The sequence below is a fragment of the Erythranthe guttata genome, chromosome 10 (genome assembly GCF_056151865.1).
Source record: "Erythranthe guttata isolate IM_541 chromosome 10, IM_541, whole genome shotgun sequence".
In the NCBI taxonomy this organism is placed as follows: domain Eukaryota; kingdom Viridiplantae; phylum Streptophyta; class Magnoliopsida; order Lamiales; family Phrymaceae; genus Erythranthe; species Erythranthe guttata.
Genome location: NC_142542.1, coordinates 12,509,922 through 12,582,010, shown reverse-complemented (window position 1 = coordinate 12,582,010; position 72,089 = coordinate 12,509,922). Strand labels below are relative to the sequence as shown.

The 72,089-nt window shown below is 29.8% G+C and overlaps 1 protein-coding gene, 3 non-coding genes and 1 pseudogene across 4 annotated transcripts; 2 read left to right on the top strand and 3 right to left on the bottom strand.

Annotated features, from left to right (window-relative positions):
• Positions 1-12,333: 12,333 nt before the first annotated feature.
• Positions 12,334-12,413, bottom strand: TRNAL-UAG (transfer RNA leucine (anticodon UAG)). Its single transcript has one exon. It is a non-coding gene; the product is annotated as a tRNA-Leu (tRNA).
• A 19,128-nt stretch (positions 12,414-31,541) lies between these two features.
• On the bottom strand, positions 31,542-31,621 carry TRNAL-UAG (transfer RNA leucine (anticodon UAG)). The gene has a single exon. It is a non-coding gene; the product is annotated as a tRNA-Leu (tRNA).
• A 23,223-nt stretch (positions 31,622-54,844) lies between these two features.
• Positions 54,845-54,916, bottom strand: TRNAC-GCA (transfer RNA cysteine (anticodon GCA)). The gene has a single exon. It is a non-coding gene; the product is annotated as a tRNA-Cys (tRNA).
• Positions 54,917-61,851: 6,935 nt separating this feature from the next.
• On the top strand, positions 61,852-63,949 carry LOC105949719 (cytochrome P450 736A117 pseudogene; annotated as a pseudogene).
• A 98-nt stretch (positions 63,950-64,047) lies between these two features.
• Positions 64,048-68,667, top strand: LOC148767543 (cytochrome P450 71A8-like). The gene is made up of 4 exons (XM_088824662.1): positions 64,048-64,908; positions 67,507-67,620; positions 68,350-68,534; positions 68,581-68,667. Exons 1-4 carry the CDS (start codon positions 64,329-64,331, stop codon positions 68,665-68,667), a joined length of 966 nt encoding a protein of 321 aa, XP_088680788.1. The 5' UTR covers positions 64,048-64,328.
• The last annotated feature ends 3,422 nt before the right edge of the window (positions 68,668-72,089 follow it).

Here is a 72,089-nt window from a genome sequence, read left to right as displayed (position 1 = left end):
AAGTTACGTTGTTTTCTTCCAGGTAGTTTAAGATATATCCAACATCCATTTCATTACGATACTTCAACTCATTGATTAAATTTTGCAACTCTTGGGTAATTTCACCATCTAAGTCCATATTATTTTTTTAATATTTATTGAAAATAAAAGTAATAAAAATAAAAATAATAATTTCATAAGTTACTAATTAATGAAAAAATTAATAATTATTCATTTATAAATAATTTAATATATCGCTAAATTAATATAATTATATTGTGCCGCACTGTATTAATTGACAATGATATAACTGTACTTAATATTGTAAAGCTTCTCTTCCAAACAAGATATTTAACGCATTAACTATCAAACACCAGACTATTATGTTTAGTATTGTACATTATGGTTTTAGATTTGCTATTTGCCTCTGCATACATCTAATTTATTTTTTCCTATGTGACATAACCCTTAAATTATGATAATCCAAGTCTATATTCCATCCTCCTAAGAGCCCATAAATGAAGAAAATGTATTTCTTCTGTTGGGAACTACAGACTAAACTGTGGAGATTGTAAATGATGATGCTTCCAAGATGATCTCGGATTAATAGTTTGATATTTGGATCGTCAGAGCGCCGGAGCCTCAGTTACTGGCTGATGTCGGCTTTGAAATTCGTTGTATTAATAGATAGTACTTATTACCCTAATTTCCGCCTACATCGGAGTTGTTGCCGATGACAGGGAAGTAAAAGTCACCGTTCGGATGGTCCTGACTCATCCATCCTGGAGAAATTCAGTTTGATGATTTGTTTCTTGGTAAGTGGGTTCTAATATTTGTGTCCATGATTGAAAAATCATGTTAATAATTACTTAGTAGTTTAGTATTTTATTTTTATTTTATTTGAGTTATTGTTGATGAAATTAAACTCCGAATTATGTGACAAGAGGAGATCTTGTGAAATATGAAACACCAATTGATATAGAGAAAATGACCGTTGAATATTTGAATAGTGAATATGAAAGTTTTGTTTGAAAAGATGAATCTTAAACCAAATATATGTCCTTCATTTCTATAAGGGTCCATTTGGATGGAGAGATTTGGAAGGAGATTTGATTTGGAGAAGGGATTTTAAACGACTCCAATTTGGAGTCATTTGAAATCAACCACAATCTCTCAAAAAACAACTAAAAATGAGGGGCGTGGATTTGAAATTCCTTGTCCAATCCTTCAATCCAAACAAGTCCGAGGGATTTCTTATCATGGATTTCAAATCAACCATTCAAATCCCTCCATCCAAATGGACCATAAAGGAAATGGTCGGCGAACATTTGTAATCTTTCTATCTTTTTTGATTCAATCGTATGTTCATGTTTTTTTTTTTTTTGTGTGTGTGTGCGTTTAGGATATGTGGGTTGTGTCAGTTGGTACGAATTTAGACAATTCATGTTCAGATATATTTTATAACACTTAAGAAGATGTTAATTTTTTTCCACGATTTTTTGTAGTGGATTACGCTAATTCATAGTGGATTACATGATTTTTATAGTGGATTTTTGTCGATAAGTTTTGTAGCAGAAATCGATGTTTTTGTAGTGGATTTTGATAAGATTTTAGTGAATTTTGATTGAAAATATTGTTTTTTTGAGTGAATTGAACTGATACGTCTTCGCCTCCTTTTTCTTCGTTTGTCAAACAACCCGAGTGATGGCGGCGTGGGTGGCTAGATGGGTGATATTGGATTAATTATGCTAAGCGTAATTGGCGGCGCGATGTTTGTTTGACGCCCTCTATGATACTGTTTTTCAAAGACATACAAACAGTAGGGGGTTTCACTAATTGGGGATTTAAAATTGGTCATACTCCTATTTAAAAATCATATGAGGGACTTTTTTTGTAAAATAGTCCCTAAAAAAAGATAAAATTTTGATATATTAATGTGATTTTTTATTTTTATTCTACCACTACTTTTTTGTTATTTTAAAAAAATAAGAATAGGCCTATTGTAAAAATGAACATAATATAAAAATAAGTTATTGTATAATCTAGAATAGAGATACACGCGAATACACATTGTTGATTTATATGCCTATAGAAAATTTATTTATTTAGTTGAACTAGATTAATTTTTAACACAATTATTATATTGCAATTATAGGTCATGTATAATTATTAATTGTAACGAAAAAAACAGAATAAAGGATACACGATATTAATGTATTTCGAACACAGACATATGGCCTATATCCACATGTACCTACAAACAAGATTTTCACTAGTTCATTTGTATGCGTACTATTAAGACTTAGTAAAAACAGTGTTCTAAAAAACGGCCGAGGCGGCCGATTAGTCGGTCTACGAGGCGGAGGCGCTCCAAAACCTTTACGATTTTAGTGTAAAGGTTTGAAAAATTGGTTTTTTGCCTGTGAGGCGGTTTTAGGCGGTCTGAAGCGGTCAAACCTTTAAGTCGGGTCAAACTCGGTGGGAAAAATCGGTCAAAAATCGGTTAAAATCGGTGTTTTTTTTTTCTTTTTTCTTTTTATAATTTAAAATAAAAGTTGGATTTTAATAAAAGAAAATATGAGTTTATGCCTTATTTTGTTTATGTTAATTGTTATTGTTAAAGAACTAATGATGTATGCCAAGAATGTTCAAGAATAAATGTAAATTCAAAAAAAAAATATTTTTTTATTTATATTTTATAAGGATATTTATGTATTATGATCTTATAATTACTAAACTTTTATTATGTTATTAGGATATATACATGATGGAAATATAACTATGTTTAAATATCTTTTTATATATGTTTGGAGTATTTATAAATAATATTTAAATAATATTAAATTTTAAAAAATGATTTATTTCCGATTTATCACCGATTTATCACCGATTAATCACCGCCGCGCCGATTAATCGTGAGTCGGTGCCTGACCGACTCGGACCCGATTACTGCTTTTTACAACCTTGAGTAAAAACACTAAAGACTTCATTTTTATGTAATACGCCGCATGCTACTCAAACTTGTATTTTCCACCGGAGTTCCTTTAATCCGCACTTCTTGGACTCCCTCCAAGGCTCAACTCGCTTCAGACGGCGGACGACCTCTTCGGTGGTGTTTGCAAAAACTTTAAAAAATAGATTAGGAGTTTTTTTCTCACATAATGTGCTTTAAGGTGTTTGTTAAACCAACTTTTGTTTTTGCTTCTCTTAAAATAAGTTGTTTTAAGCTATAAGTTTAAAAGCACCCATGTACCTGTTTTTTCTATTTTACTTAATTTTCCAGATTTTTTGCGAACACCCCAAACTTTTATAATTAAACACCAATTTCAACTTAACTCACAATCACTAACTTATGCTTTTAAATAAGCTTTTGCAAACACCACCTTCCTAGACCTAATTAGCACTTCTTTAGAAACGCCGATTTTTTTTAAGTTCTGGTAGAAGAAACCTGAATTTGTGACAACAACTCCACAGATGACACAACACCGATCCACAGACTGCTCTCAGGAAACCTTTCTTGTTGTGACCACCAAAATAGTTGTGAAATATATTTTATTTATTTATGTTCAAGCCATATCGAAGAGCATAAATCATGACCACCTCAAAATGGAAATGAAAAAAAATCACAAAAATAACCGGTGAAATAGAATAATCATAATCAAAATTGAGCATATCCTCATCGACCACTAACATGATTTACCGGAAAGATAATTTACATTATTTAACTAATGAAAAAAATGTATTCAAAAAAATCAGTAAATTGGGTGAAACCCGGATCATCAAACAGACAAACACTAACGCCATGGAAACCCCTTTTTTTTTTCCCCTTAATCACAGAACAAGAAACAAAAAATAATATGTAAATAATTCCCATTAATAGTGATTGGATAATTGCATAAACAAGCAAAAACAAAGAAATGCAAATACAAAACCCCCCTCACATTCTATTTTTTAGAAAATATGACAGAATTATCCCTACTCAAGTATATATATATATATATATATATATATATATATATATATATATATATATATATATATATATATATATATATATATATATATATATATATATATATTCATTTTCTACTATATATTTTACCATTTTCAGTTAATTTTATGGGAAATTTTGATATTCATATTTTTTTTTTCTCTAAAACATCTAATTGCTTAGATTTTTTTAATTTTCTGAATAAACCTTTTACTTTTGTCATTTTTAGATTCTTCATTTTTTTTTTCTTAAATATCTTCCGGTAGTTCAAACATCCTAAGATTACAAACATCTTTACAATTCTATGATCGTTGAGAATTTGAACTACCGGAAGACATTTACGAAAAAAATGAAGAAATTCAAAATGACAAAAGTAAAAGGTTTTATTCAGCAAATTTAAAAAAAAATCTAAGTATTTAAATATTTTGGAGAAAAAAAAAATTATAAAATTTCCCAAGTTAAATTGACCGAAAATGTTAAAAAAATATAGTGGAAAATGGCCCAAACAAACCCTTATATTTATAGGCTTAGCAAGGGTATTTTCGTCAGATTTTGGAAAATATATAACAATAGGGGGTTTTTGTATTTATGTGTAGTACAGGGGGTATATAATACAAAGTCCATAGTACATGAGTGTTTTTGTATTTATGAGGTATGGTTTCTTTAACGGGAACAAAATATTAAAATGAAAATTTCAGTATAAGTTTATACAAATTTTTCCACCAACCAAAAAAATAGGCCAGTCGTTTCATCTAGGAATGGCAAAAAAACCTGAACCGTTAGCTATCCGCAGGTATTCGCTCCGTTTAAAACCCGTTACCGAAGCCATTAGGGTTTGGTAATGGTTTTGGTAAAAAAAAAAAAATCGTCATGGTTTTGATATGGTTGTGGTTTTACCTTTACGGCCATGGGTACCCGACTATATATATATATATATATATATATATATATATATATATATATATATATATATATATATATATATATATATATATATATATATATATATTAAATAATTTAGGGAGGATATATTTGTATAATTTGCTCTCTTTTTTTCTTCCTTTTTTCTGAGAATTACTTAAACTTTATCGGACCCAAACTTATTTTTATTAGCACAATTTAAACCCAACTCTTTATACACAATTCTTAATTGTAACACTAATTTAATCAATTTTGACCAAAAAAATCCAATTTTGACATTTTTTTTCAAAAAAAATTTCTCCGACGGATTCCGGCGTTGACTTTTCGATTTTTTTTTCTGGTCTGTTTTTTCCTCCGTCGGATTCCATCGTTGATTTTTTTTTTCTGGTTTTTTTTTCTGGATTTGTTTTAGTGTTTTTCTTTTTTCTTTTTGGATTTTATTTTACGTCCGCCGCTAAACGTTGACCGTAACATGCTGTCACTGACAGTAAAAAGAGATCGGCAGCCCAAAGATAACAAGGACTAACATTTTATGCATAAAAGTAAGGTAAATTCTACTTTCACCCCTTATACTTTGGATCGGTATCACTTTACCTCATTCTATTCTCGATTGCATCAATATGCCCTATGTACATGAAAATTTGTCTCAATGTGGCCCTCGTTGTTAGTTTTCAGACATTTGATCTTAACACCTGTTTGATCTAAGCTACGAAATTACAAAAACGCCACCTCTTCCAGTTTAAATAATTATTAAAAAAACAAAAAACAAATTAAAAAAAAAAAAGGAAAAATAAAATAATTAAAAATTTCAAGACAACGAGAAAACATAGTCCACGACGTCAACCACAATTTATTTTTAAGTTTTTTTAATTTTTTTAATAATATTTAAACTGGGAGGGGTGGTTTTTTTTTTTGTAATTTTGAGAGTTAGATTAAACGATGTTAAGGTTAATTGTCTGAAACTAAGTCGTGGGCCACAATGAGACAATTTTTCAAGTACATGGGGGATAAATCGATTCAATTGAGGGTAGAAGGGGGTAAAGTGATACCGAGTCAAAGTACAAGAGAGGAAAATGAAATTTCGCCTTAAAAGTAACAAACGTTAGATGGCATTATTGTAAATTAATACGTAAATATTTTTAAATTTTAATAATATTTTTCTTTAACTCCAATTTTTCTCCTCCTTATTTCCAGCCTATTTTTTGATAGCAAATATACCAGATTGTTATTCAATCATAATCCAGTAAATACTACAACAAGGACCCTTTTGGTTGGAGGGATGGGATAGGATGGGATTGGGGCTTCATATTAAAATTATATTGTACGGATTAGTAAATATGGATGGTATCTCGGGTTTGGTTGGTTGGATACGGATATGTGGGATTGAATCCAAATGAGCCAAACTCAGGAATGATTGGGAGGATTGGGTGGGATAATTTGGTTAATTACATTACCACCCCTGCAAGGCCTTTTATTATTATATTATGCATCAATTTTTTAAATATTGCTTGATGCACCCATTATTTCATCCTATTTTCCTATAATTATAAAATTAGCCCTAACATTTTTGGATAATTACATTTCCACCCTAGATAAGCCCTTTTTATTATAATATTATACACCTGTCAATTTTTAAAATATTGTTTGTTACACCCATTCATTCCTCCCATTTTCCTTTAATTATAAAACCATCCCTAAAATTTTCAGATAATTATATTTCCACCCCTCGCAGGCCCTTTTTATTATTATATCATACACCTGTCAATTTTTAAAATATTGCTTGCTGCACCCATTCTTTCCTCCCATCTTCCTTTAATTATAAAATCAGTCCTAACATTTATGGATAATTATATTTCCACCCCTTGTAAGCCCTTTTTATTATTATATTATACACCTGTCAATTTTTAAAACATTGCTTGTTACACCCATTCTTTCCTCCAAATTTTCTTTAATTATAAAATCAGCCCTAACATTTTCGAATAATTACACTACCACCCATTGCAAACCCTTTTTATTATTATATTATAAACCTGTCAATTTTTAAAATATTGCTTGCACCACCCATTTTCCTACCATTTTCCTTTAATTATAAAATCAACCCTAACATTTTCGGATAATTATGTTACCACCCCTTGCACCTACCTGTCAATTTGTAAAATATTGGTTGCATCACCCGTTCTTTCCTCCCATTTTCCTGTAATTATAAAATCAGCCCTAACATTTTAGGATAATTACATTTTCACCCCTTGCAAGCCCTTTTTATTATTATATGATACACCCGAGCTATGATTAATTTGCTTTACTTCCAAAATAAACGTTTATGTTATGGGGTGACTTCATTCTTGCTTTTTTCTATTGAATTGTAATTTATAATTTGTGTTTATTATCGGAAAAATGAACATTAATATAACAATTAGATGTCATTATCTATATTTTCTATTTTCTACAAAATATAAAGCTAATAAAATTGAGCAATAGCTCAAAAATAACAGAATTTTTTGGAAGCCATATTAGACATTTTAGCTCCAAACTAACAAAAACTTCACGAAATACTTATAGAAAAATTTACGTAATATAATCTGCCATATTACAGAAAATTTATATTTGTGACACAGTATATTTGTGACACACAAGTGGACTACTATAATGTTCACCACAATATAAATTAAAGAAGAAATAAAATATCTTAAATGTAAATAACGCCGCAAGATGGGGTCCGATTACGGAAAATTTCTTCATCGCCTTGTGAGTGGATGGTAGTCTACCTATCTGAAGTAGCGACCTTCGAGGATCATTCAAAGCATAACCCCTTTTTCTGTCTTTTCCATGTACAAAGAAAAACAAAAGCTTGGAAGCTGCGGATATCAGTCACCTACAATGATAAGACAATTAAACAAGTAACCATGCGAAGACGAGAAGCTGACACTTAATTTCCCTTACCTTCACAAGAACATCAGTTTTGTCACCTTAGTCATGCTCGGTGAACCTCAGTACATATGAACAAATGCAACACGCGTGTCAGCATCCCTAAAGTGAGATATAAAGAGCTAAAGAATTCCCTACAGAGAATGAAATAAATTAGGCATTATTTAAATCAAAAGTTATATATACTTCCTTTATCTACAGATGAACTATGCACTTAGCATTGCAACCGTTTCTCTCCAATCTCCCACCGTCCACCCAAGAAAGCCTTAGTTTTCTCGCAAGCATGTTAACATCACTCAGGCCCATCTACCTCAACCAGCCTATTCAACTCACTCTCCCTTAACCAGACCACCATGATGCTACTAATTCCACTTAAATATTGATTACAAAAGTATATTAACAATAACAGAAGTGGATGCCATCTTAGATAACGAGAAAGTAAGTATGATTCGGTAGGTAAGTGATTAAATACATATGAGCAATAATCTTCCATAAAAGTAACAACAATCAATTCGGCAAATCCTAAACTAGTGACTCCATAATATGCACAAATGTTGTAACTCGATCCATTTTTCCTTGAAAAAAGGATCAAAAAAATATCAAAAGAGCCAAAGATGGCTCTGCTCTGTTATAAGTTAATTACCTTATAAATGATTGCACGTGTTTCCAAGTTTTGTGCCCACAGATATTCTTAATCTTCACACAAGCATGACATGTGAGAGTTCAGTCCAACACATAAATGTGGAAAAGATTTTTGCAGCTAAATTTCTGAAATTATTCACTAATTGGTGGTATACTAGGCTAACCACGTGTGACAAGTTCGACCTAGCTAGCGATTGTTGGAAAGAGCATTCGAACTTGGGTCAATTAACACAAACTCACTTGCTCCAACCGCTAGACCATCCCTTGTCTTGTTGACCACGTGTATTGTATTATATATCCATGTTTATTGTGTAATAATTACAATATTTTGAATTCAATATATTGATTACATTGCTTACGATCTTCAAGAAATACCATACAAATAAATTGTAAAGAGATAATCGATGCCATTAATTAAAAAATCTACATACTTGGTAAAATATTAATTTTCCTTTTTATAATTAACGAAAAAATAATTATAAATAGATACAAACGTTGTCACTTGATATATACAAGAGTTATACAATTCAACAAATATATATACCCTCTCTTTATCCTTCCAATTTCAAGTATATATCCTTTATTTTATTTTTCTTCAAATTCATACACTTAAAAACAAAATGGCAAATCTTGAATTGGTTCCTGTTTTGGCCGACGAGCAAGAACATGTAATGAAAGTCGACATGGAACAAATCTTTTGTGCTGTGAAGCAAATCGATCTGGTGATCAAATCAAAAAAAATATATATATATATATATATATATATATATATATATATATATATATATATATATATATATATATATATATATATATATATATATATATATATATATATATATATATATATATATATATATATATATATATATATATATATAAAATAAAGTACTTGATTATTATTCTTAACTCACTTTTATTCAATTTTCAACAGGGATATACACCCTTGCATAAATTCATTCAACAACCGACTCCGACGCTCAGATCTTTCGTTACTATGGATTCTAACAATTCAACAAAAATGCTTGTAAGTAATACATATTTTAAATTAATTTGTTGTTGAGCTTGATGGTATTACAAAATGGATAGATAAGCATGCTTTGCTACACGAAGAGTGAAAATTATTAGCAATAAACAAAATTGTACAAAATTAGTATGCATGACATCGCAGTTAAATGATATATATAATAATCAAGTAAATGATATATATAAGTATTATTAAAGATAGCATTGACAATACATATACAGAGAGAAAATCTTAGAAAATATGTATTGATAAGATTATTTTTCTAGATTCCAAGAATCTCAGACCAACAAGATGGTAATGAGGGAACATCCATACCAACAGTGCCCTTAAAGAAAATTGGATTATTCATCATTTGCCTCGCTCAACACCCAAGCGATGGAATTTGGTAAGAAATTTACAATTTTATTAATTTTAACTATGACTATAAATTTAATTAGATTACATAACTCCAATTTCTTGATTTTTTTACACTCTCCCCCTATTTTGTTAATAGTTAAAAGATGTTTGTGCTAGTAAATGAAGTAACATATGATTATTTTCTTTTGATAATTATAATATATATAAATAATTAATGAAAAAAGTTAATGATTTTAGTATTACGTCCATCCGAAGACGGACGTACAATTCAGATCCCTTACAGATGTACTTACGTTCATTATTTATGGGATTTTACCTGAACGTCGTAAAGGCAAATTAGTAAAGAAAGACCACGCGCATACCAACACTATGGTAATTAACTAATTAGTTAACCTTATAAATACATGATACATAGTCTTTCAAATATTTTATATTTGTCTTATATAATTTGTGTTCATTATTAATTAGTTACATATTATTGTTATTATTACAACAGATTAGTACTCCTCAACCTCGTAAAGTCAGACGAGATAAACTGCTAAACGGAGTACCAACGGTGTACTTCAATTTAACGAGACAAGAGATTTTTTCGTAATGAAATACCTCATAGCAATATTGGTAAGAAAAAAGTGAAATGTATTTAATTTTTCGCTTCTCTTTGGTAATTACACAAATGCTTATTTTTGATTTATTTAGATTTTTTTCTCCCTACTGTTTATAGGGATAAGAGACAGATATGACGAAGCATCAAGTCAAGTCAACCACGAAGATCTTATTTATACTCTCTATGATTTTGATCCAATAGTTAATTAACAAAATACGTATTTTGATTTTTAATGTATTTTTTTTCTTCTTCATTTTCTGTATTTTGGAAATTCGAAAACTTTCGAAATATATTTTTTTATTATTAAAAACTCTCTTTCATCCGATTCAAATTGCTAAAAAGAGAAGTTAAAATAATGATATATTGTCATAACTATATACCTTTAATTAAATTTTTATTAACTCTCTCTATACGAAAATGAGAAACCCTAATAATATTGTTCGGATGAATGAAATATACAGTAACAATTTAGGAAATTACCCTCGAAAACTTAAGTATAATATCGGCATTGATAAATAATATCGACTGATATCTGCAGCTTCCGAGAGAAATGTTGTCTAGGGTTTTTCTTTGAATGGAGTGTCGTCTAAGGTTAGGTAATTAAATCAAGCTATAAAATACAACCTAAAAATGTATTTTTGGTAATAATAGGTTTTTTACTGCGGATCGGAGATGTCCTCTAGGGTTAGCGCACATATAGTTGTAAAATATAATACTACCCAAAATGAATATATTTTCTAGTAATTTAATTTGTAGCTATAATTGTTTACAAGAAGTAGCTATTGGTGGCAGATCGGAGATGTTGTCTAGGGTTGGCAAAAATATAATTATCAAGTTCTATCCAAAAAATACATTTCGTAATTATATGATATAGTTATTTACATAGTAGTGACCAGCGGCGGAGATGTCGTCTAGGGTTAGCAAATAAAGTTATAATATACTACTATTTTTTTTTTGAAATAATTCAATATAATATACTTTAGAAGTGTTTTGGAGTCTATTTATATTTAATTTGTTTAATAAAAAGATAAAAAAAAAATCCGGGAGAAAAAGTTGGGAATGAAGTTAATGTTTGTTTATATTTTTTTTTTATAAGATGTAAAATATAAAGCCGTTAAACCATATATAAAAGTATTGGAAATAAAAAGCATGTTTCAAAAATCAATTTTAATTTTTTTTATTTAATAGTAAATACCATTCTATACGATATAATTAGTTAATTTAATATATATTTAAGATATAATTAGTTAATTTAATATATATTTAAAAATTTAGCTAAAAAGCATGTTCAAAAATCAATTTTAATTTAATTTGTTTTTTTTATTTAATAGTAAATACGAGGGAAAAGATAAAATTAATAATATCCAAAAAATACATTTCGTAATTATATGATATAGTTATTTACATAGTAGTGACCAGCGGCGGAGATGTCGTCTAGGGTTAGCAAATAAAGTTATAAAATACTACTATTTTTTTTTGAAATAATTCAATATAATATACTTTAGAAGTGTTTTGGAGTCTATTTAGATTTAATTTGTTTAATAAAAAGATAAAAAAAAAAAATCCGGGAGAAAAAGTTGGGAATGAAGTTAATGTTTGTTTATATTTTTTTTTATAAGATGTAAAATATAAAACCGTTAAACCATATATAAAAGTATTGGAAATAAAAAGCATGTTTCAAAAATCAATTTTAATTTTTTTTATTTAATAGTAAATACCATTCTATATGATATAATTAGTTAATTTAATATATATTTAAGATATAATTAGTTAATTTAATATATATTTAAAAATTTAGCTAAAAAGCATGTTCAAAAATCAATTTTAATTTGTTTTTTTTATTTAATAGTAAATAGGAGGGAAAAGATAAAATTAATAATAATGGTCTGACAGCTGTGGGATTTGAACCCACGCACTTTCGGACCAGAGCCTAAATCTGGCGCCTTAGACCACTCGGCCAAACTGTCATACATATGCAATTCTCTTTATTAATTTTCTACTTATTATATTTATTATATTTGGGAGTAAAATTTTCAAATTCCATTTATGCATTTACCTTTTCAAGTGAGACTCTGTGTGTAAATAGCAAGTGAAAATAACATTTTCAAAATTATTTATTGTAGTTAAATTACTTTGATTAATACATTAATGCATCCAACATGGATTTTATGTTGTTTTTGCAAAAATCTATAGTCTGCAATCACAAAATAATGTAATAAATAAATTAATTTTCTTAACTTAATCAATTTAATCAATATATAGATCCAACCTTATATATCCATTGGAAATGAAATGAAGTTATCTATATTTCTTTTTTAGAGGATTATATCCGGAACTATAGATCTCTTTTTATTCTGTCCCGTACCAACTTTCATAAAGTAATATATTGAAAAGTAAGGATACTCAGTTCTTATTTAAACACGTTTGTTTTTTCGTATGACAGAGGGAGAGAAGCGACTCAAATAATTCTCACAAGTGTCACAAAAACGTCAAAAAAAATGTTATTAGTGTAAGCTAGAAGAAATGTTTACATCGGGGGCTAACGTAAAACAAAAAATTGTATTACGTACTAATTTGGAGTTCGAATGAGAGAGATGTAATCGAAATAGTGGACACTACCAAAGCTTTTGTGTGATTATTTCTTCTAATTTGATTTGTATTCTTAACTGCAACTTTCTCCTTTGTTTTTTGGGGCTATTAGTGAGAACCCCCTCTAATATTTTTAATAAGGATGGGTTCGGCTCTTTTTCCTTTATTAGTGAGAGACCCATCCTTTTTTTATTCTCAAATTTACCCTCCCGTTATTCTCTACCATTATTCACTAGTTTGATGTATTTTTTTTATTTTAATTTTCGGTTTTTTTATTTATTTCTTCTTTAGAAAAATAACAAAAAACTTTTTTTTTTATAATTTTTTTAATATTTTCCTTTAAATATTTCAGTTAAAACAACTATATTTCAATAAAACAACTATTATTAAAAACAACTGTTATTAAAACAATTAGTATTAAAACACCTATACATCAGTTTTACTATTTATTAAATTTATATATATTATATTATTTCCATTGTAAGAGTAACTAATTGTTTTATCGAAGCATCTCCAACAACTATTTGTTAAATTAACTATTTATTCAAACCAACTAAAAATTAATGAAAACAACAATATTGTTGTGCAAAAACAACTATATAGCTATACGAAAACAACTAAATTGAATCAACTACAAATTATTGAAATCAACTAAAACAAAAGCCAAAAAAAAACACCACAACTCCAACAAAAACGACTATTATTGAAACCAACTACATCCGTAACGAAAACAACTATATCTTTTTGAGTAACATGAACACAATTTCAACAAACGAACATACGTTCTACGATTGATTGAACGATAATCAGCCTCCTAAACAATAGCAAACACAACGGACGAAGCATATCCGCCTATGTTAACGGCATCCGAAGTTACGGTTGAGCGTCGGCGGTCGCGTTTCTCACATGAAACTACAGCCCAGGTGTTCTCATCCTACTCGAGGTCGATCGGGTCCATTACAACGGTGGTGGAGTGGTTTTCCGGCGAGGATTGCAGGAATGTTTCCGAAAATTGAAGGAAAAAAAAGTACCAGCAAATTTGTTCATCCCTCGGAAATGAATGGTGAGGGGCCGGAAAAGACATTTGTCCGTCCTCGTTTTGGTGGCGTCGCCTTGTCGTTGTCGAGATATGGTGCCGCCTTCGTCCTCTCCTTCGCCCTCACCTCCGCCGCCATCGGATTCCCAATTCAAGAAAGAAGAGAAGGGGCAGGGATCTCTCTCGTCGTTGTTGAGATGTGACGTCGCCTTCGCCACCTTCACCATCGCCGCCGATGCTACTGATCGATTCCAGAAAATAAGAGAAAAGGTGAGGGGATTAGAGAACGGCGGTTTGTTTCAGACGATGTGGCTAGGGTTTGTAAATATAAGATTTGGTAATTAGGGATAATATAGGTATAACATTTAATAATTGTAATAATATTCATTTAATTAAATAATTAAGGGGGTTCTCACTAATATTGTAAAAGGGTGTGGATCTACCTTAATATATCCTAATGTGTTGGGGGTTCTCACTAATAATCCCTTGTTTTTGATCATTTGCCCTTCAAGACACCTAACATTTTGACAAGAACGTTTCTGTTTTAAGAACTAAACAATTAATCTCAAGCTATAAAACTGTAGTGAAATCTTATATATATTTTTTAGAGCAAATGGCAACTAGACCCATGACAAGGGTACTTAATTACAAAAGGGACATTCAATTTTTTTGTCTTTCAAATAAATCTAGCTAATTCAAACTTATTTGCAAATAAGGAAAACTCTTTTATATATATCAAAATTATCCCCAATTCTTTGAAACCCTAATTCAACTCCAATTTCGTAATTTTCACCCTAGTTTAGCCCAATTTCACCAATTAACCAATTTTGACCCCAATTTTTACCTCCACGGTTTGAGACCGTCGTCAGCCCGGGTCTCCGACGTTGAACTCTTTTTATCGAACTTTTTTTTTTCTGAATTTTTTTTCCAACAGGTCAACCTCTGTTAACCTTTTTTTTTGAAAACTTGTTTTTTCGTAAAAACAATATTTTAATTAATATTATTGTCTTGGCCTGCTATATTACTGTCTCAGACTGTAATTTAACCGCCGGAGACCGTAATTTAACTATCCGAGACACTAATATTACTGTCTGAGACAATAATTTTACTGTATTAATTAATTTTATCATTTTGGCCTGCAATTTTGCTTTCTTCGACCGTATTATTAATTTCTCATGCAATAATATTACTCTTTGGGACAGTAGTGTTAGTAATATTGTTGTCAGGGAAAGTGATATTCATAATATTACTATTCGTTATAATAATATTAGTGTTTGAGACAGTAATATTATTGTTTGGGACAGTAATATTAGTAATATTACTGTTTCCAATATTACTTATCTCACACAATAATTTTGTTGTTAACACAATAATTTAGAGAGAGAAAAAAAATTTACAAAAAGAAAAAACAAATTAACGCCGAAATCTTGCCGGAAAAAATAAAATTAAGAAAAAAATTATTTTCTTTCAAAAAACAAATAAAAATGGGGGTTAATGTGATATATTTGTTCAAATCCAGAGTCAATGTGCAATATTGATGAAGTTAGAGTATAATTATTGAAATTGATAATAAATATATTATAGAGGTTATTTTAGACAAAATACATAATTGATTAGTTTATTTGCAATACTATTTTTTTGTCTGGACCTATGTGCATTTAAGTCGATTGACATGGGTCTATTTGCAATTAGCTCTTTTTTTAAATAATTAATTTGAAATACTAATTTTCAATATTGAGAAATAAAATAATTAACATTGGGGGAATTAGTGAGAATGTTTTTTTATCGTAAAATTCATCCATATCTATAAATATTATTAAGATGTCATTACAAATAAGCTCATCAATGAGTACTTATTCAAAATGACATCCACACAAAAATCTGCTTTACAAATAAGTCCACACATGGTCCAATTTTTTTGTAAAAGACTAAAATAGCCCCTCATACTTTAATATGCTCCAATTTCATCCTTAATTTAATTTCACATCAATTTGACCCCAAATTTCACTAATTATTAAATTTTGACACAAATTTTTTTTTTCAAAAACTTTTTTGTTGCCGCCGGATTCCGGCATTGACCAGCGGTCAAGGTCGGTCTCCGGCGTTTACTTTTCGATTTTTTTTTCTCCTGATTATTCAATCATCGATCTCCGGCGCTCAACGCCGGTCTCCGTCGTTGACTTTTTCGATTTTTTTTGTTTTTTTTTCATTTAAACAACAATATTGTTGTGATTGACAGTAATATTAACTATATTACTGTTAAACATAGTAAAATTAACTAAACTACAGTTTAACACAATAATATTGTTATATTAATCTCTAGCACATTAATATTAACACAATAAAACTCATTATTATTGTGTAATAGAGTAATATTACTATGTTGACCGTTCAACAAATGTAAACATAATAAAAAGCCAAAATAATTAATATTACTGTGAGTGACAGCAATATTACTATAACAATAGTAATATTAACGTCAACCACATTAGTATTACAATAATAGACAGTAATATTATTACGTTACTCCGTGAATAACTTAAACAAACAAACAAAATCCAAACAAAATAATAATATTGATGTGGTTGGCAGCAATATTACTATAACAACAGTAATATTACTGTCAACCAGAGTAATATTATTGTGTTTACAGTAATATTACAATAATAGACAGTAATATTATTACGTTTACTCCGTGAATAACTCAAACAGAAAAAAAACCAAAAAAAATAATAATATTGATGTTGTTGATAGTAATATTATTGCGTTTACAGTTATTTTACTGTCAACGACAGTAATATAATTACGTTGACTTGTCAACAAATCAAACAAAATAAAAAAAAATAACAAAAAATAAAAAATAATAATATTACGTTAATTTACTGTCAATGACAAAACAATTACATAAATGTATTGTCAACGGCAGTACAATTATGTTAATTAACTGTCATTGATAGTATAATTATGTTAATTTACTGTCAGTGACAACACAACTACGGTTAGCGTTTTGTGGCGGACGTAAAAAAAAAACAAAAACAAAAACAAAAAAATTAAAAAAAAAACAAATTGAAAAAAACACCAAAAAATGTTAAACGCCGGAATCCGGCGACGAAAAAAAACAGAACAGAAAAAAAAATCGAAAAGTCAACACTGGAATCCGGCGGCAAAAATTTGTTTTTTGAAAAAGACAAGTTTTTGAAAAAAAAAAAGTCAAAATAGGATTTTTGTGGTCAAAATTGGATTTTTGTGGACAAAATTGATTAAATTATGGTTACAATTAAGAATTGGGTATAAAGGGTTGGGGGTAATATTGTCATATACATGAATGTTTACTTTATTTATAATAAATATTAAAGGGATGGGCTTATTGGTGAAAGAGATATAACTAGGGGTGCAAGTTGGAACGGAATTTCCAATTTCCGCCGATTCCGATCCGAAAAGTTCCGATTTTGGAACAACTTTTTTCATTCCGACTTCCGAAATTCCGATTTCTGAATTTTTCCGATTTATTTTGGATTGGAATTGGAATTATATAAAATTTATTTGGAATTTCCGATTTTCGATCCGATTTAGTTCCGTAATTAATTCCGAAAGATTCCGATGTTTTTCCAAAAAATACACCTATAAATAATATATATTATATAATATTTATTTTCAGAAAAATACACTTATAAGTTTTGTTTTAGGATTTTGACATAATGAATTTTTGTTAGAAGTTTTATTGGATGTTATGCTGTGTTTATTTTTATTTAATTTTTCGAACTGAAATTTAGTAGTTATTAGTTTTACTTTTATGGACGTGGATGTTCTTATTTTTGACAAATTATGAACATTTTCGAAAATAGTTTTGAAATTTTAAATCTTATGTGATTTCCGATTTTTTTCCGAAATTCCGAAATTTCCGGGCCTTTTGGAATTGGAATGAATTTTTAGATTCCGAAAGTTTCTGAATTGGAATTGGAATTGATTTTGTGCTTCCGAAATTTTTTGGAAATTTTCCGAAAAGGCTAATTCCGATCCGATCCATCCAACTTTCACCCCTAGATATAACCCATAAACCTAGAATAATAAAGATGCTTGGTTGGGACTATGCACAACAACCCCTATTTTTAATAGTGAATGTAATTTCATAATATTAATGCAAGATTGTTGTAATACATATTTTTGAAATTTTAATAATATTTTGCATATTATTGTATTGTTATGTTGGTATTAAGAACGCATTTTACATAAATTCTATATTTTCGCATCTTACTTAAAATTTGTTCGTTCCGGCCGCGACGAAGGCACGACGTTGCATTGGGACTAGAACAGCAGTGTCCGTTCCGGCGAACAATGAATTTGAGGTGATAATATGGATAAAATTCACTCGTGGCAGACTGGAAGCTAATTGCAAGAATATGACGGTCGGGTTTTTATCGAGTGAGGCGACTGGAATTATGAGAGGGCCAAGATTATAATGTTTCCCGTCATGATTCAAAACATGAGTTAGGCGATATCAGCCTCGTTATCAAGATCGATCATCATGTGAAGAATCTATGCCAAGGCGACAAAGAAGGAATCTTGATGCTCAACAAAATTTTGACAAAGGATTCGATATCCCAGTATTTGAAGCACAGTTGTAGCCAGAAGCCATCGACGGCTCAACACATCAGAAAAAATATTCGGCTACAAAGATGTTGACGATGATCACAAAGTAAAGTTGGTGCCCTCAAACGCTAGAAACACACATTAATATGGTTGGAGCATTTGAAGAAACAACGTGCCCGAAAAGGCACGAAAACAATTTCACTAAGGAGAAAATGAGAAGAGAGCTAGCAAGGAAATTTATGCCTTGTAATTTATCGACAAGATTCATTTCTCAAGTATCATCAATTGAGACAAGGTGAAATATCGGTGGAAGAGTTCACATCAGAATTTGATAATCTTCATAAGGTGTGCGATCTTAATGAGCCCGAATAACAAAAAATCGATCATTATCTAGGGAAATTGCGCTCAGAATTCAGCGATGTGGTTCAACGTAACTACATCCCTAATAGAGTACAACAATATGGTGAAGCTAAGCTAGCTTTGAAAGTGGAAAAGCAAATACAAAAAAGCAATAGTTCGAAGTCATGGAAACGTGAGGGAAATAAGCTTCGGTGGGTGGTTTCCTAATAATCATCGGAAAAATGTTGCGTTCAAGGAAGGAGACATGCTTTGGGTTCATCTACGGAAGGAGCTCTTACCTCGGGGTCAGCATGGAAAGCTTAAACCTGTTGGTGTAATTATAAAAAAATGTGTAAATGAACGAAAATACTTACTTTTTGTCGAAAAGAGGAATTGTGAAAAACACAAGGAACGATCGAGGCTTGCCATAGCAATTCTCTTGACAATATTTTCGGGATGTAGATGGTGCACAGTCTCTTCCCGGTAGTCTCCCAAGGTACAACGATCGGATGTTTGAATCTTGCACGAGAATCAAACCCACCTCGAACTTGAACAATAGAAAGGAATTTCGACAAAAAAAATAATATGAAGAACTATAAACACAATTATCCGATTAAAAATTCAGTAAATTGGTGAAAAAAAATCACAAAGAAGGTGAAAAAGAATAACCGTAATCACAATTGAGCATATCGTCATCAACCACTAACATCATTTACCACATTATTTAACTGATAAAAAAATTATGTTATTTAAAAAACTCAGTAAATTGGATGAAAACCGGATCATCAAACACTAAAGTAAAGAAACTCCCCTTTACTTTCTTTTTTTCTAATCACATAATAAGAAACCGTAAACAATAAATCAAATAATTCCCATTAATAGTGATTGGATAATTGCAAATATAAAATAAAGGGGTTTTTGTGCATAAGTCCCTAACCAACCATCTTTATTATTCTAGGTTTTATGGGTTATATCTCTTTCGCCAATACGCCCATTCCTTTAATATTTATTATAAATAAAGGAAAAAATCATGTATATGACAAAATTACCCCCAACCTTTTACACTCAATCTTAATTGTAACCCCAATTTAATCAATTTTGACCACAAAAATCGAATTTTGACTTCTTTTTCTTTTTTCAACTTTCTTTTTTCAAAATTTATTTTTTCGCGCCGATTTTCGACATTGACTTTTCGATTTTATTTTTATTTTTTATTATTTTTTTTCGGGTCTGTTGTCTCCGCTCCGGATTCCGGCATTGAATTTTATAGTGTTTTATTTATTTATTTTGTTCTATGCCCGCCGCTTAACGTTGACCGTAACTGTGCTGTTATTAATGTAATTATACTGTCACTGACAGTAAATTAACGTAATTATACTATCACTAACAGTACAATTAGAGTCAATAACAATATTATTATTATTTTGTTTATTTTATTTTTATTTTGTTTGATTTGTTAACAAGTCGTCGTAATTATATTACTGTTGTTGAAAGTAAAATAATTGTGAACACAATAATATTACTGTCAACCACATCAATATTATTTTTTTTTTGGGTTTTTTGTTTTGTTTGAGTTTTTCACGGAGTAACGTAATAATATTACTGTCTATTATTGTAATATTAATATAAACACAATAATATTAATGTGGTTGACGGTAATATTACTGTTGTTATAGTAATACTACTGTCAACCACAGTAATACTAGTTCTTTTGGCTTTTCATTATATTTACATTTGTTGAACGGTCAACATAGTAATATTACTCCATTACACAATAATACTGAGTTTTGTTGTGATAATATTATTGTGCTAGAGATTAATATAACAATATTATTGTATTAAACTGTAGTATAGTTAATTTTACTGTGTTTAACAGTAATATAGTTAATATTACTGTCAATCACAGCAATATTGTTGTTTAAACGAAAAACAAAATGTTACAAAAAGAAAGAAAGAAAAAAAAAATCGAAAAAGTCAAGGTCGGAAACCGGTGGCGGAAAAATCAGGAGAACAACAACAACAACAAAAGTCAACGCCATAAAAATGTGTTTTGGGTCAAAATTGAATAATTTGTGAAATTTGGGGTCAAATTGAGATGAAATTAAATTAAAGTAGGAAATTGGAGCATATTAAAGTATGAGGGGCTATTTTAGTCTTTTACAAAAATCTTGACCATGTTTAGACTTTTTGTAAAGGAGTTTATTGTCTGGATCTCTTCTTTATGAATAAGTATCTATTGATGGACTTATTTGTAAAGACCCCAAAAAGAAAAGGAAAAAGAGATGGGCAGCCCAAAGATAACAAGGACCGATATTTGATGTAAAAAAGTAAGGTAAATTCTACTTTCATCCCTCGTACATTGGACCGATATCACTTTATCTCCTTATATTCTCGATTGCATCAATATGCCCCCTGTACATGAAAAATTGTCTCAATGTGGCCCTCGTTGTTAGTTTTCAGACATTTGACCTTAACATCGTTTGATCTAAGCTCCGAAATTACAAAAACGTCACCTCTCCCAGTTTCAATAATTATTAAAAAAACAAAAAAAAAAAAAAAAAAAATAATTAAAAATTCAAGACAACGAGAAAACATAATCCACGACGTCAGCCACAATTTATTTTTAATTTTGTTTAATAATATTTAAACTGTGAGGGGTGATTTTTTTGTAATTTTGAGATTTAGATTAAACGATGTTAATGTCAAGTGTCTGAAACTAACGTCGTGGGCCACAATGAGGGGTAAAATGATATTGAGTCAAAGTACAAGGGGGGAAAATAAAATTTACCTTAAAATTAATAAACTTTAGATGACATTATTGTAAATTAGTACGTAATTTTTTTTAATAATATTTTTTTTAACTCCAATTTTCCGCCTCCTTATTTCTAGCTTATTTTTTCATATGAGACACACCAGATTGTTATTCAATCATAATGCACAAAATACTAAACCAGCAAACGAATTATATCCCCTAGCAAATTGAGCTCCAAATTTTCGCTATTATCTTCTATTTTTGCAATATTTTGACATCTTTCAAACCAGTTTTTTATTTCTTTTTTATTTTCTTCTCTACTAATTTTTTTTATTTTTTTTAAATAATATTTTTTTTTCTAATTTTCTTTTTCCTTTTTTTTTATTTTTTTTTTGTCAATTATTTTCTTTGTTATTCCGTTCTCTAGTTTATATATAATTAAAATATATATATATATATATATATATATATATATATATATATACAACGGCGGAGCCAGGATTTACGGTGAGGATGGGCTAAAATTTTACGGGGTTCGAAGGTAGAACCCCTGAATTTTTTTTTTTTAAATATAGAGCAAAATAAATAGAAATTTTTATGTTTTAATTAAATTATTTATATTAAATTGTATATTATCCATAATATAATTATTAGAGCTCTTTAAACTATATTACAAATCAGTTAGGTGGGCTAATTAAAATGGATTAGAATTAAAATAGTGTATAAAAATGATAACTAAACATAATTAGCATTAAAAAATTCCATAAAAAACATAAACCAGGGTGGGCTTCAGCCCACCCACACTTGAACGTGGCTCCGCCACTATATATATATATATATATATATATATATATATATATATATATATATATATATTTACCTTTTTGTGATTGCATTAATATAAGGAACCATGAAGAGTTCGAGACCTACTCTAACTCAAATATCTTCTTCTTCCTTACATATATAATCGATCATATTCCTCTACCAAAACAAACGCTTCAAACAACCTTGAAACTTTTGCAACGATGAATCCACAAAAACCTAGACCCGACGGAGTATGCATCGGAATACCTGTGGCCCCGGGCTACTCCATCCCTCCTCATCAACCCTCCTCCACCTCCACCTCAAATAGCCATGCCGCCGCTCAGGGTTCTCGTACCTCCTCCTCCTCGAACGGCGCTGCCGGAATCAACTCAACTTCTGAATCATGTATTCATAAAAAATCGTTTTTCGCAGCGCACAACATCTGTTCAGTTTTCTTAACTGTTATTATTATGGTGGGCTTAATCTATTTAATCCCGGAATGGTACAAATACCCGAGTTTCAAAGTGGAATGGGCTATGGTCAATGTACACCAATCGAATAATAATTCTTCATCAGCAATTTGGAATGTAGGGCTCTCTGTCGACGAAGGATGGAGCTACGATAGCTTCGATTACCAAAGTGGTATGGATGTTTTGTTTCGGTCGATGTCGGAGGATTGGACAAGAGCTCATGTCGTTGAATCCTATAATCAAGACTCAACAAACACGACTTCTCTTATTGCATTTGTAAGTACGTCATTGCCACGTCACAATCCTCCTGGATCAATATTACAAGGATTAACGTTGGATTTTGAGGTGATGATTGGAATTAAATACGCTCGTGGCATATTGGAAGCTAATTGCAGGAATATGACGGTCGGGTTTTTGTCGAGTGCAGCGAGAGGCATTATGAGAGGGCCAAGATTATGCGATGCCAAATTTCACAACTACAGTTAATCTTATTGTCCTCAATTTATCGAAAGTTGGCAATTTATTGTATTTGTAATTTTCTCCTATATTTTTTAACAATTTAGTTTTATATCAGAAATAAAATTCATTATTTTTAATTGAAGAGACTAACAAGTTGGATAAAAAAGTTGCAAATTGTGGCTTGGATCTCGGGGCGAGTCCACTCTCAATTGAAAAAAAAATCCACAGTAATATACCTTCTATTTATTTATTTTACCCAACTTTTATTATGTAGTCCATCCAAAATCCAAGTTAATTAAAAAAAGTTCTAAAAAAATTTGTTTTCTTTTTTATTTTTCAATCTTCTGATTTTTCCAAAAGAAAAAATCATAATTTTTTTTTTCGGGTGCTATCCCCGAACCTCCAAAAGATTAAACTCGTCCTAGATTCACCACTCTCTGAACAATCATCATTGTCATTAAAAAAATTTACGTTATTTTTTAATGTATATTCGGCTCTCCCCGTAATAAAATCATGGCTTCGCCACTAGTTATCGAATCGGAAATATATCGCGTACCATCAGTAGTGAAGCCATGATTTCAATTAAAAAGTAATAAATAAAAGCGAACAAAATAATCAAATCAATGATTATTTAAAGAGTGACGAGTTTAGGATATTGTAAGTGGGTGAGTGTTAAGTGTATATTTTTACACTTAATCGTACATTTTAATTGGAGCTTTTGGTGTGTTTTAACGATAATTGGTGCTTTAAAGTGGATTTATTGTATTTTAGGTACAAATTGAAGAATTGGAAAAGTATGGGGTAAAAACTGCAATTTTGGAGAAAATATGGGCCAAAAGTAAAGAAATAAAAAATCTGAAGAAATATAGCCCGGGACGGCCGTATGAGAAATACACTTAAAACTGGGACGGCGGTGTGAGAAGCAGAAGAAGTCCCTGGTTTTGAGACGCCTGTCCGATTTTTAGTACAAAATTCGGGACGGCCGTCCGAGATCACGAAAAGGCGGAGTAAAGGAATCCTAATTGTACACAATTGGGGATCAATCTTTTTACGCAAATTCAAGAGCAAAGAAGATCAAGGAAGATTCAAGCATAGTTTTTCTTATTTAATTTATTTATTTTATTTTCTTTATCATAAGAATAAAGAGTAGCTAAGTCTTTATTTCTAGGATTTTATTTTGAACCCTATGTGGGATTTATGAACCCAATTCTATGATTTTATGCAAATTTTAATTCCAAATTATTTCTTCTACTTGTTTTATTAAGTGCATGAATTTGATCACCTTATGTGCTTTTATGTTATTGTTAATCGCATGAATCGGAAGATCGGGTTAATAATTAGAATTTTGGTAGAAGAGCCTTTGTGGAATTAACATAGGAATATAGTTAATCTCTTAGGTAGCCATTATTGAGATTTGTGCTTAATGTTGTGTTCTAGAATTAATTGCGTAGGAATACAGTGATTGAATCTAGAGTATTAAAATCGTAATACACGCGGAAGCGGGTTGTGATTAATTTAGCATCTCAGGTTAATAATTCGGGTTAATTGCGTGCATAACTGAAGGAATTGGGGGAGTAATAATCACATAGGGGGAAGAATAAAATCCTAGGCTTGTCTACTTTGATTAATCTTCGTGTTTAAATTGCTTTCTTGTTTTTTGTCTTTTTAATTTGCTTAATTAGTTTAATTTAATATGATTAATCTTTTCCAAATTCGACTATGTAGGGTGAGCTTGATAATAATTGGTAGAATTTAGCGTTTATGATTAAATAATTAAATATTCTCTAGGTTTGACTAATTCTCATAAATGGATGGAATTTAATTTGGGAGTTAGGGGGTAAGGGCATGGATATGTCTATTCAGTTTTAACCTAACAACTCTCCCTTTGCTTTGGAAGGAATTGCTGAAATTTGACGGAAACCCGCCACATTGACGCTATTGAACGAGTACCTGGGTTAAAGTTATATAATTATTTTATTTACTTGATTTTATTCTAAATAAGATGGTAAATGTTAATTTTTAACATAAAAGATATAGATTTTGAATCGTAAAAAAATGATTGGATATTTCAAATCGAAGAAGAATCGTATTAAATTATATAAAATAGATAAAGTTATCTCCTATTAAATTCCTATTAAGATTCAAATTGAAACGAATCATAAATAAAAATAACATGATTGTAGCTAAAATAAGGGGCTTGTTTGGAGCAAATACAACACATTGATTGTGATGGCCACAGACGGGCTAGTAATTTTTTAATGAGATTATTACCTATAAGTTTATGGGGCTACTTATTCACATCAAAAAACTCTTTTACGAAAATGTTTAGAAAAGGTCCAAATGTGTGGAAAATACTAAAATACCATTTCCAATTTTAATATACTCCAATTTCATTCAAGTATCTCCAACTTGACTCTAATTTCACAAATTATTTAATTTTGACGCCTAACCTAATTTTGATCGTCGTCGTTGTTGACTGCTGGTCAGTCGTAGTTGACTTTTTTTTTTCTTGCTTTTTCTTTCCTCAGTCGCTAACTAGCAGTTAATACTTGTCTCTGAGGTGTGACTTGTTTTTTAAAAAAATCAACTTATTTTTTTCCAAAACAGTATCTTGTTCGGTAAAACACTAATATTACTGTAGATGACAGTAGTGCTAACTATATTAATATTTACCGCATAAATATTACTATTTTACTATATACAACAATGGTATTAAACAACAAAATCACTATGTAACCTAATATAACATAATAAATTATTGCGTAATACAATATTATTATGTACTAGCATTTTTTTCCGTGTGATGCACGAGATGATATTTCAAAAATGAAAATAAAGTTTAATACACGATAATAAAAATTACAATAAAATTTATTAAAAATATCCGTAGCAACATCAAATTTTATACAAATTTAATAATACAAATTATTCGGAAAAAGAATTAGATACACTTCATTTGCAAAATATGAACTTTATCATTAAATAAATGAATTAATTAATAAAGCAAAAATATTAAAATAAAACATAAGTACAAAGATTCCATCAACAAATAGGGTCGGAAATATGAGATAATTTTTTTAAAAGAAATAGGATTGAGATTGTGCTGGCCAGATTCGGTGAAAGTAATTAGAGAAAATCTTTAACAAAATATATATAAATTATTATTTGTTTACAAATATACCATTAGGATTTCTTAGGTTGCCGTAGTGTGTATAACTGTACTGTGGATAGAGCTACACTCCCGTAAAATAACTTGCAAACTGTACGAGAGACGTAAACCACACTAGACTAACCACGTGTGATAAGCTCGACCTAGCGACTGTTGGCAAGAAAATTCGAACTTGGATCAATTAATACAAACTCACTTGCTCTAACCGCTAGACCATCCCTTGCGAGACCGTAAAATTGTCTTGTTGACTACGCGTATTGTGTTAGATAGAATCCATATTTATTTTGTAATAATTACGACATTTTGAATTCAATATATTGATAACATACATTTACTTACCATCTTCAAGAAATACCATTACAAATAAATTGTAAAGAGATATCCGATGCCATTAATTAAAAAATCTACATACTCGGTAAAAATATTAATTTTCTTTTTTATAATTAACAAAAAAATAATTATAAATAGGTACAAATGTTGTCACTTGATATAAAGAGTTATAAACATACAATTCAACAAATTTATGCCCTCTCTTTATCCTTCCAATTTCACTTATATATCCTTTATTTTATTTTTCTTCAAATTCATACACTTAAAAAAGAAATGGCAAATCTTGAATTGGTTCCTGTTTTGGCCGACGAGCAAGAACATGTAATGAAAATCGACACGAAACAAATTTTTAGTGTTGTGAAGCAAATCGATCTGGTGAGATATATATATATAAGTACCTGATTATTATTCTTAACTTTGCTTTTATTCAATTTTCAACACGGATATATGCCGTTGCATAAATTCATTCAACAACCGACTCCGATGCTCAAATCTTTCGTTTCCATGGATTCTAACAATTCAACAAAAATGCTTGTAAGTAGTTAACAAATATTTTAAATTAATTTATTGTTGAGCTTGATGGTATTACAAAATGGATAGATAAGCATGCTTTGCCACATGAAGTGAAAATTATTAGCATTAAACAAAATTTTGAAAATTAGTATGCATGACATCGCAGTTAAATGATATATATATAATGCTCAATTAAATGATATTAAAGATAGAATGGACAATACATATACAGAGAGAAAATCTTAGAAATTATGTATTGATAACATTATTTTTCTAGATTCCAAGAATCTCAGACCAATAAGATGGTAATGAGGGAATATCCATACCAACAACGCCCTTATCTGGGAAAGAAAATTGGATTATTCATCGTTTGCCTCGCTCAAAATCCAATCGATGGGATTCGGAAACAAATTCATAAATTTATTAATTTTAACTAAGATAATAAATTTAATTAGATTACATAGCTCCATTTTCTTTATTTTTAACACTCTCCCCCTATTTTCTAATAGTTAAAAGATGTTTGTGCTAATAAAAATAACATATGAATTTATTTTTTTGATAATTATAATATATATAATTAATTAATGAAAAATGTTAATGATTTCAGTATTACAACTATCTGAGGACATGCGTACAATTCAGATCCCTTAAAGATGTACATACGTTAATTATTCATGGGATTTTACCTGAACGTCGAAAAAGCAAATTAATAAAGGAAGACTACACGCATAACAACACTATGGTAATTAATTGATTATTTAACCTTATAAATATATAATACATAGTCTTTCAAATATTTTATATTGTTCTTATATAACCTGTGATCATTATTAATTAATTAAATATTATTGTTTTTTTTTTTTTTTTTTTTTTGGTAATGCAGGAACCCGCAGCCAACCATATAGGTGCACTGGATAAACCTACACTCTCGTATAATAGCTTGCAAACCATACGAGAGATGTAAACCACACTAGGCTAACCATGTGTGACAAGCTCGACCTAGCGACCGTTGACAAGGGGATTCGAACTTGGGTCAATTGACCCAAGCTCCCTTGCTCCAACCGCTAGGCCACCCTTGCGGGTATTAAATATTATTGTTATTATTACCACAGGTTGATACTCCTCAACCTCGTAATGTCACAGGAGATAAATTGCTGAACCGAGTACCGGTCGAGTACTTCAATGATCTGACGAGACAAGAATTTTTTCGTAATGAAATATCTCTCATAGCAATATTGATAAGAAAAAAATGAAATATATTTAATGTTTCGCTTTTCTTAGGTAGTTACATAAATGCTTAATTCCGACTTATTTAGATATTTTTTCTCCTTACTGTGACAGGGAATAATAGAGAAAGATGACGAAGCATCAAGTCAAGTCAACCAAAAAGATTTTGTTTATACTCTCTATGATTTTGATCCAATAGTTAATTAATAAAATATGCATTTTTATTTTTGGTTTAATGTATTTTTTTTCTTCTTCATTTTCTGTATTTTGGAAATTCGAAAACTTTGGAAATATATTTTTTTTATTATGAAAATCGTTCTTTTGTCCGATTCAAATTGCTAAAAAGAGAATTTAATATAATGATCGTCATAACTATATACACTTAATTAAATTTTTATTAACTTTCTCCATACGAAAATGAGAAACCCTAATGATTGAATCATACAGTAACAATGTAGGAAATTACCCTCGAAAACATAAATATAATATTGGCATTGATAAATAATATTGACTGACGGCGGAGAGAAATGTCGTCTAGAGTTTTTTTCTTTAAACAGAGATGTCGTTTAGGGTTAGGTAATTAAATAAAGCTATAAAATACTACCGAAAAAAAATATTTTTGGTAATAATAGGCTACTGACGGCAGATCGAAGATGTCGTCTAGGGTTAGCGCACAAAGAGTTATAAAATACAATACTACCCAAAATGAATATATTTTGTAGTAATTTGCCATAAATATTTACAAGAGATGGCTATTGGTGGCGGATCGGAGATATCGTCTAGGGTTAGCAAAACTATAGTTATCAAGTACCACAAAAAAAAATACATTTTGTAATAATATGCTATAGTTGTTTACAAAGTAGCGACTGACGGTGGAGATGCCGTCTAAAGTTAGCAAATAAAGTTATAAAATACTACCTTTTTTTTGTAATAATTCGATATAATGTAATGTAGAAGCGTTTTGGAGGCTATTTACATTTAATCTTATATATAAAAGAAAGAAACGCTAGGGCAACCCTAAGAAACCCTAATGTCATATTTGTAATTTTTTTTCAATTTTTATCAAATTTTTATCTCCTTAATATTATTTTAAATATTATTTTCGAATTTTATCATATTTGTATCCTCTAAATATTATTTTTTTATTTTTATCAAATTTTTATCTCCTAAATATTATTATAAATCATATTTTTTTTTTAATTTTATCAAATGTATATCTCCTAACTATAATTTTAAATATATTTTCAGCTTCTTTCTGAGACACCAAACTTAATCAAACTATTAATTGGAAAGGATCTTATATGCGCTAAAGATTATTTATGTAGAAACATACCTAAACATCTTTATAATACGATTCATCAGTTTGGTCAATATACGCTTGAAGCAATCAAGGAAACCTATATGGTTCAATATAATACCGAGGAGTGGTATGAATGTGGAATTGGAGTTATTACGGAATGATTTTAATCATATTTTATCTCCTAAATATTATTCTAATTATTATTTTCATATTTTATCAACTTTTATCTCATTAACATTATTTGAAATATTATTTTCGATTTTTTATCAAATTTTTATCTCCTAACTATTATTTTAAATTTTATTTTCGATTTTTATCAGATTTTTATCTCCTGAATATTATTTTTTGATTTTTTTATCAATTTTTTATCTCCTAAATATTATTTTAAATATTATTATCGATTTTCATCAAATTCTCCTAGATATTATTTATAATAATCTGATTTTCGATTTTTACAGAAAAAGGGTAAATAAATCTGATTTTCATCCCTAGCGGATTTTGTGACATCGTTTTACAGAATGTCTGCAACATTTGAATTTTATTTCTTCCCTACCTAAGGCTTCTTCTTTTGGTAACCCGAGTTTAGATTTTGTTTCTTATCTTCTTCTTCATCCTATTGACTGTGTGGCAATTAGTTTACATCTTTTTCCATCATGGCTTATAGGTAGTTCATTTTATTAAATTATGTGTTTCATTAATTTATACCAAAGTTTTCAAATTTTATGTATAACAATTATTTCATTTTATATGTTATTGGACATGTTATTAAAAGGGATGATTTGAGAAAATTAACCAAAAAATGGGTGGAGCCACAAGCTATTGGAAGTCGACCTTCAAGACTTATTGTTTGTATGCGATATTTAATTTATTGTTTGTATTTATTTTTGTTTCTTAATTTTCCAATTGTTAATTCCAGTGGCAAAACAGCCTTAAAATGAGGCAGTGGAGAAGGGCTTAGTTACGATGCAAGATGTATAGATGGCCTTTTACGATGGTATGTTGTCGATAGTTTAGTTTTGATTATGTTAACTTAGTTATTAAATCTAATTACTTTTAAGCTCAACATGAAAGACATAATTGATGATTTTTTTCCTGGTTTAAATTTTCAATCTACTGGCATTAGCTGATTCAATTCATTTAGAAAATTATTCAACAGTAAAGTTATGTCCTTTTTTTTTTTGTGTGTAGTATACTTAATAATGTTCCAGTATAATAGAATGTTGATCATACGATACATCAAACGTTTGTTTATATTATTACAACATCAAAACAATGCAATTTGTTGTCCCGTGCATCGCACGGGTACAATTACTAGTTTGTTTAACCAAAAAATAAGCTATTTTTCGGGAGAAAAAGTTGAGAATGAAAGTTAATGGTTGATTATATTTTTTTTAGAAGATATAAAAATATGTAGTAGTTAAATCATATGTAATAATATTGGAAATAAAAAGCATGTTTGAAAAATCGATTTTAATTGGTTTTTTTTTATTTAATGAATAAAACTAATAATAATAAGTTGACAGCTGTGGGATTTGAACCCACGCCCTTTCGGACCAGAGCCTAAATCTGGCGCCTTAGACCACTCGGCCAAACTGTCATTAATATACAATTATCGTGTATTAACTTTATCTTTAATATATTTAGGAAAAAAATTCAAATTCCATTAATGCGTTTATCTTTTCAAGTGAGACCCCATGTGTAAATACTAAGTGAAAATAATTTTTTCAAAATCATTTATTGTAGTTAAATTACTTTGATTAGTACATTAATGCATTCGAACATGGATTCAATGTTAGTTTTGCAAAAATCTAGTGTGCAAACACAGAATGATTTAATAAATAAATTAATTTGCTTAACTTAGTCAATATATAGATCCAACCTTGTAAATCCATTGGAAATAGAATGAAGTTATCTTACTTCTTTTTTAGAGGATTATATTCGAAACCGTTGATCTCTTCTTATTCATCCCTGTACCAACTTTCATAAAGTAATATATTGAAAAGTAAGGATACTGAGTTCTTATTTAAGCACGTTTGTTTTTTGGTATGACAGAGGAAAGAAGCGGCTCAAATAATTGTTTTCAGTGTCACAAAAACGACCAAAAAAAAAAAAATCACCAGTGCAAGCCAGAAGAAGTGTTTTCATCGGGGCTAACGTAATACAAAAAAAATTGTATTGCGTTGAAATAGTTTTCCAATGCCACTAACATCAGGTGATTTGGAGTTCGGATAAGAGATATGATCGAAATAGTAGACACTACTAAAGCTATTGTGGGATTATTTCTTCTAATTTGATTTTATATTCTTAATTGCAACTTTCTCCTTTCTTTTTGATCCATTGCCCTTCATGGACATGACTTCTTCGACCCTACACCCGGTGATAAATACCGGGTGGGTCTTCTGCTACCACGTGTCATTTTTTGTATTTTATAATATATTCCCCTCTAGGGTTTACCTGTAGGGGTTTTAAAAAAAAAAAAGAACATGTAGCAGCATAAGACCCACCAAGTGTTTATCACCGGGTGTAAGGTCGAAGAAGCCCATGGACACCAACACTTTGACAATAACGTTATTTTTTTTTTTTTTTAAGAACTGAACAATTAATTTCAAGCTATAAAAGTGTGTAGTGAAATCTTATTTTTTAAATAATTAATTTGAAACACTAATTTTTATTAACAAATAAAACAATTAACATTGGGAGAATCAGTGAGAAAGATGATTAATTTTGTTATATTTTTTTATCGTAAAATTCATCCATATCTATAAATATTTTTGATAATGCATGTAATTTCATAATGTTAATGCAAGATTGTTGTAATATTTATTTTTGAAATTATAATAATATTTTGCATATTATTGTATTGTAATCTTCTTATTAAAAATATATTTGAAATAAATTCTATATTTTAGCATTTTAATTAAAATTTGTTCGTTCCTGCCGTGACGAAGCCACGACGTTGCAATGGAACAGGAATTGCGATGTTCGTTCCGGCGAACCATGAATTTGAGGTGATAATATGGATAAAATTCACTCGTGACAGACAGGAAGCTAATTGCAAGAATATGACGGTCGGGTTTTTATTGAGTGAGGCGAGTGGAATTATGAGAGGGCCAAGATTATAATGATTCCCGTGATGATTCAAAGCATTAGTTAGGTGATATCAACCTCGTTATCAAGATCGATCATCATGTGAAGAATCCATGCCAAGGCGAAAAAAAAGGAATCTTGATTCTCAACAAAATTTTGACATAGGAGTTGATATCCCAGTATTTACGCCTTCATCGACGGCTCAACACGAGAGAAAATATATTCGGCTACAAAGATGTTGATCATGATGATCGCAAAGTAAAGTTGGTACCCTCAAACGCAAGAAACACACATCAATATGGTGGGAGCATTTGAAGAAACAACGTGCCCGAGAAGGCACGGAAATAAATTTCACATAGGGGTAAAATGAGAAAAGAGTTAACAAGGAAATTTATGCCTGGTAATTATCGACAAGATTCATTTCTCAAGTATCATCAACTGAGACAAGGTGAAATATCGGTGGAAGAGTTTACATCAGAATTTGATAATCTTCATAAGGTGTGCGATCTTAATGAGCTCGAATAACAAACAATCGCTCATTATCTATGGAGATTGCGCTCAGAAATCAACGACGTGGTTCGTCGTAAATACAAACCTAATAGACATACAGCAATGTGGGGAAGCTAGCTAGCATTGAAGGTGGAAAAGAAAATCAAAGAAAGGCGTGGCAATAGTTCGAAGATATGGACACGTGAGGGAAATAAGCCTCAGTGGATAATCATTCCTCCAACGAAACAACAAGTACTTGTTGTTTGGTTGGAGGAACGATTATCCAACAATTATAAATAGTAAATAGGGTGAAACCCGGATCATCAAACATTAAAGTAGAGAAATCCTAAAAAATAAAATCTAATCACCGAAAAAGAAACAGGAAACAATAAATCAAATAATTTCCAATGATTGCATAAACAAGCAGAAAACAAACAAATAAAAACAGAAAATTAATGAGAGATGGTTTTTCATTTTAATCTGGAATTAAATACTAAAATGAAAATTTCAGCACAAACTTATACAAATTTTTCCACCAACCGAAACAAAAGGCCGCCGTTTCATCATCAAATTTGCCAAAAAAATAAAATAAAAAGTAATAAATATATAAACAAAGAAAAAAAAGGAGAAAGGAAATGGGCAGCCCAAATATAAGGAGGATTGACATTTATATATGACTTAATTCCACTTTGGTCCCTAAAAATATAGTATTTTGTCACTTTGCACCCCTAAAAAATTAATAGCATTTTGCACCCTTGAATTACACCATTTTGGCACTTTTCACCTTTAAATTGTAAAATTGGCAGATTGCACCCTTTAAACATAAATTGTTTGGCACTTTGCACCCCAAATCACTTTTGGCTTAGAAAAATTACCTGCAAAACTTGCTGAAAACCTGGAAGATGGCCAAATTTGTAATTTCTCTAATTATCTATCTTCTCACCCTAATTTTTAATCATCTTTCCACCATTTTTATCTTTCGTCCTTTTAATTAAAAAATAATAAATTCTTCTTAGTCATTTCTATTTGCCCTAATATGTAAGTTCTGAACTAAAACTCAAGAATGGCCGGAATATATAGACAAGAGTTCGATACCACACGTTCAGAAGATTATGTTTTATTCCATGGTAATGCTATTTTTTTTTATCATTTTTCGGATCCAGACTATTCAATGGAAGCACAAAATTCCTCCCATCATGAAACTAATAGGCTACCACCTCTCTGCCACCAAATAAACCTCCGAGTAGTCTTATTTCATTTGACTATTCAAAAAACAAAATTTAAGGTTCGGCCTAAAATTTCCAATTGCATTATTTTTCAAACTCAAATGCGAAAAAAAAAACAAAAAAATGATTTACTATTATTATTTAGTGTTTATACTGATTTACCACTGAAAGAAATGGCTAAAAAGATTTTAGATTTTTTTGATTAAAGGGACGGAATATAAAAATGGTGAAAGGATTATTAACAATTGGGAGAAGATGATAGATAATAAGTGAATTATGAATTTGCCCATCTTCCAGGTTTCCTAGCAAGTTGCAGGTAAGTTTTCTAAGCCAAAAGTGATTTGGGGTGCAAAGTGCCAAATAATTTATGTTTAAAGAGTGCAATCTGCCAATTTTACAATTTAAGGGTGCAAAGTACCAAAAGAGTGTATTTCAAGGGTGCAAAGTGCAAAAAACCCGTAATTGGATACAACACAGGGGTACCAATTGCAATAAACCCCAAGTAAATATGATTCTTTATTAAATTTTGTTCCCAATACATTAATAATATTATACGCTACAAAAATAAACGCTTCACTTCAAATTTTGAAATATTTGCAACAAATGAATCCAGAAAAACCTAGACCACAGTGACAGGGCTTTGACGGAGTATGCATCGGTATACCGGTCGCCCCTAGCTACTCCGCCCCTCCGCCTCCGCCTCCGCCCACCTCCGCCTCGAATGGCCACGCCGCCGCCCAGGGTCTCCCTACCGGCGGCACCGGAATCAACTCGACATCTACTACTGATATAAAATCATTGTTCTCAGCGAAGAATATCCGTTCATTTTTAATTGTGGTCATTTTTTTCTTTGGTGCATGCTATTTAGTCTCGAAAATGTACAAATATCCGAGTTTCAAAGTGGAATGGGCTTCGGTTTCCGTAGACCAATGGAATAATAATTCTTCTTCGGCGGTTTGGAATATAGGGCTCTCTGTCGACGAAGGATCGGGCTACGATAGCTTCGATTACCGTGGTATGGATGTTTTGTTCCGGTCAATGTCGGAGGATTGGACGAGTACCGTCGTTACATCCTCTAATCCAGACCCATCGAACATGACTTCTCTTGTTGCATCAGTGAACACGTCACTGCCACGTCACACTACGACGGTGGATTTTGAGGTTATGATTGGGATTAAATTCGCGCGTGACAGACTCGAAGCTAATTGCAAGAATATGACGGTCGGGTTTTTTTCGAGTGGGGCAAGGGTTATGAGCGGGTCAAGATTATGTGATGTTGAATATCACGATTATAATTAATATGATTTTTATTAAGTTCTTGGATATGTCCTTCATCTAATTAAACTTTTTTAATATTGATTAGTGGATATTCTTTTGTTGGATTCTTTTCATTTTTAGTGCAGTGTTACTGTTTCATATACAGGGTTGGGATCGGGTTGGTTCGGTTGGTCGATTAGGGGCCTAAAACCCAACCCATTCGACAAATTAAATTTGCTTAAATTGAAAACCATTGCCTACCCAACCTTTGTGGGTCGGTTGATGGTTGACAACTGAATATTTGGTGGCGAAATATGTTGATTGATGTGTATGCCTCTCCACCTATTTCAATTAAAAAAATCCAAAATTTATTTAGTATTATGTCCCGCAAGGGATGGCCTAACGATTGGAGCAAGTGAGTCTGTATCAGTTGATCCAGGTTCGAAATTCCTTGTCAATTGCCGCTAGGTCGAGCTTGTCACATATGGTTAGCCTAGTGTTGTTTATGTATCTCGTATGGTTTGCAAGCTATAATACGAGAGTGTAGGTGTATCCAGTGCACCTTTATAGTTGGCGGGTTCCTTCATTACCAAAATATATTCCAAATTTTGAAGTATAAATTTGTATATATAGGGTCATTACAACATCATCAATTATCATTTCAAAATGACTAATAACAACTCGACAAAATATACACAATTTAAAATTTGGTGGAATTTTGTGAAGTTTTTCTTTCTAACGGTGGCTTAGGCATAATGTAATTGATAATAGATTTATGTCAACTTGTTTTCTTTGTTGATTTTTAAAATATAAAATACTAACTCTTTTGATAATTCAAATAATCACTTATAAAAATTACACACTTAACTTAGAAATTATTTAAAAAAAAATAGAAATAAAAATAATATTTTAGGGATAATATGCAACTCCATAGGTTGGAAAATGTTATGAACTAAACTCAATTGACTTTATTGACTTTTGCACACACCCAAATTCCAGTTTTATATCGGCTCCTAGACCATGATTGTACGCATTGACACTTGTGGATTGGCATGATAAGAGCCGTATTTATATTTTTTTCGTATTTCATGTTGTTTGAGTTCGTTTTATTTCTCTAAGAATGTATGAGTTTGGATACCATTTGGTTGTTACGGATTTTGACTGCTAGTCATATGTAGTCACGTATTAACGCCTATTATGTTTGTACACAATTCTACTCAGATTCATATATAGTCGTGTAACGAGTTATTACATATTTCATACCATTTGCCCATTTTTGCTTATTTAGTCATGTGAATTAATCAATTGTTTACACTTACATTTTACCCATATTTTTTGATATTTTTATCTTGTACGTTTTCAACTTTGAGCAACAACAGTAACAGTGACTATAGTTATATTCGAATATGACTATCGTTGAATATGGCTATAATCATATTCGACTATGTAAACTATAATTGTGATAATTGCGACTGTCGTGTCGCCTCCGCTTCCGTCTCTCTCTCTCTCTCTCTCTCTCTCTCTCTCTCTCTCTCTCTCTCTCTCTCTCTCTCACAATAACATGTAAGTGAAGATAAACAGTTTCTTACTATCAAAAGTCGATGATGCTGAAGAAAATATGCAAACAACATGTCAATTGAAGAGATTCAACTATGTAGTCATATGTAGTCACATGCAGTCATATGTAGTTATAAGTAGTCCTATGTAGTAATGTATCTTCATATGTAGGTGTTTTTCTAATGTTTAGTGATCCCAATGGTTTTTTAGTTGATTAACTTACACATTTTTCTTTTACCTACATTGTGGTCTAAAAGTTGACTTGTAATAAGAATATTCAAATTATGATTTTTTTTTTTGTGAATGTTAGATGGATTTTTTTGTAAATAATTGGCGATATTCATTTTTTTAATATGATTTGACAAATATGATTGTACTACACTATTTAATCGAAAATACAAAATTCAAGTGAAAAGTATAAAAAAATGGCAATATGAAGTAAGAATATGACTATAGTCACATATAGTCATATTAGACCTAGTAAGCTTATCAGAAAGAAAATAAAATGATTTTTTTTATATCGTAATAAAAAAAATTATTTAAAGTAAATCAATTAAATGAAAAACTAAATACAGTCTAGATAATTATATATTTCATTTACGTAAGGGAGGAGTATTTTCAGTACAAAAAGAGCTAGGGGATATCTCAAAACATGAATTTTGGGAGTAGACCTAATCCTATAAATTTTCTCTATTAGGGGTGTATCTCAAATGGCCCCAATATTTTAATAAAATTTTGTTAATACAGTTATTTAGTAAAAGGATAATTTTTGGTCAACCAACTTTTGATGATATTAGAAACCATACATTGATCCATTATAAATGGGTTGGGTGAACTTTTCAACCCAATTTAATGAATTGGTTAAATAAATATTATTCACCTAAATATATAGTTGGCAATGAAACAATTGTTGGACAAAACCTAACCCAATCTCAGCGCTAGTTTCATACATACATCGGATTAGATTTCATTATATGGATAGAAAGCAATTGAAGTAACCGAATTTGAGACCGATAGTGAAAAGCAAATCAGTTATAGAAACTTGACCCGGTTAGTGTTTGCAAAAGTTTTTTTGAAATTTATTATGAGTTTTTGTAGTCCATAATTAATTTATATATTTGCAATCACATACACATGAACAAGCAATTAGATCAATTCCAATGCTAAATACCAAAATTGAATTATCAAAAATGTATTTGATATTTCAGACCATATTTTAATATTGATTAAAATGTATCTACTCCAACCATGATTATCAAATTAATTATCAATTAGTAATTCACGCGTGCGATGCATGGGATCAATTTTTTTTGGATATGACAAAACGAACGAAAACTTTGAACAATTGACATACATGTAAATAATACCAAAAAAAAAATGTTTTATTGAATCAAAATATAAATTTGTATGTGATTTACCTTCATATTCGCTGAAAATCTTTTGTGCACACAATATTGCTCGTAATTTTAGTTATATCGTCTGATTCTAAGTTGATAAATACCTTTCCCTCGAATCAACTTTTAACTCTGGACATTGCGGCGTACAATTGCCTGCCACCCTAATATTAACACTAATATTACACTAGCTACTACTAACTACTACTACTACTACTACTACTACTAAAACCAACATTGATAATACTAATACTAAAACCAACATTGATAATACTAATACTAATACTAATTTTTTGAAATTTATTCTGAGTTTTTCTAGTCAATAATTAATTTTATTACATTTGCAATCACATACACATGAACAAGCCATTAGAGCAATTCCAATGTTAAATACCAAAATTGAATTATCAAAAATGTATTTGATATTTCAGATCATATTTTAATATTGATTAAAATGTATCTACTCCAACCATGATTATCAAATTAATTATCAATTAGTAATTCACCCGTGCGATGCACGTGATCAAATTATTTTTGGATACGACAAAACGAACGAAAACTTTGAACAATTGACATACATGTAAATAATACCAAAAAAAAATTATTTTACTGAATCAAAATATACATTTGTTTGTGACTTACCTTCATATTCGATGAAAATCTTTTGTGCACACAACATTGCTCGTAATTTTAGTTATATCTCCCGATTCTAAGATGATAAATATCTTTATCTCAAATCTACTCTTAACTCTGGACATTGCGGCGTACAATTGTCTATGCCACCCTAATATTAACACTACTATTAGACAAACAACTACTACTATTAATACTAAAACCAACATTGATAATACTAATACCAATACTAATATTAATACCAAAACCAACACTAATAATATTAATATCAATACTAGTCCTAATATTCATACGAAGATTAATACTAATAGTCTACTACTAATATTAATATCAACACTAATATTAATAATAATACGCCAATTCTAATACAAATATTTAATGCTAAAACTAATACGCAAATATTAATACTAATACTAATATTAATACTAATACTAATACTAATATTAATGCTAATGTTAATGTTAATACTAATACGCCAAAACTAATATGAATTCAGATATTAATAATAATACTAATAATGATAATAATAATGATAATGATACTAATATTGATATTGATACTAATACTGATACTGATACTACAACTGATATTAATACTGATACTAATACTAATACACATACACATATTGATACTGATATTGATGTTGATACCGATACCGATACTAATACTCATACTAATACTAATATCAATACTAATACCAATATTAATATTCATACCAATAGTCGTACCATCATACTCATACATATATTGATACATATATTGATAGTGATACTGATACTGATACTGATATTGATATTGATATTGATACTGATACTCATATTGATACTTATCTTGTTATTGATAATTATACTAATACTGATAGTGATACTGATACTAATACTGATATTGATACTAATACAGATACTGATACTAATACTAATGCTAATACTAATATAATACTAATATTAATACTTATACGAATACTAACACTAATACTAATACTAATACTAATACTAATACTAATACTAATACTAATACTAATACTAATACTAATACTAATACTAATACTAATACTAATACTAATACTAATACTAATACTAATACTAATACTAATACAAATATTAATAATAATACTAATATTAATACTAATAACAATACTTATACTAATAATAAAACTAATACTAATACTAAAACTAAAACTAAAACTAATACTAATACTAATACTAATACTAATACTAATACTAATACTGATACTGATACTAATATTGATATTGATAATAACACTAATACTAATACTAATACTAATACTAATACTAATACTAATACTAATACTAATACTAATACTAATACTAATACTAATACTAATACAAATACTAATACTAATACTAATACTAATACTAATAATAATACTAATACTAATACTAACACTAACACTAATACTAATACTAATATTGAGACTGATACTGATACTGATAGTGATACTGATAATGATACTGATATTGATACTGATACTGATACTGATACTGATAGTGATACTGATAGTGATACTGATACTGATACTGATACTGATACTGATACTGATACTAATACTAATACTAATACTAATACTAATACTAATACTAATACTAATACTACTACTAATATTAATACTAATACTAATACCAGTGTTCTAAAAATCGGCCGAGGCGGCCGATTAATCGATCGCCTCGGCCGAGTCGGTCCAAAACCTTTACGATTTTAGTGTAAAGGTTTGAAAAATCGATTTTTTGCCTGTGAGGCGGTTTGAGGCGGTCTGAGGCGGTCCGAGGCGGTCAAACCTTTAAGGCTGGTCAAACTTCGGTGGCAAAAATCGGTCAAAAATCGGTTTTTAGTTTTTTTTTTTTTTTTTTTTTTTTTTTTTTTTTTTTTTTTTATAAATCAAAATAAAAGTTGGGATTTTAATAAAAAAAAAGGAGTTTATGCTTTATTTTGTTTATGTTTATTATTATTGTTAAAGAACTAATGATGTATGCCAAGAGTGTATGTAAATTCAAAAAAAATTGCCTTTTTATTTATATTTTATAAGGATATTTATGTATTATGATCTTATTATTATTAAACTTTTATTATGTTATTAGAATATATACATGATGGAGATATAACTATTTTTAAATATTTTTTATCTATGTTTTGAGTATTTATAAATAATATCTACAAATATATTATATTAAATTTTAAAAACCGATTTATTTCCGATTTATCACCGATTAATCACCGCCGCACCGATTAATCGTGAGTCGGTGCCTGACCGACTCGGACCCGATTACCGCTTTTTACAACCTTGACTAATACTAATACTAATAAATGGACAAAATTATTTGCAATCTTGGCACGTAAATATGTAATAAATGAAAATTTAGCATTATATAATAAATACATATTCGGATTTTAAATTTTCAAAATATTACGCTAACAACTACTATTACTACTACTACTACTACTACTACTACTACTACTAAAACCAACATTGATAATACTAATACAAATATTAATACTAATACTAAAACCAACACTAATAAAACCAAAAAATATATTTTATTGAATCAAATTATACATTTGTTTGTGATTTACCTTCATATTCGCTGAAAATCTTTTGTGCACAAAACATTGCTCGTAAATTTAGTTATATCGCCGATTCTAAGTTGATAAACATCTTTATCTCAAATCTAGTCTTAACTCTGGACATTGCGGCGTACAATTGCCTATGCCACCCTAATATTAACACTAATATTAGACTAACAACTACTACTACTAATACTAAAACCAACATGGATAATACTAATATCAATACTAATATTAATACTAAAACCAACACTAATAATACTAATATTAATACTAATCCTAATATTAATACGAAAATTAATACTAATAGTCTAATATAATATTAATATCAACACTAATATTAATAATAATACGTCAATTCTAATACGAATATTTAATGCTAAAACTAGTACGTAAATACTAATACTAATACTGATACTAATATTAATACTAATACAAATACTAATACTAATACTTATACTAATACTAATACTGATAATGATACTGATACTGATATTAATACTGATACTGATACTAATACTAATAAATGGACAAAATTCTTTGCAATCTTGGCACGTAAATATGTAATACATGAAAATTTAGTATTATTTAATAAATACATATCCAGATTTTAAATTTTCAAAATTTTGAATATAATAAAAAAAATATAAATTTCATAACATATTAAATTAAAATAAATTTTAATTCGATTTAAACATCTAAGTCTAAGATATACTATATTTGCAAGAAATTAAAATAAATGCACATTAAAATGATATCAAAATATATGAAACTAGTATCTCACCCGTGCGATGCACGGATCAAATTTTAGATCAAAATAAATTATTCTAAAAAATCACCGAACTAAAAATAGGTCGAGGATTTAAGTCGAATACGACCGAACAAAAAATAAAAATTTCATATTTTATATCATCACCAAAAAGTCTACATAAATATAAAATGACAATCTTGTACAAACCATCCACGCCGAAATGCCACAATCAACTCCAAGTGGGGAATCGAATGAATGGACCATTCTTGTACATTAATCTGAATGTTGGTACAATATAACACGAAGCTACGGTCACGAACAAGGAAAATACATTTTAATAAAATAATATAGTAAAAACTTTAATTAATTGATATATAATATGATATAGTCCAAAACAAAAAAATATCCATTCCATCTGATTTAAATACAAAACTTAAACAAAAATAATAATAAAATAAAATATAAAATAAATACTTGTGATATAAAATATACAATACCTCATCTGACCCAAATCGTAAAACTATCTCGCCCAATGCACTCGAATCCTTAACATGAAATTTAGTTCTCAAAGTGATATTTTATACATGCATTGAAATCCTTTACAACTCATCTAATACCTTGTGAGTAACCTACACATTTTGCATTGTTCATATTCTCTCAGTCGTACACATTACTGAATAATAAATCACCTAAAAATGTAAAATAAATACAATTTATATAAAATTACCAAGATTAAAAAAATTCATTGGAGCGGCACTAATGTACATTAGAGATGATTTTTTTTGTTATAAAATCACAAAATTTTGTGCTATATCTTCATAATCACTTATAAACCCTCCTTGTAGACAAAATTGTTAATAACATTATTCGCCTGATTCCAACTTGATAAATTTCTGTATGCTACCCATACTCTATTCTCTGCATTACGATATATAATTGTCCATGCAACTTGTAACACTAATGTTGATACTAATACTAATACTAATACTAATACTAATACTAATATTAATACTAATATTATTACTAATACTAATTCTAATACTAATACTAATACTAATACTAATACTAATACTAATACTAATTATACTAATATTATCACTAATATCAATACTAATACTAATACTAATACTAATACTAATACTAATATTAATACTAATACTAATACTAATACTAATACTAATATTAATACTAATACTAATACTAATACTTATACTAATACAAATGCTAATGTTAATACTAATGCTAATACTAATACTAATAGTAATACTAATACTAATACTAATACTAATACTAATACTAATACTAATGCTAATAGTATATTAATAACTATAATAGTGATACTGATATTGATACATATTATATTCACTAATATTAATACTAATACTAATACTAATATTAATGTGAATATTGATACTAACACTAATCGTAATACTAATACATATACTAATACTTATACTAATACTAATACTAATACTAATACTAATACTAATACTAATACTAATACTAATACTAATACTAATACTAATACTAATACTAATACTAATACTAATACTAATACTAATACTAATACTAATGTTAATGCTAATGCTAATGATAATGATAAAAATAATGCTAATGCTGATACCGATCCCGTTACCGATACCGGTACCGATACTAATACTGATACTGATACTAATCCTTATATTCGTACTCAAAATAATACTTATAATCATACTCATTCTTTATTATTAAACAAACCAAAATACTTACGGACTACCCTAAAGTGTGCATGTAGTACATGTAAATGGTAGAAAATATAAGATTTCAAAATTCAAAAATTTCAATTGGGCGGCAATAGCAAATCGATTATCCTAAAAGCATTAACTCTGAATGGGAGGAGTATAAATTTTATCTAAAAAATATATATTGTTATATAATTGGACATAAATGATTCAAATGTATGTCTCAATTAAAATTTTATTAACGTAAATATTTAAATTAAAAAATAATACAAAAAAAAGACATTAAAAATTACGTTTCTCGGAACATTAAATTAAATAAGATAATATTTTTTGAATTTATAAAATATAAAATTCATAAAAGAATATGTATATACAAAAGTTAAGTAGGAAACAATTTAATTATACAAAAATAAAAGCTGACAAATAATCAATTGACTAAAATGCATAAGCAATTTAGTTCAACTAAGCGATTTCAAAGTTTGACATAAGCATCTTGACACATGTCATTCGCTAAGGCAATAATTTTTTTAAAATATTATATATAGATTAGTATAATATAAATCATGCCTATTGTCTTTTTTGGTTATATGCAAATTAAATTTCTCGGACGTAGCATTGTATTGCAATTCATTATTTATCATGCCTACAATAATTTTATAATAAAAGATCATTTATAAAAAAAGTTATGATATTTAAAATCTCAATTAATCTAATTTCCTTTCTTATAATATGAATATAACACGCTATTTTATATTTAAAATTTCTTTCACTTTTATGAGGAGTGTAATACTAAAGGTATTGATTGTTGTTTGATGATGTCACATGCTTATTTGAAAAATTAGCTTATTAAATAAACTCACGCGGTTTTTATTTATACCAAAACACATTATGCTATTCGGATCATGAAGGCAAGATTAAAACACTTCTAATTACAATCAATGATTTTTTCTTTTTGCGTATTTATATAATTTATCAAGTCAACTAATTAAAACTTGATATTCATAAGTTCAAATAAATATATAAGATTGGGATGACATATTAAAATAATCTATCCATTTAAGGTAATTAAAGAATATAATTTGAGGAAATAAAAAAATTAAAAACTCGTATAGTTTTGAAAATAAGATTTGAATATATCAAATTCATATCAATATTTTTGACAAAGTTAAAATAAATTAATATGTAAATTGATCGGAATATATTGATAACAAACATGACAAAAATAAAGGAAACAGAAAGTAGATAATGACGAGTGAATGTCAAACGAATATAAGGAAATAGTAATTCTCATCAAAACATTATTAAGTGAATAAAGATACTAACAAAATTTATAATATAATATAGCATTTAATGTGATAGATTCTTTAAAATTGAATCATGTAGACAAAAAAATTGTCGTATATACGAAAGACTTGTCTTAATCGATTGTGATAATATATAATCTTAAAACTATTTACCATGAATAATCAAAGTGCGGCAAACACTTATATAAAATTTTGTAACTTACTAAAAAAAATAGGAAGATAAGCCTAATAGTAGCTTTGCCAAATTAAAGAATGGGCCAATGGCGTTCATACTTCATACAAATATAATGTTGCAGTCAAACTTCCTTGAATCCCATTTTGCATTTCTAATTTCTTTATAGTCTCATTTATTCCGCGAATTTTTATATGTACCTGTATGCTTTGTATTTTCCACTCAAACAAAGTAACTGGATAATTCCACTATATATTTTTGCCTATTTTTCAACAATTGCACAAGTGCACATGATTTGGCCTCAACTAAGTGGCTAAATTTTGTCACTTCTATATAACAAAAAAAAAAAATCATATATCAAATTGTGTTAATGATACAAATAAATAAATAGAAAATTAAAAAAAAAATTATAGAAAACTATATAATAAAATATTCGTATTATAAAAGTTATTGAATAATAAAATAAATAATTGTAAATAAAAAATGTAAGCAACCCCGTTTCGATGAATTATGTATGATCGAAGTTGGATTCGTGAAAATACTCTGCAAGAAAAACATAAAACATATAACATGTTATTATTTAACTAAATAGAAATATCAAATGGAGTTAAAAACATATATAAAAAATTACGAAAACATCAACATATAAATACCAACAAAAAATAAGAGAAGAAAAATGCACAAAAGATATAAACAAAAAAAAAATCAAATTCAATGTAATCTACATCATACTATGTGGGTAGTGTGAATAAAATGAATGGGGATTATATAATTTTGATTAGGATATATCGTTTAGGAAATTTTATGAATTCAAATTTCAAATTAATTGGTCATGGGCGGCAATAAAAGTGAAACGAAAAAATAATAAAAAAATATGATCAAAAGTCCTCACATTTCGGATTTTAGTAATGGAATAGTAACAAAATCGTTAAATACAATACATAACTGAATATACATATACCATATTGGTTCCAAAACTCAACTCAAATCAAAACCGGATACCATAACTGAATATACACATACCCCATATGCCATTGATTGAATTTTTTGTTTACGAAAATTGGATAACTAAAAGAAATCATCATAAATAAGTAATCATTCAAAGTCTAAATTAATTGGGAGAGTATTTTGGCAACATATTAAAAGGAAAACTTAAATATTCAAATTTTATAAAATTTGAAATCCGGTTACATTAAAATATAAAAATGCATAAGATAGTAGTAGAACTAATTTTATCAGAAATTAAATAAAAGAAAATTAATAGTATGTATATTTAAATAATTATTGCATTACAATAATTATTAGATGATATTAATTTTAATATGAAATTTCAAATTTCTAATTTACTTTCGGATTTTGATGATTTTAATTTATTACACGGATTATTTTCATTCTAAAATATTGGAAGACTTGAAAAAATATTAATAGAACTAATTAGATCAGAAATTAAAAAAAAAATTAGAATAAAAGAAATTAGTTTTATTAATTAAATAATTCATGAAACATTAAATAGAAGAAACGTGTATAATATATATTATAAAATATGGAAATGACTCAGACATATTAATAGGTATCATGCAAAATATGAAAATCATGCATAGTTTATATTATGCAATTCGTATATATTATCAAAAAATCTCGCAATAAACTCAACTTGTTATGATATTATCATATATTGAAATGATAAAAACTTTTGACATTATGGTATATAATATACATATTATAGAGAAATGATTTATATAATAAATGCATATCCAAATTTTAGAAAAATTTCAAAATATATGAAATATACATACATTTGTTTTTGTATTTTAATAATAAAAATATAAATTTCATAATATATAAAAATTAAAATTTTCAATTTGGTTTAAACATTTAAGTCTATAAATATACTATATTTGCAAGAATTAAAATAAATGAAAATTAATATGATATCAAAATACATGGAATGATGTTAATGTAAATTTTTAATTATAAAAATACTACATTTTCAAGGAACATACAATGCAAGATCCAGAGCATGGAACGACTTTGATTAATTCCCTACATGAGACGCACATACATGGATCGAAATTATGATCAAAATAAGCGTTGCAAAGAACACATTGTTTGAAATGAGCTCAAACAATTTTTTTGATCTTCATAAAGTACGAACGACTTTATTTAATAAACTGCATGAAAACAATTAAAAAAGTATATTAAAATTAAAACCCAAAAGAAAGAAATAAAAATAGTACTAATATGTATATATAAAAGTAATTATTAAAAAAAATGTAATATGAAACTGTATAATACGAACATTGTGCACTTTGTAATCGAATGGTGGTAGATAGAAATGAAATGAACATTGAGGGGTTTATATAGTATTGAAAATGAACTTAATTTTATGGAAAATTTAAAAATTCAAAAGATTTATATATTAGTGAATCAAATCAAATCAAACAAATAAAGGAAACAACCCAAAAAAATAAAATAATAACTTGTAGAAAAAAATCTTGCAATATAAAAACATTAAATATGAAGATACGATTTTTATTTTTTACCATTCAATTTTGAATTAAAGTGTAAATTAAATCAATCAAAGATGATATGAAGGAATCTTGGAATAATAAAGATTCCTTTGTATTGGTGATTTGATATTTTATTTCAAATAGTAATTAACAAATATAATGCATAATCCGGTTTATAGTCCGAAACATATTATATAATAAATAGTGTTTTCGAAATATACTTTAAAACTACTGTATTTAGAAAACAATTTCTTGTCCTAACAATTGCGGGCTGAAGATCACAAAAAATTTAGAAAACAGCAAATATGCTTTAAATTGTTAAAATATACTGCATTTAAAATATTAAATTTTCAAATTTCAAAATATTTCATATTTATTAAATAGAATAATTATTTTTAATTTGAAATATGGTATAATAAAAATTACATACAAAAAATAATGTATATTTATTAAATAGTTCAATTAAAAATAAAACATTTTATTATTATTATTTTTAATGGAATGGATATTCGAATATTCTAAAATATTGAAAATTAAAAAAAAAAAAAAAAAAAAAAACCAACAGCAACATATTCCTTTATTTTACTATTTTAGTATTTAAAACAAAAAAAAAATTTTTATGAAAATTATTTGAATATTCGTAAAAAGATTGAGTTTCATGAATTTTTTTCAATAAATATATTTTGAAATACTGAAAATATAAATAAGATTTTTTTTTATTTCGAATTTATAAAATATTAAGTTTGGAAATAATATATATACATGTGGTAATTATTTAATGATTGTGTAAATGTAAAATAGGAAAAAATTTAAAAACATCCATAAATAAAAATGCCACCTAATCAATTGAAGAATCCATCTCATCAATTGAACTCCAACTAAGCTATTTTGACAAATGACATCATCATTTGCCACATGTCAATCATTGAGGGCATAGATCCTCTTTTTATATTATATATAGATGATGGACTTTTAATTGATTGATAAAGTGAAATGCTATTCGCGGTTACGTTTTTGCTATTCGCGGTTCATAAAAAAAACCCACTCTCTCTCTAAACCTACAAAAACCACAAAACCGCAAATAGCAAAAAAAAAAAAATCGAAATTTCGAATTCAAGCTTCAAGAACTATTGGGCTTCGATTTTTTGAGGTAATTTCGACTAATTTATGGTTTATATGCATTGCCCATGTCGCTTACGCAACCAATTTCATGTTTAAAGCCCCTACAACTTGAATTGTAGGGGCTTTTTTTTTTCCGGTAATTTTAGGATGAACTCCCAAGATGGGCGCCCATGGGGTGTTCAAACGCCCGATTCGGTTTTGTAAGTACTGTCAAGTAGTAAAACGTACGGAAACTTACTTAACAATTCGACAGATAGAGGGTGAGCCCACATCAAATCAATAACTTCATGTGTGGTTTCATCTGTACGGAACCACTTGTAATAGTTATGCTCCTCAAGCAACCCAATCAAATGTTGCATCACTGTACAGTCACCCCTAGCTAATCTTCTCAATTTCGCCTTTTCATTATACATTTGTTTCGAATAAGCATCGAGACCCAAGCCATTTTGTCTCAAGTTAGCCAAAATCTTCTTGGGGGCACATGACTTTGTGAAAGATCCTTGATAATCTTCACCTCCGCTTCATTCAATGCACTAATCCCATGCCCAGACATGTATATCGAAAAATGACTATGCTTCCGATATACTATTTTGAGCCCCCATCTATCGTCCAACCGCCGCTCTCCGACAATTTGAAAACCACAGTTTATTTTTTTGCTACCAAACCTTTCGAGGCCGCCTCTACGTTACTTTCTTGGGGCCCTCCGAACAAGTCACAAGTCAGACACACTTTCTTTGTTTTGGGGGCACTTTTTTTGATTACTCTCACGAAAAGAGCTCTTGCAGCGGACCTCGCCCAAGCCACTAACTCGTCCCCCGAGTCAAACAATTGAGTTGTTGTAAAATAATCGGTATGATCAACTTTAATTGTAGACGTATAGTCCTGAAAAAAACATTAGAAATTTATTAAAAAAAAAAGCAGATTTGAACCGGACGCCCAACTCGGGCGCCCAATTAAGCAGTGCACGCCCAAGTTGGGCGTGCAGTTGGCTTCCGGGCGCCCGCATTGGGCGTGGAGCTGCCAACTGCACGCCCAACTTCGGCGTGCACTGCTTAATTGGGCGCCCAAGTTGCGCGTTTGCACAATTTTCCCAGTTTTTTCGATCGAGAAGACGGAATTTTTACCTCGGTAGATCCGCTATCACGATCTTCATCCGATGAGCTCATTTGTGTTCGTATATCACACCAACAAGAATGATTTTTAAGCAAATTCCCTTCAAAATCTTCTTTTTCCAGAGAGAGAGAATATTTTAATAATAAACTGCAAATAGCAAATTTACAACCGCAAAAAGCAAGTCCCTTGATAAATTACACTTGATATAATCCATATCAATCAATGATATGATCTATATTTAAAACCATATCATCTATATTTAATTATTTCCATGTATGTTGATAAATTAATTAATTCATAAGTTCATTTGAATTATTAATAATTTGTAAAAATATTATCCGAATATTAAAAAAGGTTAAAAATATATTGTTGTTTTAATTGTAATGTACTAATTTAAGACGATAAATATTCAAATATAACTAAATTAAAAAAATATAAATATTCAAATTTTATACAGATATCCCAAAATACACAAAAATTTCATAAATTATTCAAATGTATATATTTATATTACAAAATTATTAACATAACTGTTTAATTACAAATTTAAATAAAAATAATACGAAAAAAGAATCGAAATATTACATTTTTCGGAAAATTATAATTATAAATAAGGTAAATATGTGGTAAATATTTAAATGAGTGTACAAATGTTAAATATGTAAGACCTTAAAAACATACCAAAATAAAAATGTCAACTAATCAATTGAGGAATACACATGATCAATTGAACTCCAACTAAGCAATTTGGAGATATGACATAGACATTTGCCACATGTCTTTCATAGAGGGCATAGATCATCTTTTTATATTATATATAGATGGTAAATACAACTTTATTTACAAAATAATGAAAATAAACAAATAAATATGATCTAAATTTATTGAAATAAAATCATAGAAACTAATATGAACGTACAAATTAATAATAATGTATGTACATATGATTAAAATAGATAAAAATAAGCATTATTAATGGACACAAAAATTAATATTGTTACAAAAATATGTAAACGCTAAATAAAATTTATTACAATATGCTCAATCAAGTTCATTAATCTCAATTTCTTTATCATCGAAACCAAGCTTACAATCATCTCACGTATAATCAAAAGGTGGAAATGCATAACAATTTTTTTTCTAAATCAATCCTTACAATATAGCGGATCATATTTATGTGTGTTATACAACGTCGCGGGGCTTTTCTCTTGCTAATGTCGTCACGTATAACACAAATGATGCTATCCATGGATCTGAAAAAAAAACAAAAAAAAAAAAAAAAAACAAAACAAACATAAGTTAGATTGTTATATGTACACATACATAATAAATGAATAACATCATAAATATTCAATGACAAATAAAATGCTTCAAACGAACGCATCGATAAATATTAATTGCATCATGAATTTACAAAACAAAAGGGGAAAAAAAGATTTTTAGGATGAAGACCTTAGTTTAGCATGATTATAGCAAAATATGTAGATGAAAAGTGAGATGAATAAGTTGGAGTTGAGATCGGGGGTATTTATACTTAATTTTCACACAATAAATAAGTAAATAAAACAATTTTAAGGAAATTATATATTTTTTATATTAGTTAATGTATATATAAATGCATATATACTAAAACATATATGCATATATATATATATATATATATATATATATATATTTCACCATAGTTTGACATAATTAAAATAAATGTAAATTGATTTCATAAAATAAAAAATAGATATGATTGACAACAAATCCGGTGATTGATTTTATTTGATGCAAATTCACATAACTTATTAATAATTAATAATTAAAAGTCAAACTTTACATAAATTATAATTAATTATGGTGATATTATTTCCATAAGTTATCAATAAATAATGGATATGATATTGATGGTATATAACTATATATACATATATAGATATGTATGTACAAATGATTTCGATACTAAATGCATATCCGAATTTTAATAAAAAATCAAAATATATGAAATATACACACTATTTTTATCATTTTTCGTATTATAATTATAGTAATAAAAATATAAATTTCATAATATCTTAAGCAATATATTAATTAAATTAATTTTTTTAAACATCCAAATCCATAAATATACTATGTTTGCAAAAGGAAATAAAATAAATCCAAATTAGTATGACACCAAAATATCTGGAATGCCTACTTTTAATTAATTGATTAATATGATTGATATAATCTATATCAATCAATGATATAGTTTATATTTAATTATTAATACAATTATCGTCATAATATAGTAATATATTCATAAAAAAATCGATTAATAAGTAATGTCTTAATATGATTGTATTAATACAATGCCTATTATTAAATTTCAGATTAAAATAATTATTTTTAATTTGAAATCTGAAATTAAAAAAAGAAATCAAAATATAATAATGTATTAATACAATCATCGTCTTAATATGGTAATGTATTAATGAAAAAATAAATTTTATAAATTCAAACAGTATAACTGTTGAACGTATAATAGAAATACGCAATTTCAAATTATTATGAACAAAAAATATTGTATATTTATTAAATAGTACAATGTAAAAATAAAATATTTTTTTAATAATTTTTTTATTGAATGCATATTCGAATATTTCAAAATATTGAGAATTAAAAAAAAAATACAACCGCATTCCTTTATTTTAATATTTTAATATTAAAAAAATGTTTTTTTCTGAAAATTATTTGAATATTCGTAAACAAATTGAGTATCCTAAATTTTTTTAGTAAATTTATTTTGAAATATTTCCAATATAAATAAGATATATTTTTTTTCGAATTTATATAATATTAAATTTGGAAACAATATATATACATGTTGTAAATGTTTAAATAACTGTGCAAATGCTAAATAGGAAATAACTTAAATACATACCAAATTAAAAATGACTACTCACAAATTGAGGAATCCACCTCATCAATTGAATTTCAACTAACCAATTTTAATAAATGACATAGACATATGCCACATGTCATTCATATAGGGCATATATCCTCTTTTTATATTATACTAGCATTCCCCCCCGTGCGATGCACGGAATATTATTTAAATAGTGAAAAAAATAATAATCAATTTAATACATAATAAGAAAATATAGTCCACTAATATAGTAGAATTTAATAATGTAGTATTATTCATATTTAATATAACATTAGTTTTTTTTAAATCTTACATATTAAGATTTATAATGCAAATAAATAGACTAAGATTTAAACAAATCGAATTTCTAGCTTTATCTCTTAAGATTTGAGATATATTGATGAAAAATTGGAGATTAATAATTGTTGAAAATTATAGTTAAAAAATTAGTAGAGAAAAAATATTAAAAATAAATAACTATATAAGTACCAATAAGGTAAGATCCTTCACGGGTTAGTTTTAATTTTTATAATTGTTAAAAATTATAGTTAGAAATTAGTAGAGAAAAAATATTAAAAATAAATAATTACAGAAATTCCATTAGGGTTTTTTAGGATTGCCCAGCGTTTCTTTCTTATATATATAAGATATAGATTGAATTTTCGATTTCCATCGATATGTATATAGAATCTTTACAACATTAAGTATGTGTGAAAATTAAAACAAAATTTTCTTATTCTCTCTTTTATGATATGAAAATTTCTAATCTGCAAAAATATTTTCCATTTGATTCCTAAAACTCAATATCAATTTGCTTTGTTTTCTTCTTAAACTTTAAATGATTTTAATATTCGATCCAATTTTAATTATAAAAAAATATTTTTTAAACTCTCAATATCCTTCTTATCTTCAAAAAAAAATATCCATTGTTAAAAAAATAGAAGAAAAGAGAATTTCCGATTTCCGTCCATATCAATCGAAAAAATTCCATTTTTGTATTAAAAATTTGAGAGGGCCCAACCGGGTTCGAACCGGTGACCTCTTGATCTGCAGTCAAATGCTCTACCACTGAGCTATGGACCCATTGCTTTTCCAATCTTAACAGTTAAATTTGTGATCATTCTCAAATTGGACAGAAAATTAAAAGGGCCCTATTTTATAAAACCCTCTTATTGAATTTCCCTTGAGTGATAGATCCAATTTTAAATCTCATTTTAGCCATAACCCCTTTAGATGCAGAATATCAAATTGCCCTATTGTACTGTTATGAAAAATTAGTATCTCACCCGTGCGATGCATGGGATCAAATTTTAAATCAAAAGAAATTATTCTAAAAAATTACCGAACTAAAAAAAGGTCGAGGATTTAAGTCAAATACGACCGAACAAAAAATATCAATTTCGTATTTTATATCATCACCAAAAAGTCTACATAAATATAAAATGGCAATCTTGTACAAACCATCCACGCCGAAATGCCACAACCAACTCCAAGTGGGGAATCAAATGAATGGACCACTCTTGTACATTAATCTGAATGTTGGTACAATATAACACGAAGCTACGGTAACGAACAATGAAAATACATTTAAATAAAATAATATAGTAAAAACTTTAATGAATTGATATATAATATGATATAGTCCAAAACAAAAAAAAAATATCCATTCCATCTGATTTAAATACAAAAATTAAACAAAAATAATAATAAAATAAAATATAAAATAAATACTTGTGATATAAAATATACAATACCTCATCTGACCCAAATCATAAAACTATCTCGCCCAATGCACTCGAATCCTTAACATGAAATTTAGTTATCAAAGTGATATTTTATAAATGTATTGAAATCGTTTACAACTAATCTAATACCTTGTGAGTAACCTACACATTTTGCATTGTTCATATTCTCTCAACCGTACACATTACTGAATAATAAATCACCTAAAAATGTAAAATAAATACAATTTATATAAAATTACCTAGATTAAAAAAATTCATTGGAGCGGCACTAATGTACATTAGAGATGAAATTTTTGTTATAAAATTACACAATTTTGTGCTATACCTTCATAATCACTTATAAACCCTCCTTGTAGACAAAATTATTAATAACATTATTCGCCTGATTCCAACTTGATAAATTTCTTTATGCTACCCATACTCTATTCTCTGCATTACGATATATAATTGCCCATGCAACTTGTAATACTAATGTTGATACTAATACTAATACTAATACTAATACTAATACTAATACTAATACTAATTATACTAACATTAATACTAATACCAATACTAATACTAATACTAATACTAATACTAATATTAATACTAATACTAATACTAATACTAATACTAATACTAATACTAATGCTAATGCTAATACTAATGCTAATACTAATACTAATACTAATAGTATATTAATAACGATAATAGTGATGCTGATATTGATACATATTATATTCACTAATATTAATACTAATACTAATACTAATACTAATACTAATACTAATACTAATGTGAATACTGATACTAACACTAATCGTAATACTAATACTAATACTAATACTAATACTAATACTGATACCAATGTTAATGCTAATGCTAATGCCGATACCGTTACCGATACCGATACCGATACCGATACCGGTACCAATACTAATAGTAATACTGATACTAATCCTTATATTCGTACTCAAAATAATACTTATAATCATACTCATACTTTATTATTAAACAAACCAGAATACTTACGGACTACCATAAAGTGTGCATGTAGTACATGTAAATGGTAGAAAATATAAGATTTCAAAATTCAAAAATTTCAATTGGGCGGCAGTAGCAAATCGATTTTCTTAAAAGCATTAACTCTGAATGGGAGCAGTATAAATTTTACCTAAAAAATATATATTGTTATAGAATTGGACATAAATGATTCAAATGTATGTCTCAATTAAAATTTTATTAACGTAAATATTTAAATTAAAAAATATTACAAAAAAAAGACATTAAAAATTACGTTTCTCGGAACATTAAATTAAATAAGATAATATTTTTTGAATTTATAAAATATAAAATTCATAAAAGAATATGTATATACAAAAGTTAAGTAGGAAACAATTTAATTATACAAAAATAAAAGCTGACAAATAATCAATTGGCTAAAATGCATAAGCAATTTAGTTCAACTAAGCGATTTCAAAGTTTGACATAAGCATCTTGACACATGTCATTCGTTAAGGCAATAATTTTTTTAAAATATCTTATATAGATTAGTATAATATAAATCATGCCTATTATCCTTTTTGGTTATATGCAAATTAAATTTCTCGGACGTAGCATTGTATTGCAATTCATTATTTATCATGCCTACAATAATTTTATAATAAAAGATCATTTATCAAAAAAGTTGTGTTGGAAATATGATCCATGAAGAAGAAAAGCATTCCAATTTCGAGCACTTTATTTTTACATAAGAGAGAAGCGGAGGAACAAGGTAAAATAAGAGAGGTTAATGAGAAAATAGAAATTGATGGCAATAAAAAGGGAGTTAGGGGAATTAGGGCTTATGATGTGGAAAAGACAAGCAAACCGTTCCAAATCGCATGTGCAAGGCACATGACTGTAATTCCGGTCATTTTGGCCTGAAAATGGGTTTTAACGGCAATGTGGCACAACTTATTGAGTTGAAGAGGGATCGGAATTTTTTTGTTTTGTTCAGATGGCAATCCGCAAAAAAATGGGCAAAGTTTAGGCGGTTTAATGCTATTAAATACTAAAATCTACAAGAGAAACCAATGTTTGGATACGTTTTGGGAGTAATTTTCATTTTATTTGGGGGAAATGTGTTTTGAGAGAATAAATGATGAATGAATGTAATGTTTGTTTACAATTTAAAATGAGACAAAATACACTGTAGCAGTCAAATCATGTTTAAAGGTGTTATGAAAATGTATTATAGAAGAAGAAATTTGAAAAATAAAGGGTGTTTGTTTTTATTTTAGTAAAGGTATTTTTCACTGTTGTAGTCACATCATGTCTGAAGGAGAGAGAAACTCTAAAAATTGTTTTGGATTTTTTTTTAAAAAAACCTTAACAAACACGAATTCGTTTCAAAGGAAGAACTAAAGTGAAATGAAAACGTTACCAAACATTGCTAAAGCCATGTGCAAGCAGGTGGTTCCGCCCCTGCTTGCCCTGGCCCCCAAACACGCCGGACCGGCCATGTGCGCATGTGTTGTAAAACTATGTTATAAGACCAACTATTTTCATTAACTAAAACTATTTTTGGGATGAAGTATGGAATAAAAAACATAAACTAGAACTTGATTTAGCGGCTCTTTCCAAAAGGGGTGAATGCAAATAAAAAACATTCCCAGGATAAGCTTCGCGGCCGGGTGGTCATTGTAATAGAAGAGACATTTGCCGACAAGCTTGGACTTGTTTGAAGGGACATCATAACTGATTAAAGTGTGTTGTTTACGGTATATAAAATATTCAGCCAAGACAACTCCTGTATAAGGAGGGAGGTAGAGTAATGAAGCAGGGGAATCCGCGGCTTAGGCTAAAAAATGGCAAGAAAAATAAATAAAACAAGGATGAAGTATGATTATGAAAAATGTTGTTTTCCGATGTACCTCGTGATTGGTAAATCATTAACAATGATCCGATACTTATGCCTCGCAGGTCATGGGTATTTGTTTAATTTATAATATAATGCACGTACTATTTCAACTTACCAAAAGAGTGAGAAATTATTTCATCAAGATAGAATGAGTTTGCACAGCTATTGCAGACGTTAGTTTGGTGGCACGATGGATTGATATATTTATGTTTGTCAGTTTCGAGAGTCAGTGCATCAGTATAGAGATAATATAAGATTTTCATTTCCAATGTGGTTTGAAAATTTAGGATAGATAAAGGGAACTAAATTTACTTTTAATTGGTGGCTTTTGATGTTGAAATTAGTTATTTTGATAGAACAAACCGTTAAATTCGAATTGTGCACTTTCTAATTGTGCTTTCAAGTTTTGCTGATGAGATTTCAATGGTGAATTTGTAAGAAATTTAGAGATTTCGAAAATTGGGGATTAGGATGTTGAAGAGAAATTTGGGTATTTATGAAATTCCTCTTAAAATTTTACCTTAACATGAATTGGGGGTGTCTTTTACGTGTCATGTGTGGTGCAGATGTTTTTTCCGTCCATATTAACTGGATAGTAGATGGAGGGGCATAAACTACATAAAAGTGACATGTTTAAAGAAGTAAACTGTAATTTCATCTTGTTTATGGATGAAAATCTAATGAGTGATGGTATAGGGACGAAAAATATAATCATCCCACGGCCTTTTTGGTTGGATGGCTTGGATAGATAAGTAGGGATGGGATAGTTAATATTGAGATTAAAATATTGATAAGTAACACTTAACATCATATTTTGTTTGTGGTACCATCTCAAAATTGATAATCCCTTGACCAACAATACACTGTTTTGTGTTGTTGATATTAAGATATTAGTAGGGATTAATTGAAAATTATCGTAAATGCCCTTGAAATATAAAATATTGTATAATCACTTTCTCATCTTTCCATTCTCATTTCACAATAAACATCACTCCACCGATAATGCACCACAATCCTTAAATTGAATTTCTGGAAGTTTGAAAACAATAATTATAATATTTGCAAAAACACTAAACTCATAAATAATAGTGACAAAAACTAATAGAAAGAAATACATCGTCATTATGTTCATTATGTAAGAATATAATCAAGTTATATAAAGGAATTAAAAAATAATCACCTGCACAATAGCGACGTGGAGGAGGCTCCCACGAAGACCGACGACAATGGAAGCTGCCGTCAAAACTACTGGGCCGGTAAGAAACTACACCGCCATGGAAAAGGAGGCGACCGTGTTTTATTTTAATTAATCCCAACCACCCCTTCCGTTTTAGGACCACATAGGAAAATTATTTTTCAATAAAACAAAATTTTTAACCAAAAATGGAGAATTTGGGAAGAACAGTTGTGCCTCTGTAAAATTAGGGCTCCATTGTGACGGAGAAATTAGGAAGAAAGTTGGTTTTTATATGTAACATATTTGTAATTGTTTCATTGTTTAAGGGCAATATCGACATTTTACAAGGTACTAGATGATGGGTTGTTCTGTGTTAAATAATCAAGCCAAATTTGGCTAGATAAATAATAATTCAATTGGGTCATAAAATCTGTCGGGCCACCTATCACCAGATGGTTTAACCATAGAACCAAATAACGTATTAAGTGGGACTATTCATCCCATCACGCGTTAAAATGTGAACCAAAGGAGCCCCCAATATATAGATAGTAAGATTTCAATTACAGTGTGGTTTTTTATTTATCAAACTTTTGTTCTATAGCCTGGGGTACTATTGATGATATAGACAACTCTTTCTGCCAAAAGAAAAAAAAGTACATAAATTATCTGTAGATATTTACGTGTTGACTATGTGTAGTCTTGCATTGAAATTCCTCGCGACTAAGGTCCCCATCGAGCGGCAAGTTCAGAAATTTATTAGTGGTGGACTTAAATTTTTTCGGGTACGGGGGCAGTGCTGATTTTTTTAGGACTTTTTGCAATGTTGTTAGAACCGAACCAAACCGGTCGGTCGGATCGGTTCGACCGTGACCCGGCAAAAAAACGGTCCGGTCTGACATCTAAAACCGAAAAAATCAAAAACCGGGGTCAAATGACCGAAATCCGGTTCGACCGGGTAAAACCCGAGAACCGACGAGTCAGTCAAGGAACCCGATTTTCGGCCAAAACATCTCGAATCACCGTTGAGTTGGTTATTTGTGGCTAGATTCGAGCGAACCTTCACAAACTTAGTAGTGGGTGGCCAGATTTAGTCATGAGTGGTCGAAAGATTGTCGGATATGATCATGGGTGATTGAATATGGGTGGCCGATTGCCGGATTCGAAGAACAAAAAATGGAAAAATATAGATTATAAGTGGTAAAATATAGTAAAAAGTGAGGTGAAATAGATAAAAGTGAAAATAATAAGTGGGAGATAAAAAATATAAAGAAAATAATATTTTTAATATACTAAAATTAATAAAATAATGATATATGAGGAAAAATCAAAAACTCGGTTGAACCGGTTCGACCCTATAAGCCCATGACTCAAATTGTCGTCCGGTTCTATAGCCGGTCCGCTTCTGAAAACATTGACTTTTTGTGACAAAAGGAGAAAATAGGAAAAGAAAAAAAATAAAAGCTTTTTTTTTTCGTTAATATGGATTTTCGGGTGGACTAATTATTAAAGATTAGGTGGACTAAGTAGATATATAGGACCAACCCTCATTAGGAGAGTTGGTACCTAACCTTTACCAATAGGGTAAAGGTCTAGGGTTCGAGTCACCCCTCCCCTACTTTCCCTTGTAATGGATTTGAATTTACTTAAAAAAAAATAGATATATAGGTATAATATAAGGGAGAAAATTGAGGAATGTAAACAATGATGAATCAACTATCCGTCAAGATAACAAAAACCACGGTACGGTGCCCATAAGGAACCAATCCTCGTTGAACTATCGGTAATCTTCCAAATGACTCTTCCAAGTAAAAAACACAAGGTAGATCCAACTTCCAAGCCAGTAACTGTAAAATACGTCATGAATATGCAATTTCATTAAAATTAGTAATTATTAACTCATAAAGAAGCCATACGTTGGGTTATTTAATCTGTAGAGATTGCTGAAGGCATACACAATCACAAAAGCAAACAAAAGACAGAGCACCAACAATGGGGGAAATTCAAATATTGCAACCCTTTTTCATATATCCAGTTCTTATAACATTATCTTTGTTCTTGTTGATGTCTATTATCACCAAATGGTCCAACAAACACAAGAAAAACTTTCCTCCATCACCAAGAAAGCTGCCAATAATCGGAAACCTCCATCAAGTAGTAGGCTTGTTACCTCATCGGTATTTCCAAACCGCTGTCCGAAAAACACGGCCTACTCATGCTTCTTCACTTCGGCCGCGTCCCGGTACTTATCGTCTCTTCGGCAGAAAAGGCCCGAGAAATCATGAAAACTCACGACCTCAACATCGCAAACAGGCCACCGATGACGGCATTCAAGAAGCTCTTATACAACGGCAAAGACGTAACTTTCGCGCCGTACGGCGAACTGTGGAGGCAGATGTTGGGATATGTTATTTAATTTAATATTTAATTATTGGTTTAGTTAATATTTAATTATTAATTAATTAGAATAGTATAATTAGATATAGATATTGCCGTGAGTTAGTAGTAGTTAGGAGATTATTTAGTATTTTATTAGTATAGGTAATTATCTTCCTAGTTATATTAGGATTTTAGGGTTTTATTCTCTTTAAATAGTCGTATTGTGCTAGGGTTTTATAAGGCAGAGAGAAATATTAAAGAATAGATCTTACGTTTCGTAGGAAATATTTATGATACTCAAGAGATCGCATCAATTGGTATCAGAGCGAAGTTGCGATTAACACCAACGCTTCGTTAGCAAGGCAGCGATTACATCAAAGCTACGCTGGAGCAAAGTTGAGATCACATCAAAACTTTGTGAAAATCATGATGTCAGAAACAAGACGGTTGGAGCGATTGGAAAAATCCGTAGAGAAATTACGGATTAATTTTCAGAAATTGCTCGAACAAAGTCAAGGACGACGTCAACGCCATCACAAAAGCCGAAGGGACCGCTGCCCGTCACCGCCACGACCATCACCACCACCGCCGTTGCCGAGCCTATCGTCGAAGGGAGAGGAAGAGGACGACGATGAATTTTTCGAAGAGGCCCAAATTTTTGTGAGTTTGCCCAAAGAAGAAGAATCGAATTCCACTGAGATAAAGTGGGACGAAGAGCCGAAAGAAGAAGAATCGGAGTCAATTGAGATAAAGTGGGACGAAGACGAGAAATTAACCAGAGAGGAGAGCGAAGAGCTACTATGGATATTGGGAGATTTCCATGGTGTTTAAAAGAAAGGAGACGAAGAACCGATGGTCAGTTTGGAGGAGACAAAATCTGAAAAGACGATTAAAAAAGTTTATCTATCGGGAAAAAAATTGAGTATTTTCGCAAAAGTAGCCTTTGGAATCTCTTGGGGTCAGCAAGAGCCATGTGTTAAAGAGCTTGGTCGTTCATCGTGTTTTTCGGAGTCAATCGGGAAGCAAGTCGATGAAGTCAAACATAGGTGGAAACACAAAAGAGAGGGACCAAATTGATTCGAACCTTGAGGACAAGATTCATTTCAAGCGGGGTGGAATGTTGGGATATATTATTTAATTTATTATTTAATTATTGGTTTAGTTAATATTTAATTATTAATTAATTAGAATAGTATAATTAGATATAGATATTGCCGTGAGTTAGTAGTAGTTAGGAGATTATTTAGTATTTTATTAGTATAGGTAATTATCTTCCTAGTTATATTAGGATTCTAGGGTTTTATTCTCTTTAAATAGTCGTATTGTGCTAGGGTTTTATAAGGCAGAGAGAAATATTAAAGAATAGATCTTACGTTTCGTAGGAAATATTTATGATACTCAAGAGATCGCATCAGCAGATGAAGAGCATTCTTGTTCTCCAACTGGTGAGCAACAAAAGCGTGCACTCTTTCCGTTCCATCCGGAAAGACGAAACCGCCCTTTTTGTGGAAAGGATCAGGGAATATTCTTCCTCTTCCTCGGAGACGAAACCCGCGGTTATTAACCTGAGTATGATGTTTGTCGAGTTGACCAACAACGGGATTTGCAGATCGTCTTTTGGAGTGAGGTGCAGCGAGTCGGAGAAGAGGAAGAAGTTCATGGTGCTATTGAAGGATTTATCGGAGCTCACGGGAACTGTTAGGGTTGGGGAATTCCTTCCTTGGCTTGGTTGGATTGATAGTGTTAACGGGTTCGATAAACGAGTCGATAGAGTAGCTAAAGAAATGGATGATTTCTTGGAGGATGTTATTCAACAACACATGGAAAATACTACAATGGGGGAAAAGGGAGAAGACTTTGTCCATCTTTTGATTGAGATTCTCAATGATAGCACTGATGCTGATGTTGATGCCGATGCCAAATTTATGTTTTGATTATATTATTAGTGGTAATTTAGTTACTACAAATTGTATAAATATTCTTGTGACGTTACGGTATAAATAGTAAAAGTGTACTCTTACGCGCGGCGCCATTGTCAAACCCATAAGGAGCAGATAGAAAAACTATTATAACCAATAATGGGACTCTTCCGAGCGGGGATTGTCGAACCCGTAGGGAGCAGATGAAATAAACTATTGGAACAATAATATATATAAACTGCAAAAATATTTTTCATTGATTAATAAGTCATATAAATTATAATAAATAATATTCTTTATAATGTTTGATATCATATCTGTGTGTATATTTTTGGTTGTGCAGGATGTATTTGGAGGGGGTACCGCCACCGTATCGACATTTGTAGAATGAGCAATGACAGAGCTCTTGAGAAACCCTAATGTGATGAAGAAATTGCAAAACGAAGTGAGGGAAATCGTCGGAAGCAAACAAGATGTAACGGATGATGACTTGGAAAAAATGGATTATATGAAAGCCGTAATCAAAGAATATTTTCGGAGTCACCCCCCACTCCCAATATTAGCACCCAGGGTAGCTTTGGGCAATGTACAAATAAAAGGGTACGACGTTCCACAAGGAACATGGGTGTTTGTTAATGTTTGGGCTATAGGAAAAGACCCTGATTGTTGGGACGAACCAGAAAAGTTTGAGCCTGAGAGATTTTTGAACAAGTTGAATAATGATAGTATTGATTTTAAGGGCCTCGATTTTGAACTTATTCCGTTTGGGGCGGGACGAAGGGGCTGCCCTGCGATTGCATTTTCTACTGCTACTATTGAGTTTCTGTTGGCAAATCTTGTGCACAAATTTAACTGGGAATTGCCTGACGGCGCACATGGTACAAATTTGGACGTGAGTGAAAGTTCTGGGTCTAGTGTACAGAGAGCCGTTCCTCTTCTTGTAATTGCCACTGATTCAATGCGAGCTAGCCTAGGTTAGAGCCTTATTTTTTAGGGGCCCTAAAAGTAAAAAAAAAATTAAATAATTAAATAAACTACATTATTATATAGTTATTACTATTTTGGCCATTTCCCTTTATGTAACATCTAGCCCTTCACAATTAGCTCGTTTTATATTTTATTTTGTTTACTTTGCATGAGTAGAATTTTACGTGCAAAAATTATTTTATTTTACTTGCTAATCATAATTAATTGTGGTCTAGTATAAATTTCGATGAATTCTTGATTAGAATTTAATTTGTGTGCTTACCTGAATTTCATGAGTAGTTGATAAATTTATTAGAATGTCGGAAATTTTCACAAGAAAAATATGTAACCAAGAAAAATAAAATTTATTCATGCTTTTTAGATTTGCAATTGAGTGTGTAAATTTAAAAATAGGATTTCTCCTATTTTATTTGCTATTTTCGGACCCTCTAGTGTCACACATACACAAATTTTTCATGTCTGTAATAAATTAAATTTGAAGGCACATTAATTCGGAGAAATGACGAGCTTTAGGGGATAGTTGTACATCCCTCGTTAAAGAAGGTACCTTACTTTACCTTTCAATACCCACTTGCACTGCCTTTCTCTTCACCTAGCCATTTGAAAACACTTTATCTCTCCCCTTCCTCTCAATTTCGGCTACCATTATCTCCACCACATCAAGACTCCATTTTTCTCTCAAACTCAAACTATTGAAACACCTCCAAACCACTTAAAGAGGAAATTCCAAGAAAACTCCCAAAATGTTTGCAAAAGTTTACAAATAGAATCCAATATTTTCTTCACTACTCATCCTAAAGTTCTTGTTAAGAAATTTTCTCTTTGTTCTTCTTTTCCATTTCAAAAATGGTAGTGTAGGAAGTTAAAATCTCTTTTCATTTCCATAAAAGAGAATTTTCAATTGAAGATCTAGAAAACCTACTTTCTCCCATTTTCTACAGAGTCAAGGTGATAATCTTACTCTTGCTCAAATATACAACACCACTAATATCTTCTTTTCTTCTTTTATTCTTGGCTCCAAACTTTGTGTATAAGAATTTATTTATAAGGATAATTAGTGAGAACCCCCCACATCATTACATATATTAGGATGGATACAACCCCTTTTTCATAATTAGTGAGACCCCTCTTGTATTAAACACAATTTTTTAATTAATTATGTAATTGACATGACTAATACACCCTGCGTGATTAAGTTATTTTAAACACGTGATTTTAATACATCTCTGAGATCACGATATATCGGTATATTCCATAACCGTCTCATCCCTCTCAAAAATTGTTAATTTCGGCACTGTTTTGAAGTCACGCATTGAGATTCATATATAATTTGATTTAGAGAATCGACGATTGTAATTGAAGAAAGCGAGTTTTTTGTTGTTTTTGTTTGCATCCCACTTGTTTTGAGCGCGGATCCGATGCATTAAATTTGAACAATTGATTATGTTAAGAGTTTTTTCGTGTTGATTATGTTGAGAGTTTATAGTCGTATTATGCTGGTATATGTGCGAACAATTGATTTTGCAGCAACATGTTCGTAATTATATTATTATTATTATAGTTTGTTTACTTATAGTCGTTTATGCAGTAACTAATCATAGTTGTTTTATGTATGTTCTCTATTATCTGCATTTTCTTTTCAATCTTATTATTGTTGTTGATGGATAGCAGTGTTAATATTTTTGTGAAGTACGGGGGTTTGGTTGCTTTGAAGTGATGTTCTGGACTTAATTACCAAGCACTGGTTGATTTTGCGTGTTCGAAATGGCAATGCATGAATGCATCTAATATAATCATCACATATATGGTGGCAGATTTTGGAGAATGAATTATTGCGGATGATGAAGATTTGCATTGATACACAAGTTATCTTTCGTGCGTATGAATGTCATGGTAAAGGGTGGAGCTGACAGTGTGATTCGACCAATTCAACATGTGGTGGCACCAATTCGGCATGTCCACACACAGATGATGTTTCCAATGCTCGACTATGACAAAGATGTTGAGGATACGGAAGATTGTGATTTAGAAAACGTGGTTGCGGTAGTTGAGGCAAGAAGTTGTTGAGCGTTGATTGGAGATGTAGGTCAGGTTTTTTAAGGCGGTGTTGCCGATTTCAGAAAAGCACTTATTAAGTTTTCAATTGAAATGGGGTTTGAGTATGAGTATATCAAGAACGAGTCATATAGGGTGATGGCGGTGTGTAAGTACAGACATGAATAGCAAGTTTTATTCTATTCGGACGTATGATAAACATCATACATGCGGTATGTTTTTTGGGCCTGCAAATAAGAAGAGATTAAGTGCACTTATTATTATTGACTTGATTGCGGGTCACATTCAGTCAAGGCCATGTACCCGAGCTCGTGATATAATTACGCATGTGAGAGACAAGTTTGGAGTCGATATTAGCTATAATTTAGTGTGGAGATCGACTGATGCCGGCAGGGCATTAAACTTTGGCAATCATAGCAGCTCATATTCATTTTCTCAAGAAGCGGAGCGGACAAATCGTGGTAGTTTATTTCACATGGAAATTGATGATATGAAGAAGAATTTTCGCCGGTGTTTCTTCGCATTTGCAGTTTGTATGGAAGGGTTCAGGTTCTGTCGTCCTATTGTCATGCTCGATGGTACCTTTTTGAAGGGCAAACACAAGGTCATATTACTTAGTGCAGTGGAAAAGGACGGCAATGAACGTAAGTTGTTTAGTGTATGTTATAGTAGTAATTACAGTATAGTTGTTTTCACAATAGTTGGTTTCATAATAGTTTTTCATCATAATAGTTGTTTTCATATAAACTAGTAATTAATATCCTTTTTGCACATCCAGGTTTGTTTCCAATTGCATTTGCAATTGTGGATGAATAAAATGATTGCAATTGGTCATGGTTTCTAAATCACTTAAAAGTTCCTATTGGAATGGATAGGGTTTTTACCCTTGTCTCATATCGGAATCATGGGATTTTGGTTGGGGTTCAGAATGTGTTTCCACATTGTCTTCATGGCTCTTGCTACAATCACTTGAATGGAAATTTGAAAGATCGATTTAAGGGTGAGTCAATGAATTACCGTAAAGATGTGGTGAGACAATTTTGAGATTGCGCTTACGCTGCCACAAAACCTGAGTTTGAACGATGGTTGGAAAAATTCAAAAGAACTGGTGGCGGAAGAGCACGTAGTTTTCTAGCTGATATTCCGAAAGAAAAGTGGTCGAATGCATATTTTCAGGGACCAAGGTATGGTCAGATGACGTCAAATGGTTGTGAATCTTGGAATGCGCAAGTAATGGATGAACGTTTTTTTGCCAATGACTAATTTGATTGATGGTATTCGAAGTAAGATAATGGAACAACTTTGTAACATGCTTATTAAGGGAAACAATTAGCACACTGTGTTAACTTTTAAAATTGATCAAATGGTGAAAGGTCTAGTCGATAAAGCGAGGCTTTGGTTAGTTAAGCAAGCTTCTGAATTTGTGTGGGAAATGTACACGGATCCAACTGCGATTATAGATGTTTGGAAGAAGACATGCTCAAGTAGGGAGTTGCAGATTACTGGGCTGCCATGTTTTCATGCTGCTGGGATTATTTTTCTTAAAATAAAGTGGAAGGTATGACCTTATTGATAAGGTTTTTCATACTTGAACATTCAGACAGACCTATGCTTCACATAGTTTTCCATTTGTTAAACCTCCTGTCGACCGTGAAGCTGCTATTGTAGGACCTTCAGATTACCCTCCTTAGCGCGGCAGACCGAAAATGATGAGAATTTTATCTAGGGGTGAGCATTTACCTCGCAAGATGAAATGTACATTGTGAAACAAAGTTGGAAATCATAATAAGAAAACATGCCGCATGCGTGTGGAATTTTTATAATTTATGCATTTTTTTAATTGTAGTTGGTTTTATTTTTCATATCGACAATCTTATTCGTACATTGATTAAACAGTTCGAATACATGCCTTTCTAGTTTTTCAAGTTTGAGGTTGTTGCTGACTGGTTTACTATTGTTGTTTTATATTGAAGTATAGATCAGTTCACTAATATGCATTTGTTTGTGCGATGTTTTCAACATATGGTGTTCAGTGTACAAATATATATACTATTTTGGATAAATAATAGTTTTATTCAAAGTAGTTGTTCTCATAAAGTATAGATGAAAACTAGGTATACAATACGTACATATATTACTAACAGTACCCTTTGTCATAACATGAGAACAGAGAAAATAGTTGGTTACATAACATATAGTTATTTTTCAAAATCCTTATGCTTATGCCTTTCCATTACACATCACATGCTTATGCTTTCACCAGCAACAAATGCATACAACTATTAACTAATGAACATCTACTTTAAAAAAATATCACCCATAACTGAATTCGTCATAACAGCTATTACCAAATGTATTCACGGATTCAAAGTCATCAAGACAACTGGGTCAAAAACAGTTTGCTCAAAAAACAACTTCGTCTAAAAGTAATAATACGTCAACATAAAATACCGAAAAAAAAACATTCTACGCAAGTTTATAACTGTGTTTAAATTAAAATAATCAAGTGATGTTTTTACTCAAATTCATCTTTTTACTTCGCCAATTTTGAAGGGTTTTCACAAATTCAGTTCGCATTGTTGGGTATTTTGATTCAACTTCGTCCTATATGATTTGTTGTTGCTCGAAAAGTTTTTTTATCAGTTATAAAACCACCACACCGCAGTCAACACTATCATCTTTTTGTTGTGGCGCTTTAGTGACTGAAACAACTTGCTCGTCTGGACATACGAGTATGAAGTTATGATGTTCTGTTGTTTTTTCCAGAGATTTTTTTGTGAAATTGTACAGTATGTAAGTTAAAGGTGTATTATCTTGTAATTTAAAATGTAGAAAAAAAACCAATGACAAATGGAAAAATTACCAGTTCCATTGCTTCTGCAAGATAACAATCATTGGAGCGACGGCGCATAGAACTGTAGAATATTCAATCCCCATGAAATTTGTCTAGTACAAGTAATGTTCTGTGATCCCGACATCTTTTTTCTGGTGTACTAATGTGGAGAATGGGGAACACTTGATAACGGTAATTAATTATGTCATTTGGTGGATCGAACATCCCGTCAAGCCTCCGCCATATGTAGTTCTGCAACACACAGTTCAATTGAAAAAATGTAAACGAGTATGAATTAGGAATTAGTATTAGTAATGCGTTTGTTACCAGAAGTAATTATGAGGGGAAGACGAAGCTACATCCTTTCAAATCTAAATGGGCTGTTTGGTTGAATGTGCCTCTGCATTGCTCAAGGGAAAGAATCTTGATGTACGATTCAACTACCTGTTATTCGGTACAAATTTCCAATAATTATTAGTTTTGTATTTTATATTTGTTGTACGTTGGTGGAGGATGTTCAACACAACTAAAGTTACCAATCTACTTATGCATTGTTTCTTTAGGCAGTGAAAGATGCATGTCACAAACACACACGCACTCTTGTCATCCGATCGCCACAGAACCTTACTGCAAATTAAGGTTGAAAATATTTGATTAGAGAAAATCGATTTTAACCAACTCGTTGTGCTGGAGAGGAAATTTAATTAAAATATTGAAGAAAAATAGTTGTTTTATGTTGAAATAGTTGTTTAACTAACTAGCTGTGTTGTAGAGGAAATTTAATTAAAATACTAAATAAAAAGAGTTGTTTTATGTTGAATTAGTTGTTTAACTTACTGTCTAAATTTTCAACCGTAGTGCAACACACTGTTTAAGGACATAAATAGTTGAACTCAAACAACGAAATGTATAATTAAAAAAAAAAACTAAAAAACATATAAACATAGCAAATCTTACTTCATCTCTTCTTCCGACGTAGCCATGTTGTTGACAATGGTTTTGTAGTCCTCTGACAGGTCCTTATATGGTTTGAATTCTTGTACTTTTGTCCCAGCTCAGTCAGTTGATTTTTCCAAATGGTGTGACATCTTTCTTCTTTGATCGAGTCCTCTTTGCCACAACAGAAGTTGGTTCTACACTCTCAACATAGTTTATTACGGAAGGGGTGAAGTTGAAGTCTTTATCTTCTGCCCCAAGTGTGATTGATTAGTCTTCACAATCACTATTTGTGAGAGATTTGATCGGCATTGCCTGCTCCGCAATTATTTTCAGCAGTTCCTCTTGTTTGTCTTCCAAGATCTTATATTTTGTACTGAGATCTACTATTTCGAGGCTCGATGTACTCGTAATGGTTGATTGCATTTGGGTTGCAGCTTGTGTCTGATACAACAAGTTCCACAGCTTGCTTATTGGAAACTACAACGAGCACATTATTTTGGCGTTTTGAATCAAGGGAAATGTGTGTTAGGATAGTTGACTAAAATTCTCGCTTTTAGCTACATAATTTTATTATTGAATTAATAAAATAGTATATTATCATTTTATGAGAATCTGCACTAGGTATTCAATGCATTTAATTGATTGTTTGCCAATAAATTAAAAGCATAAGTCTAATATTCTAATAGTATTCGAAATGGTGTACTACGGCGCACAGAAAGATCATTTCGAAAGTTCGTTTAGAATATAAAGATAAACTTTCACAATCTAGATGGAAATGGACTGACCATTGGTAAAAGATTGTAGCACAATATTTAAGTGATTGTTCTTGACCACAGTAAATAGAGAATAATTTTTGTAGTTAATGTTTTGACTCTATTGTGCTGCACACCCGACATGTGTTGAACCGGACAATGTGAAATAATTGTTTCATCACTGTTCATAAATAAAACTGTATTATTTCTAGTTGGCAGTAAATTACTTCTCTCTTAATCCCTAGATAATTAACGTACATACTTAATTGATGATCTCTACTTTGACGTCACAATGGGAGAGATTCCTATATTGAGTCAAATGGCCCCATGTGCGTTGGGTAGTGACATTAAGAATTAATAGGTGGAAATTAATTATCTAAAGGAATCCACATCTCTGAAATATGAGATTGATAATAAACCCTTTAGTAGCTTATAAGATTTGTTTATGCCAAGTCCTGGCCAGGTGGATTTCGTATCCGGCATACTCAAATAAGTTAAGCGGGTAAGACTCATGAAAAGAAACCATTTAATTTATTTAGCAGTGAATAAATTATTTGGTGGTTATAAGATATCTTAATGTGGGGAGAAT

Excerpts from the sequence above, each read along its gene's own strand:
- LOC148767543 (XM_088824662.1), top strand. The coding sequence starts at position 64,329 with ATGACAGAGCTCTTGAGAAACCCTAATGTGATGAAGAAATTGCAAAAC. Across the intron at positions 64,909-67,506 it reads TTCAATGCGAGCTAGCCTAG|TTTGTATGGAAGGGTTCAGG; the intron begins GTTAGAGCCTTA and ends TCGCATTTGCAG. Across the intron at positions 67,621-68,349 it reads GGAAAAGGACGGCAATGAAC|GTCTAGTCGATAAAGCGAGG; the intron begins GTAAGTTGTTTA and ends AAATGGTGAAAG.